Source organism: Rhinopithecus roxellana, chromosome 21, assembly GCF_007565055.1.
Source record: "Rhinopithecus roxellana isolate Shanxi Qingling chromosome 21, ASM756505v1, whole genome shotgun sequence".
Classification (NCBI taxonomy): Eukaryota; Metazoa; Chordata; class Mammalia; order Primates; family Cercopithecidae; genus Rhinopithecus; species Rhinopithecus roxellana.
The window spans coordinates 69,619,893-69,691,981 of NC_044569.1; positions in this window are offsets into that span (position 1 = coordinate 69,619,893).

Genomic DNA, 72,089 nt, shown 5'->3' on the forward strand with positions numbered 1-72,089 from the left:
GCATTTCCTGTACCCCATTATTAGAATAAGGACCTTCTTGATGCTGCAGGAGCAGGAAGATGTAGAGGTGACAGGAAGAGACACCTCTGGTGTTGGGTTAAGAAACAGTTAATAAAGAATTGATATTTAGCTGAGACCTGAATGATGTGTAAGAGTTAGCTAAGTCAAGAATAGAATTTAGAGTGTTCATTTGCTTATTCTTGAAATTCAGCTCATGTAATTCTGTTTCTGGGATTTGGAGAGATAATAGTTATTTCAAAATGGGCAGCAAATTTATTAATCTATGTAAGTATACATTTTTATTAAAAAGCTTGTCACATAAGCTTTTTATAAAAATAATAAATAAATACATCTTTACTTATTTGTTATTTATTTCTTCATTACATGCCACTGCCATTCTTTCTTATAATCTGTCTCCAACCTCCATCAGACACTCCCATAAACTCATTCCAGTGAAATGTTTTTCTTTGAAATAATACAAAACAAAGGGAAGATGGATTTGAGTATGGGGAATTTTATTTACAAAGGAAAATTTTGTTTACAAAGGAAAGATAAGATGTATTATAAATTTCATTGAATAACTTGAATAAATTAATAGAAAGTTATCCTTGTAGTGCATTTTGACCTTGCAATTATTCTAAACGTACAATATTATTACAGTATTGTGAATGAATACTGTGGTGTGCCCACATCCTCCTTCAGGACCACAGCCCTAATTTTCTCAACTCCCTGGGGCATCCTCTCCTCTGGAAGTTGCCTTCTGATGAAGGAAATCCATCTTCCAAGGATAGCCTTCCTTTTTAGGGTCAGCACAGATCTAATGAGTATTTAATGCCAGGGTACAAGGGATTGTCTTGCACTTCGAGTCAGGACACCTCTGAAAAGCCATCTCAGCTCTATAAATCTCTATGAGGTTGGCTGAGGGCTCTCTTGAAACAGCATGAGTTCAATATCTTCTTCAACCCAGTTCTATTTCCCTCACTCCCCTAAAGATAATATTTTTAAAGGCACTACTCAGCAAACCTTCTGTAAGCACATTTCTGCTTCAGAATCTGTTTCCTGAGGAACCGTGATCAACAGAATCATTTGAATCATTTGCAGTAGATTGCTGTAGCAAATGGCATTTAGACTCCCCAGTTAGAATTAAGAATGTTCCTTTTGCTAAAAATGCTATTATAATTTTGGATTAAATCAATAAAAAATATCCTTCATTCCCATGTTGTGAGTTCTTGTTAACATGGGCTGAGTTTGGATTTTGATTCTCTAGCTCTCATCACTAGACAAATGAATAGATGAAGGTATAATGCCTGATCCGAGAGAATAACCTAAAGCCTCAGATAAAGGCCCTACCAAATGCTCCCATTATTTTTTGAGGTGTTCGTCTGTCTTCTGAAATTTTAGAACTTTAATCTGGATAGTCTCTTCAGGAAGGCCAAGTAGAAAACATCCAGAATAGGACACAGATGATCCAAATTATGGAGGGTCAAGCCACCAATCTCACACACATGAAGGACTTAGTAAATAAATAGATTTAGCCCTAAGAAGTTGAAGTCACATTGGACATACAAAAATACGATGAATGAAAATTATAAAGATGCAGTTGCTGCTCATTAGCAAGATAACTGATTCACATTTGAAAAAATATATCCTGATATATCCTGTGAGGTCCTAAATGCACAGAACAAACTAAAATGAAGGTGACCAGGAGCCAGGGATGATGCAGAAGAGATACAGGGATTGTCCTGCTTTGATTTTGCAACATTGAGACTTACACCAGGAAGGGTCTTAGTTTGAAATTCGTATCTATACAATAAGGTAGTCTACACAAAAAGAGAAATACTTGCACCAAATATATTTATGTTAAATGAATACATACATAAATCTGTATACTAGTTTTCATAGCTGTAGATATGGAGACAAATGTTCTAAGATTATGTTGTACCCTAGCTTTGGTTCATTTATTTTCACTACTTTAGAGCATTACATTGGATGCATATAGGACAATGTGTTTATCATTCTTTTTATGGAAGTACAAATGTGATAGTTTATTTGTTTTTGTGATTACTGTTAGTACCCACAGTGCTACTATGCATATCTTTGTGCATGTTTCCAAGTGCACATGTGTAAGAATTTCTCTAGAATACATAAGAGAGGCATGACTGATCTCAAGGTATGAGAATCATTTCTTTTAATAGAAAATGCCAAATTATTTACTAAAGTGATCAATATTCACTTCCACCAACAGTATGTAAAAATCAATTGCTTCCAGACAGCACCAATACTTGTCTGACTTCTATATGTTATACCAGTGCATTGTGCATGAAATACTCTACTATAGAGACTTTAAATTTCACTGTGTTGATTATTGAGAAATTGAAGGTCTTTTCATATAATTCACATGATATCTTTCTTTCCTATTCTGTGAAACTGCCAGATCATTACTTATAGTGTCTTTGTCAAGGGGAGGTACGCAGGTGTTTTAAAAAATCTTTTTTCTAGGAGTTATTTACATATTTTGTAGGTAGTCTTTGTTAGTTATAGATGTATGAAATATCTTCTTTCAGTTTATATATTCTTTTTATTTGCTTAACAACATTTTGGATTAATGGAAAAGTTAATTTTAATATGTTCACATTTATTTGTCCTTTATGGCTTACATTTATTAAGTCTTGTTTAAGAGATTATTTTCTATGCAAGTGTTTTTGTACATTTTCTGTTGTTAGAATAGTACTGATTGGGTGATTTATAAAGAGAGAAATTTTATTTAGCTCATGGTTCGAAAGCTAGGAAGTCCAAAAGCATGGTGTTGGCATCTTGTGAGGGACTTCTTTCTGCATCATGACATGGCAGAGGACATTGCATAGTAAGCTGGTGCGAACGTGCGTGTGTGTCCGTGTAAATCTCTTTTTCTCATCCTATGAAGCCACAGGTCTCATCAGGGAGGCTCCTCACCCCTGTGACCTTTTCTTACCCTAATTACCTCCCAAAGGTTCCACCTCCAATCGACATATGAATTTTGGAATCGAACCTCCAATACATGAAATCTGGGGGGCACATTGAAGCCATAGCAGCAAGGTCTTTAAGAGATACCAGGATTTTTTTGTAATTCTGTATTTATAATTTGGATACTTACATTTAAATTTTTAAACTACCTCAATGATTCCTGTGAAGAGTGGTGTGGAGTAAAGATCCAAAATCCATTTTTAAAAATTTTATGGATAAGTGATTGTTCTGGCAAAATTTATCGATGACTTTGTTTTCTCTCTTACTACCTGGCAGTGTACTTGGTCACTAAGCAATTTGGGATGTAGGTCTGATTCCAACTCTAAAGGGTTTCTTCTCTATACTGTCTTACTCCCATTTTATTTTTCTTTTTATGTTACTGTAACTACACAATAAATCTGGATATTTGGTAGTGTTTGGCCGTTTTTAATATCTTAAATGTATTGTTTATTATTCTACCTTTTTCCTCCATACACATTTTAGCATCAGGTAATAAAATTGTTTAAAGCTTGTTGGCTTTAAAAATCCTGTTGGGATTTTTAATGGAATTATATTGAGACTATAGTTTATTTGGGGAAAACTGTGCTATTTCAATATTGCATTCTCTTATTTATAAGCATTGCATATAAGTTCATTTACCTAAATATTTTCCAGTGTCTTCCAATAGACATCTATAACCTTATCCATGAAAGGCTTGCAAATTCTGCATGTTTAAAATGATCCATACTGAATTATATTCTATTTTAATGATTGCATGGCATATTCTTTCACTTTTTTAATATTTTTCAATTGTATCTATTTTAAATAATATCATTTATTTCATATTAATAATGTTTCACAACAAAATGTCCTTAGAAATATTAATCTCATCATATAAAAAGAAAGTTAAAAAACCTATGACAAATGAAGGCAAGAAGAAAACAGCTTGAAGACATGTAAGCATTCCAGCCAACATCATTCCGGTGATGGAAAAAAATTATAATACAATCCTTAGGAATGCATTTTTATAAATCCAGCTTTTGTGTTTTTCACTGGGATGTGTGTACTGCTAAGAAATTGTGCTCTGACTTATTCAGATACCAAGTTCTATTCTTGTTGGATTGATGTTTGGAGGTTTATGATAGATAGAAAAGTAAAATCTAACACCTTTACCCCCACCATCCTTACTTCTAAAGAAATTCTTCTGTTTGATACTCTTCCTGAAGTTTCTATTGACAGGACATCAATCATTTTATTTGTATACACCTTTTCACAACATTAAAAGTGCCTCACAAAACTAGTAACACTCAGTTCTCAACATAGATGACAAGTTATTTGTTCAAAAGGCAAGCTTATCAAGCCTGCACCACTTACTTTCTGGGTCCAGAGCTATTTTGGCTGAAAATGAAATAAAGGTAGAATCTGGTGCCCATGCCATTAGACAAGCAGAGGCGCTATGAAAAAGTCTCTGCATCAGCTTCTTGGAATTGCAGGCTGTAAGCTCCTGGGTGTCTGAAGTGACCATATATATCCACAAGGTAAAAGGATGTGCCAGATTCTCCAGGAGGCTTCCAGATGTAACTGCCGTAAGACTCAAATCTCTAGGCTAAAAATTATCATGGAGTACAAACAGTTTTAGGGGTACAAACAGTTTACTCAGTAAACTCAGTAAAAATTATCATGGAATACAAGCAGTTTACTCAGTAAACAAGTCTCACTGCATACAGTAATTTTAACCCAGACTGAATACAAACACCATTTCTTCATTGGCAAAATGTGCAATCACTTTTTGTTTTGGCCATTCTTCAACATGAGCCATTCATTCAGGTGGAGTCTCCCTTCTCACTTTCTTTTCAGGCATCTCGTCTTCTGCCCTGCTCGACCCTGCCCTATGACCTTTCTTCCAGGTTATCATAAGCACACTTCCCTTGTCGTCAGTCACCATATTACGCTGGCATGATTCATCCTCTCTCTCTTCTGAATATTTTAACCTACATTTACAATCTTCATGAAATTTATTTCAATAGTATCTTAGAGATAAATTATATTTGCATATATGTATCTATGCTGTCTGTGAGTATCAGTTTGATGTCAGAGTTATGTGATTATGTAAATTTCTCTTTGATTTCCACAGGCCAGCTGTGTAATTATACTCATGGTGTAATACATATAGCACATATACACACACATACACACACACACACACAGCAAGTATATATTAAATTTTCATATTATTATTTATATGTTGTTGTAGAAAATTGCTTTGTTCATATACTTATGTTCTTCCTATTAGAGTATTACTAAAAACTTGAAACAGAGGATGTGTATCTTTGTTCCCTAGTTTCTCCCAGAAACAAAATAAAAAACTATGCCTGTAAAAGGCTGTACATAACAATTTTTGAGTGACTGGCATAACTAAGAAGTATGATAATTTTGTTTTATATACTGCTCATAGTAAAAAAGTATGTGGCAATGGAAAACTTGTATATGTTTTAATACACATAGTTATTTTTAAATGATCATAAATATGAATTATATGTACATATGAATTTACACATACAATCTATATAATTATTTCATAGTAATCAAGAAATTAGGTACTTCTACTGTAAAACATTATATATAGATATGTATATGTTAAAGAAAGGTTATTGTCTTTTATAACAATATAAGGCTAATTACAATATTAAGTATTTATTTCAATAGTTATTAAAATATGTAATTTATCATTGATATCAGTAGGTTTATTTCTTAGAAAAAACAAAATTTTATAGTTTTTAAAGAAACATGTTATGTCCTGGAAAAAAATATTTATAGTGTCTAACTTGTGCAAATATTTTCTTCTCAACAAATTCTCTATTAACACATACATTTATAGTCGTAAAACAACCTTTAAGCCACATTTTACTAAGCCCTAAAGCAGATGAAAATCAAATGCAGATGTGGAATGGGAGCCAAACAGATGCTGAAAAACTCTGTCAATATCCTAAAGGAATCCATTCCCTATCAGAAAGAAACTTAATTTCTACTATAAAGAATTTGATTATGTATTGTTATACAAAATGTGATTAATGTTTTGTGGTGATTAATCAACTGCAAAATATATAATTATGCCATCTGTATTTTTCTGGCTTCTTGTCACTTACAAATTCTGCAGGGGAGTTGGGAGGTGGGGTGTTGAGAACTTGTGGCATTTGGAGAGCTTTAAAGCCACAGGAGACTAGTCTGGGGGAACAGAGCAACTTAAAGACCTGGTGCTTATTCTAATGGAAAAGTACTAAAGAACATTAACAAAGAGACCCCCAAAGCCCACTGGCTCCCTGCAGAATGAAACACTGATAACAGAGGCCTATAACCTCCCAGACACAGCAAGAATTAGCACTTCTAGATAAATTGCCACTTGCTTTTCACTCCAGAAATGGGTTACAAACTTCATCTTGGCTCGTGGAAGTAACAGTTACATTACTAAGCAAGGTTTATTATTTATTTCAAAACAAATAAAGTGAATACTTTTGCATTTCCATTCCACTATAGTTCAAGCTGTAAGACTGTGATTAAGGTTTATGCTATGATTGATATTCATATCTTCCAAAAAAACATGAAAACTGTTAAGAGTTGTATTTATATGAGTGTCCCAGTTGGACAAAATTTCAATATAGTTGAGAGTTGCTTATTAAGTTCAATTCTGCAGAATACCTAGGATTTTAATATATTATTTTGAGCTAGGTAAGGCTAGATAATATGTTTCATTGATTTTTTTTTTCACTTTACTATTGCTTTGGAGGGGAGCATTATATGGAAACAATTTAAAATGAGTTTTGTTTCAAATTCTTGATGGTTTTTTCATGAGAATACCATTTCACTTGTGTGCTAAATGGTAGCACAAAGAGCTGTTGTAGTTGATTTTCTCTTAGTACGCTACCTTGACTCTGGATATACATCAGAATAACATGGAATTCACCATTAAACGTAACTTCTGTGCCATACCTTCAGATAATGCTTGAGTTATTCAGGGGTGAGGTCCAAACATTGGTGATTTTAGAATTTCTCACATAGTTTTCATGTAATGTTTATCCAAAATGAATATGTAGTAGGCCAATGGTTCTTCAAGTGAGTTCTCCAGATCGCCAGCATGAGCAACAGCTGGAACCTTTTTTAAAATGCAAATTATTAGACTCCATTTCAGACCTACTGAATCCAAAACTCTGGGAATGGGATCCAGGGATCTGTGATGCAGTAAGCCCTACAGATAACTCTGGAGCATACTAATTGTGCCTCAAACTTCAGCTGGCATCAGAATCAGAATGTCTGATGTTGTAGGTTTGGGGTGTGTCTCCGTAATTTGAATTTCTAATTAGCTTCCATGTAGGGCTGATGCTGCTTGTTCAGGAACTTTGGTCATTACTAGGCTAAAGTGTTGCCAAAATGTAATCTGAAAATAATATGACAATGTGTCTAGAGGTGTTTTAATCTGTCAAGTAGTATCATTTTTGATCTAAAAACTATTCTTTTTTTTTTTATTATACTTTAAGTTCTAGGGTACATGTGCATAACGTGCAGGTTTGTTACATATGTATACTTATGCCATGTTGGTGTGCTGCACCCATCAACTCGTCAGCACCCATCAATTCATCATTTATATCATGTATAACTCCCCAGTGCAATCCCTCCCTCCTCCCCCCTCCCCATGATAGGCCCCAGTGTGTGATGTTCCCCTTCCCAAGTCCAAGTGATCTCATTGTTCAGTTCCCACCTATGAGTGAGAACATGCGGTGTTTGGTTTTCTCTTCTTGTGATAGTTTGCTAAGAATGATGGTTTCCAGCTGCATCCATGTCCCTACGAAGGACGCAAACTCATCCTTTTTTATGGCTGCATAGTATTCCATGGTGTATATGTGCCACATTTTCTTAATCCAGTCTGTCACAGATGGACATTTGGGTTGATTCCAAGTATTTGCTATTGTGAATAGTGCCGCAATAAACATACGTGTGCATGTGTCTTTATAGCAGCATGATTTATAATCCTTTGGGTATATACCCAGTAGTGGGATGGCTGGGTCATATGGTACATCTAGTTTAAAAATTTATTTTGGGAGACAGGCTCTCTTGCTCTATCACTCCGGCTGAGCTCACTGTAACCTTAAGCTCCTGGTCTCAAGTAATCCTCCTGCCTCAGCCTCTCAAGTAGCTAGGACTACAGGTGGTTGCCACAGTGCTCAGCTAATCTTTTATTTTTATATTCTAGAGACAGTGTCTTGCTATGTTGACTAAGCAGGTTTCAAACTACTAGCCTCAAAGAATCCTCTTGCCTCAGTCTTCCAATGTAATGGATTTACAGGCGTGAGTTACCGCATCCAGCCTGGAATTACTCTCCTTTAAAAAATAGGCTTTGTAGCAAACTATCACAAGAACAGGAAATCAAACACCACATGTTCTCACTCATAGGTGGGAATTGAACAATGAGAACACTTGGACACAGGAAGGGGAACATCACACACCGGGGCCTGTTGTGAGGTGGGGAGTGGGGAGAGGGATAGCATTAGGAGATATACCTAATGTAAATGAAGAGTTAATGGGTGCAACACACCAACACGGCACATTTATACATGTGTATCAAGACTGCACGTTGTGCACATGTACCCTAGAACATAAAGTATAATTTTAAAAATAGGGTTTGTAAAACTTTTAGTTTTAAATCGTTTTAAATCACACCAAGTGATACTAAACAGTCTCTGTTCCACTTTCAGAACAAAAGCTATTTGTGGACAGGAGCTCCTGTCTTGTTCATTACTGACAGCATTATTTAGCTCTCAGTAAACATTTGTAGAATGAAGGAGTACATGAAAGCCTTTGTTTGTTTCTTTTGTTTTATACTGGCTTATAAACAACACACAATTATTTATCACTGTTCCAGAGGCTAGAAATTCCAAGATTGAGATACTATAAGATTCAGTGTCTAATGTAGCCTCACTTCCTGGTTTATAGATGGCCACGATTTTGCTGTGTCCTCACATAGTCGAAGGGGAAAGATAACTCTCTGGGGCTTCTTTTATAAGGACACTAATCTCATTCATGGGGTCTGCCTATTCGTGTCCTAATCATCTTCCAAAAGCCTTTTCTCAAAATACCATCATGTTGGGGATGAAGTTTCAGTGTATGAATTTGCATGGAGTTGGGGGAACATTTTTTCGGGCATCATATGTCCCAGGGTAAGTGTATCAATGGAGGGTTAGCATTTAAAATTTTATAGTAATTTGTCAAACTGCATTATGTTTGTTTTCATGTAATAGTAAAAGACACATTCAGGCTTGTATTTTTTTAATACCTGCTTTAATTTCATTTTATTTTCATAAATTTAATATCTACTCTAAGCTCATTGTATTTTCATATATTAATTTTAATAAAAGTATTCATATACAATAGATTGGTGGGGAAATATATTTAAAACATATATTTGTGTATTTATAATATATAATTCATATATATTATATAGATTTTAAAAATATAGTTTAAAAAGTGTAACCAATCTGGCTAGTCTGAGTAGAGCTTATTGGACCAGAAATCACAGCCTCTGACAATGACTGCTTGATAGAAATGTTTTTAATGATCTAGAACTAAAATTTGGAGGAATATGAGTTAACCTTTGGAGAAACAAGTGTTCTGCTATCCATGGTACTGAATCATCATTTCTCACTAGGGCCTGGTTATTTCTTCCAACCTTGGAACACTGGTTACTCCAGACCAACCTCAACGAACATGTATTTTGATGGAACTCATCAGTAAACTTGGCCTAGACAGAGATTTGACTTTTTTTCCATAGTTGTTTTAATTCATTGACAAGCTGTTTTGAAATAATATTAACTGGAGATATTTCTGGTGGAAAGATTAAATCCATTAATTCAATTCACTACAAGCAAAGATCTACTGTCTGCTTTTCTTTTTTATTCTGAACCAGTTTTTATGAAGCTGATCAAATAGTTGATGCTACCACTGCAGTTATTTTTCATTGATATGGCTTTAATATCTTTAAACCTTTAATATTGTCAGTTATAAAATTATGAATCTGTCATTAGCAACTTATAAAGGACCGAGTCATTCACTCATAAATGAGAAACCACATTTTCTCTTGTTTCTTTGTATACATTTTCTGATAATTGTAATAATAAAATTGGAAATATAAAAAGAATTTTGTAGCAGTTTAATTGGGTTTGGGGAATTTTTACAAGTTTTAAGACTATGGGTTTGATATAAATAAATGATAGAACAGGATGATAAGTAATGATTTTTTAGGAAAACAGTTTTTGTAGGATAATTTCCTTCTTTTTCTCCTTTATTTAGAGAGAAGGAAGAAAATAATTTGAGAAATTAAAGGCTGAGGAAAGGAGGAGGAGAGCTTTTCTGTGGGAAAGTTTGACATCCATGTAGCCTCAAAAATGTTATTCTTACTACAGTGGGAAATCTTTGCATCTTTATATTACTCTTAAAGGGATTTGGATAAGAGCTTCAGTTAGACTGTTTCAGGGAAGTGACAGCAGAGAGTTGATTGTTTAACATCTCATGTCCACCTATGTATAAAAACAGAGTGTATTTAACATATTTTACCAAGATCTCAACAGAGACAGATTCTGTCAAATGTGGCATATTTTCTTAAGACCTCAAAGAGACTTAGGATTTATCAATTTAGTGAGGAATGTATGATCTGCACCACATGTGCAAATCACCAGGTGGCTACCATGAAAAAAAAAAAAAGGAAAAAGAAGCCAACATTAAACAAAGTTGTTAAATGTTGATAAGCAGCATTTTCACTCATCAGGATGACTTTAAAAGAAACAAATTTCTTATTTAAAATTTAGAGTTGTTTCACAAAAAGAAGTCAGAAATTTTTTTTTAGGAGGAATGCAGAAAAATCAAAATTTCATAATGAAAAAATATATTTTAAGAAGAGAAATCTAGTAAAACAGAACCACCTACACAACCTAAATGCACAATCAGTTATTTTAATGATTTCATAATGAATATTATACAACTATATCATAATCATATACATAAAGTAATGAATATGAAATTTGAGATGACATTTTACACAAAGTAAAGGCAGTCATATGTAGTGAATTAAAAAGAAAATAAATGAAAATATTTTAAAAAATGCTTTATTAATCACTAATTGGTTTAGCCTTGAATTTGGGCATAAATTTAGTCATTGACCTTTAGAAGCATGACTGAGTGAAGTGTTACAGAGAAGATGAGAAATGGGACTTATCACACACTCTTGGTGAAGTGCTTTCAGTTGCCATAATTTTGCAAAATTAAAACTCTTTGTAATATCAAAAACTTGGAAGCATCCATTAGGAGAAGGATTTATAATTTTCACATGTTGACAAATGAATAAAATCATTCTATCTGTGTAGATATAGATTTATATAGAAGATTTTTAATGTAGAGTGAAAAAAGAAAGTTGCAGGATGGTTAAATATAGAATGAGACTAAAGCAAATAGCACATCATGCGTGGCTTATAAATACATTTGGATGGTAGCTCCTCCAGATGAGGGATTGAGAGTGTGTTGAGAAAAAATGTAATTTCAACTATGCCTGTTACTTAACAACAAAAGATGTTTTATGCAGAAATTATTGTTTTGTTAATGCTTAGTAATTTCTAGAGGTCAGATTATTTTACCTTTAGAATATTTTATAATACAAGAAGATGAAGGAACAAAAAAAATCATGTCATATAATTCTGCTTCAGAGTGAAACCAAACAGACTGTTTTGCTAATTTCTTCATTTTTATTGAAAGTGCTTATTGACCTATGTGAATAGAGTACTAGGTTGAACTGACATTGTGGTTAAGCTCATATATTCCTATGTATAATGTGTTTGCAATTTCCAAGCTCCACCTGGCCAAAAAAAATTGAGGAGGCTGAAATTTTAGGTATATTTCCTTATTTCTTGTGGTATTTTGTGTAAATAGCTCTAGTTTTCACAAACCACGTTCTCTCTGCATAAACTTTCATAACATTGCAAAAAGAAATTCAACTCAAAGCAAAGTGTATTCAGTTTCATTTAATAGCTACATATTGAAAAAATATTATTTCTGTGTTCACTTAATTACAAGCTTCTTAGAAAGAATTAACTGCTAATGCTTTGTTATGGAACTTCAACTTTTTGAAGATACCATATCAGGTTATCCAATTAAAGGAGACCATTAAGGAAATATATTGCAATTAAGTTTACATTCAACAGATAGGACTTGTTAGTAGATAAGAGAAATCGTTTAAATGTGGGCTATTTATTTATTTTTACATTTTATCATGTTGATTATCACAGCATGAGGTATTCTTTTAGATTAAAAACATTGCAAAACATTAAATTTAAAAAATGAAAAAGCCAATATGCACAGTTAAACAATTATCACTTTCAACCTAGACTCACAAATGAAAATTAATAGGTAAAACAAGAACACATAAACACTTAGGGGGTCTCAGTTTTACTCTCTGCCTCTGTGGCAGCTCCATTAACTTGAAACCTTGGGTTGTTATTAAGAAATTACAGTCTTGCCTTAGGAAAGCAGTAGAGTTATGCTTGTTCATAAGCCCAGGATATATCTTCCTTATCATCATAGGCTTCCACCTTCATAGGTGGAAGAGATATATATTTTAACATGTGACACTTAATAAATCCACAGTCCACCTCTTTTTTTCTCAAAATACATTTTCAAATTCCATTAAAGATTATGTAGTAAGTTTGCCACTAGAGGCAAAGCCCATGCTTCAAATACATAGCAATGATAAAAGAACATATAAAAGAGTAAATAATGGCAATGGCAATAACAAAAGCACTTCATGCAGGCTCAAAAACCAGATTATGTACTTTCATGAACCAGAAATATAATAGATGCACAAAACTGTGAGCATAGTGATGGTGTCAGTCCTGCTGGTCTCCAAGATTATGAACAGATAACAGCAATGATATTCAGTAATGAATCACCTGTTTAAAGCCAGAGGACAGTGGTCAGAATTCTTTGAAACTGGCTTTAAAAAGTCAGAAACTTAAGAATCCAGGGAAGCTCATAGACAAGGTCAAAGATATGTGAACAGAAAATTCAGCAAATCACAGCTGACTGGATAAAAGGGAATACAAAATCCCTGATAGTTTAACAAGAAAGATATCTGAGCCACAACTGTAAGGATCAAGGTCCAATGAGGAGGGTGGGCAAACCTGATATCCATGAATCAATGACAGGTAAGAAAAGGAGGATGAAGTGAAGAAAAGAACAAGAAATAAGAAGCACACACACATAACTTTCTGCTCAAAATTAACATTTAATTCAAAATTGCAAAAACACATTTAAAAAAGTATATATGCACACTATTCTATAGTATGTAGTTTTATCAAATATATTTCAACATAAATTCCTGAAAAAGAGAATTTAGCTAGATGGGACTCATTTTGTACAAATGTTTTAAAATAACTTTAACACACTAAATTAGAACAAAATAAAGTTTAAACTTCTCTACACAAAAGGCAAAATAAACAAAGTTAAAGGACAACAAATGGCAAAAAAAATTATGATGCATCTAAATGACAAATGATTATTCTCTGGCATATATTAAGAATTTACCAAATCTGTAAGGAAAAGACAATCAACTTAAAGGTTATGAACACACAACACATACAAGGAAAACAGTTAACCAAAGGTATGGAAAGATGTTCAACCTAAATATCACCAGGGAAATGAAAATATAAACAAAATATTTCATCAGCATCTGACTGGCAAAATTTGAAATGTCTGCTAACACTATGTGTTGGACATGTTGTTCGCTTTGGAAACCTAATATAAAATTCATATCTGATATTACCTCAATATACACATACATTCAAAAATCCAACAATATAACATGATAGTATCATAATATATAGCATCATAATTAAAATATGCAAGGAGAAATAAAGAAAAGTAGTTTATAATGTGATTATATAGTTTAATACATCAGTGCTTGGACATGACAACATAATGTCAGGCATTTGCCTCTATATCACAATGAAAGGGGCAGTAATGAATACAAATCCTGGCATTTTTAGTAGAGGATTTAATGGCTATGGACATTTCTGTCATTAGTGATGTACTTTTTCCAAGTAGTGGCCAATTTTTTTTTTACAGTTCTGTATCTCTCGCCACACACACACACACACACACACACACACACACACAGTGTATCTCTACAAGTGTCAAAGTGTTTCCAATCACTGGAAATTCAGCATAAGTTAAAACTAAGCAAAACTAATTTGGATATGTATGAAAAGTAATTGACATTATAGCCTTGAGAATTACTCACAGGATCTCTTTTTAAAAAGCAATCTTCATAGGTGTCCAGTTATACTTTCAAAAGACCTCTGAGGAACAGAACAATTCTTATGGGGGGGACTGTCAAACGTGTTGTTGGTCATCTCACATTCCTAACATCCACCAGCTTCGTGCTTGTAGTGCTTTCCAAGCTTTCCAATCATTATGGCAACCTAAAACTTCCCTAGAAATTTTCCCGTGCCTCTCAGAAGGGCGTATCACCCTCTGTGAGAAACATTGACATAGAGCAATGGGAAATTTTTCAGGATATTGATTGTAATATAAATTTTTGCAACTTACAGGGCAGCACGTTAGTTTATAATGCATTTAAAGATACCATTCTCTAAGACTAAGCAATTCCACTTACGAGCATACACTCCAGAAAAACCCTACTTCATGACTCCAGGAAAAACACATATGAATTATATTATTAAAGCGTAGAGAAAAACTGAAACCTAAACATCTATAAACAGAAGGGATAAGTAAACAGTGATACATTCTTGCCATGGAATACCTGATAGAGATATATATAAATGAACTAGCGTTACACATATCACAATAGATAAACTACAAAAACATAACATTGACAAAAAGTTGAATTTATGCAGAATGATGTCAACTGCATACAGTTTGTATAATAAGAAGTTACTTTTTACATTATTGAGGACACATACACATGTAGTAAACAATGGCACACACCAATGGTACACACAGCTTCTTTATCTAGGAAGGGAGGGATAGAATCTAGTATGTTACTTTCCTAAGTAGAAGGTTCAATGTGGATATGTCAAAATGTTTTTGTTGTTAATCTACCATCTATATTCTTTTATATAACTATGTGAGGTAATTTTTTTCAAAATCTGTATGTTGTTTTAGGTAATGAAAGTCAGTATCTCTTTCATGGCATGAGGATACATTGGTAACGGAATAGAAAAAGTTCCTTTTTTCATATGCCTTTTGTGCTGTATTTGAAATATATCCTTACAAATAAATTCTCCCACAGGTCTATTTAGATAGCTTGCATTTTTCCTATATTATATGAAATCTAGACAGTTTGACTGAATAAAACTATGTATCATTCGTCTTTTTTCTTAGTTTCTAGCATGATGGCTAATTTATGCATCATGTGTGAGAGATACTTAAATAGATGGAATGTGGGGGTAGATTATGTGTGAAAATAAACACAGATGAATTGAATACTCTGTGCTACGGACTTTTTTTTACGGAATGATTATCATTTGGAGTGTGGGTGGGGTATAATCTTATGCCAAAATATAGGTGTTTCCCGTCATCACTGAATCTTGAAAAAGTAAAAATCATTTCCTAGGCTATTTCCGCATATTTCAGACATTTGGCAACATACATTGAAGGAGGGATGACCTACTTGTGTTTCTTGTCTCTTTTATCTGTCTTTCTGTCTTTCTTTCATTTTACTTTTTTTTTTTTTTTACTTGACAAGGTCTATACAATAATAAATCACAAATAAGATACTACTTAAAGCTAGACCACTGCTGTTGGAAACTCTTATTTTATGTTTGAGCTTTGTATTTTTGTGTGTTTGGGTTTTATTTCCAGCTTTATTGAAATGTAATTGGCAAATAAAATTAGTATTATATTTAATATGTACAATGTAATGTTTTGGTGAAATGATTACCACAATGAAGCAAATTAGCATGTTCGTTATCTCAGATAATTTGCTGTGTGTGTGTGTATGATGAGAACATTTAAGATCTACTCTCTTACCTAATTTCAAGCTTACACTACAATATTGTTAAATAAGTCACTAAACTGTACACTATATCTCTGGCACTTATTCATCTTGCATAGCTGAAACTTTGTATCTTTTGACCAACATCTCCCTTTTTCCCCAATCCACTCCCAACCCTCTGGTAACCACCATTCTATTGTCCACTTTTATAAGTTTAACTTTTTCAAATTCCATATATAAGTGAGATCATGCAATATTCATCCTTCTGTGCCTGGCTTATTTCACTCAACATAATGTCTTCCAGTTTCATTCATGTTGTCTCAAATGACAGTTCCCTTCTCTTTGTAGGATGAATAACATTGTATTGTTGCGTATATGTGTGTATCACACATACATTGTATGTTGCGTGTATGTGTGTATCACACACTTAAATCCATTTATTTGTCAAACTTTGGTTGATTCTGTATCTTGACTATTGTGAATAATGCTTCAATGAACATGTAATGTAGATACTTATTTGAGACTGAAACACTAATTTCATTCCACTTGGCCATATAACCAAAAGTAAGATTGCTGGATCATGTTTTTAATTTTTTAAGGAACATTCATCATGTGTTTCATAATGTCTATGCCAAATTGCATCTTCACCAAGAGTGTTCAAGGATTTTCCTTTCTTCATATCCTCACCAAGACATATCTTTTGTCTTTTTAATAATAGTAATTTAACAAATGTGAAGTGATTTCTTACAATGGCATTTCCCAGATGAATAGTGATGTTGACCTTTTTTATGTAAGTGTTGGCCATAGGAATGTCTTCTTTTGAGAAATATTTGTGGAGCTTTGGACAATTGCAGACTAGCAGAAACTTCATAGCAAACAGCACAAAAGTCATCAGTCAGTGACTAGGTATGCTATTTATTAAAAGTATTCAATGAATTTTGTAGAATAAATAGATTCATTGGATTTGTCACACTAGGGCATCATGCTCCATTTACCCTGAGAGTCAGCTTCCATCAGCAGCATCAGATGTTGTTTTTGAGTTGCAGGAATATCTATCACAATGACAATTTAGAGATTCGCTTTATTTGTGAAAGATATCAATTTCTATTAAAGCCCATTATACATTGTCATCATTCATTTGCCTAAAACTTTATTAAAAACATTCAGGTAGACCTTATTCTGGTGTGTAATATAAACTTTCTATTAACCTCAAATTTATCACTTAAAAAATGTTGGGTGAGGTTTCTCTGGGTAGAGCAATTTGTGATTGTCAATTGTATTTTATTTTCATCCCATGCAGCAATTTTCAGCCTCAATTCCCACCCCTAGTATTCAGTCTTCAGTCAATCACTAATTCATTTAATTGATTGTCAGTCATTCAATAAACGCTTATTAGATACCATTATGTGCCATGCATCATTATAGGTGCTAGGGACAGTAGTGACAAAACATGCAAAAATCTCTGCCTTTTTGAGGCTATTCTGATGGGGAAACAGACAATAAATTGAATTAAATGTGTGTGTCTATATACACACAAACACACACACACATTCATTTATGTATTATCTGTCTATCTATCTATCAATCTACCATCTATCTATTCTATATATCAAATCATGCCAGACCTTATAAAGTGCTGAAAAGAAAATAAAGCATAGATGAGTAAAAAGAATTTTGTGTTTGTGGCAGAAGAAGGATAGTGGTGGTAGGCAGGTTGTAGTTTTCGATATAGTGACCAGGAAAGGTGGATATTTGAGTGAAGGCATAAAGAAAGTGAGAAAGCAATATGTGTGAATATCTAGAAAGGGAGCTTTACAGGTAGATGAATCAATAAGTGCAAAGATCCCAGGACTGGGGTATGCCTGGTACATCCACAGACCAGAGGCAATACCAGCATGAAGACCACAGAGGTTTGATTGAACCTGTGGAGTCAAGGATCTCTTTCTTTGTCTATCACCTGCAGTTTCCTTCACCGTGACTTTCTTGAGTTACAAAGGCCAGGACTGTAAGGCTGCATTCTGGTTTTGAAGAAGAAATATTAACATCTGGAATTTAGTTTCTTTCCCTTAGAATTTTTAGTTATCAACCTCTCTCCAATCCTCCCTTATCCAACAACTTTATTGTGTAAGTTCTCCTTAAAGTTTGCATAGTTCAAAATGTTTCTGACCTCTTCAAATGGCATATACTATTTGTCAGTGTTAACGAGTTATGTATCTACTTCCAAAAAGGCAACTGAGCCTTCATAAAGGAAAGACATGGTATTGAGAGGTGAAGCTGTCTTAGCTTCTGGGTCGGGTGGGGACTTGGAGAACTTTTCTGTCTAGCTAACGGTTTGTAAACACACCAATAAACACTCTATAAAAATGCACCAATCAGCGCTCTGTGTCTAGCTAAAGGTTTGTAAACACACCAATCAGCACTCTGTAAAAATGGACCAATCAGTGCTCTGTAAAATGGACCAATCAGCAGGATGTGGGTGGGGCCAAATAAGGGAATGAAAGCTGGCCACCCAAGCCAGCAGAGGCAACCTGCTGGGGTCCCCTTCCATGCTGTGGAAGCTTTGGTTTTTTGCTCTACACAATAAATCTTGCTGCTGCTCACTCTTTGGGTCCACACTAGCTTTAAGAGCTGTAACACTCACTGCAAAGGTCTGTGGGTTCACTCCTGAAGTCTGTGAGACCACGAACCCATCGGGAGGAACAAACAACTCCAGACACACCTCCTTTAAGAGCTGTAACACTCACTGCGAAGTTCTGCAGCTTCACTTCTAGAGTCAAGTGAGACCACAAACGCACTGGAAGGAAGAATCTCCGGACACATCTGAAGGAACAAACTCCGGACACACCATCTTTAAGAACTGTAACACTCACTGTGAAGGTCCGCGCTTCATTCTTGAAGTCAGCCAGACCAAAAACCCACCAGAAGGAACCAGTTCTGGACACAGTGTCTCACTTATACTTGTTTCATGAAATATGTATTATTATACTATATTTTCAGACTAAAAAAACTATTTAGAGAGGACGAAAATTAAAAATTACATCAGCTTAGTTTTAGCACATTGTACAGATAGAATTTAAAAAAAATACCACTTGACTATCACGTGAATTGTTTCTGCAAATAATCCATGATTTATATGGATTTGTTTTTCAGGGAGCATAGATCTACCCTGAATATATGCTTTGGTTACAGAAGCTTTTTGAGGTACTGGACAAATTTCTGAATTTGCTTTACCCTGAACAAACTAAGGCAACTCAAAACCTAATTCTGAACTCTGGTCTATACCATGTTATTTTTAAGATTTATGTGCCCATTTAATTAATTATAAAAACACTAATGAAAGGCCTGTCTCTCTATTCTGTCAATTTATACATTGTTCCAAACTCTTATAATTACTGTGACTGTGAAATACATCATGTGTGGTACTATCAGCTGCCTCTTATCTCCATTATTTTTGCTTTACAATTGCTTTCCTGACTATAGTAAATTTATGTTCATACCAGCTTTAAAATCCCTCTGTTTAGTTTCTACAAAGAGTTTATTTTTTAATTTACTTTATTAGGTTATAATTTATACAGAGTCTAATAATTTTTATCACATTGTTCAACAGATTTTACCTATTTAATTACCTCCCCGTTTAAGATAGCAAACATTTTTCATCACACAAAAGGTTCTTTGATGTCTCTTCCCAGTTAGTCACTATTCGCTACTGGTCCCGCTACTGCTACTCTGCTGTCTATCCTTGCAGATTAAATTCGTCTTTTTTAGTGTTTCACATTAATGGAATGACATGCATATGCTCGTTTCTGTCTGGATTCTTTCATCGATTATAAGGTTTTTAGATTGGTCATGTGGTTATGTCTGTCCAGTTTGTTATTATTACTTTTTAATTTCTGAGTAGTATTTCATTGCATGCTGTATCACAATTTGTTTATTCATTCATTTGTTGGTAGGCATTGTTAGGATTGTTTTTTGATATTATGAATAAAGCTGCTCTAGACAACCATGTGCAAGTCTTTGTCTTATATTTTCATTTCTCCTCCACTTAGTGTAACTACTCTGTTGTACAAAAATGCATGTTTAATGTATTATGTAGACACATTTTTATGTAATGAATACATGTATTATATAAATACATCTTTATATAATAAATATATACATTATATAAATGCATATATAGTACATATAATTAATAATGTATTTTATAAATGCATGTTTATATATTTTGTTATGTATAACAAAAATTTTTCTTTGTAATTTATATTTGATTCATATTTCTATGTTGAAATTTATAGAGTATATTTTTTCAAAAAATTTATATACATTTATATTTATTCATTTATATATAAATAAATAAATGTACATTTAAATATATACATTTGTACATTTATATAAGTATATATAAATGATGTCTGTCCATGTGTGTATCGTGTATGTATTGTCTTCCAGTCTCTGCTTTGCCTTTTCATATTATTAATAGTGGTTTTTATGGAGTAGAATTTTCAGTTTTACTAAAGGTCAATTTATTATGTAATTTTTTCTTTCTTTTTTTGTTTTCTTTGACACAGAATTGCCCAGGCTGGAGTGCAGTGGCGGGATCTTGATTCATTGTAAGCTCCACCTCCCGGGTTCATGCCATTCTCCTGCCTCAGTTCATGCCATTCTCCTCTCTCTCCCGAGTAGCTGGGGATACAGGCGCCTGCCACCACACCCAGCTAATTTTTTATATTTTTAGTAGAGACGGGATTTCACCGTGTTAGCCAGGATTGCCTCGATCTCCTGACCTTGTGATCTGCCTGCCTCAGCCTCCCAAAGTGCTGGGATTAAAGGCGTGAGCCACCGCACCTGGATTATTTTTTCTTTTATCGTTATTTTTTCTGGGCTGTATGTAAGAAATGTTTACTTTCCTTAGGATGCAAAAATTTTCTTCTACCTTTTCTTCTAAAAACTTGATATTAGGGCCGGGCGCGGTGGCTCAAGCCTGTAATCCCAGCACTTTGGGAGACCGAGACGGGCGGATCACGAGGTCAGGAGATCGAGACCATCCTGGCTAACACGGTGAAACCCCGTCTCTACTAAAAATACAAAAAACTAGCTGGGCGAGGTGGCGGCGCCTGTAGTCCCAGCTACTCGGGAGGCTGAGGCAGGAGAATGGCGTGAACCCGGGAGGCGGAGCTTGCAGTAAGCTGAGATCTGGCCACTGCACTCCAGCCTGGGTGACAGAGCGAGACTCCGTCTCAAAAACAACAACAACAACAACAACAACAACAACAACAACAAAAAACTTGACATTAGTTTTTACATTTATATCTATGATCTCTTTTGAATTAACTTTTATTTATTCTAAGTATTGAGATTCCTTAATTTTTATATGGATATCCAGCCATTCCAGTACCATTTGTCATAAAGATGGTTTACCCAATTAAATTACTTTGGCACCTTTATTGAAAATCAAATAACCATATAGGGATGGATCTCTTTTGGGATACTACTCTGTTGCATTGATCTATATAGTCATTCTTACTCCAGTAATACATTCATTATCTGATTTACCCTTGTTTGTAGCAACTCTATGACTAAGGCAAAATCTCCAAAATGTTTTTTAGTATTGTTTTAGTTATTCTAGACCATTTTCATTTTCATAAAAATTCTAAAGATTGCACTGAATCTATGAATAACTTGAGAACAATTTTTAAAATGCTAATTATCCATGAAAATGGTATATCTCTCTATCAATTTAGGTTTTTTATTTCTTTTTCTTTTTTTTTTTTTTTTTGAGACGGAGTCTCGCTCTGTCACCCAGGCTGGAGTGCAGTGGCCGGATCTCAGCTCACTGCAAGCTCTGCCTCCCGGGTTCACGCCATTCTCCTGCCTCAGCCTCCCGAGTAGCTGGGACTACAGGCGCCCGCCACCTCGCCCGACTAGTTTTTTTGTATTTTTTTTTAGTAGAGACGGGGTTTCACCGTGTAGACCAGGATGGTCTCGATCTCCTGACCTCGTGATCCGCCCGTCTCAGCCTCCCAAAGTGCTGGGATTACAGGTTTGAGCCACCGCGCCCGGCCAGGTTTTTTATTTCTTTTGTCAATGTCTTATAGTTGTCATTGTACAAGTCAGTTCTGTAGTTATCATTATGCAGTATATTTTTGTTAAATTTAATTTTAAGTATACTTTTGGTTATTTAACTTTTAATAATTAATTGATATTAAAATGAAATTGATTTCTATATATCAATCTTGTATTCTGAAAGAGAGGGTGGAAAATTTCTTGTGCTAGTAAAGAATCAATAATGTAAAACAATTTATGTTTTTCTTTCTTCCCATCTGAGTTTTGGTACATATGCTGATAAAGAAGAGTGGCAGTGGCTCACCATCTACGAAGAAAAATCCAAATTACTCTGTTTAAACAGTCAACCTTGGAATACGATATGCACTGGATTTGAGTTCAGTTAACTCTGTGTGAGTCACTTCTGGAGGTACGTGAGGTAATGGAGAGAGAAAGAATACCTACTCAATATTCCCAGTTCTTTTATAAATTGAAAATAAAATGATTAAAAATAATTTTAATTACTAATAGTTGCTAGATTGAAAATAAACAAGTTATGAAAAGTTATTTATGTTTTAATAAATACTAAACTTCTGAGCTCAGCATCAGGGCTACCAATCATGTTTTCTCTGACTGCTGCTTTATTATTCCTCTTGGAGACAGATGGCCCGGTGTCACTCATTATTTTAGTATGTTGAGGTATGCTCCTGGTATGACTCATCTAGTTTCCTGAACCATGGCTAGTTACCATATCTTAACTTGGCTAATGACAATGAAATTGTAACACCTTGAGAACTAGTATTGAAATAATGGTAAAATAATAATATTTATTTCAGAAAAAAAGAATGATGGTGATGGCTTGGGAAACAAAACAAAACAAAACAAACAAAACAAAACAGAACAAAACTCAGAATGTTTGGAGGCCTAAAAAAGAGTTGCTGGTGCAGGCAGAAAACATACACACATACACACATAAAATGAGAAGATGGCATTTGTTAGTGTAAAGCAATAGCCAAAGCATGAACTCATGTCTACCTGCTTTTTTTAGCTTTCCTGGAGATAATTTTAAAAAGTAGGTCTCTCCACAGCAACATTCTTCTGTTGGCCCATGACCAACAGGTAACTACATTCCCAAAGATACTGGTCTAATTCTTTCTCCCTGGCAAAAGAGCTCAGGGGAAAAGCACAGCTTAATCTCTCTTTTTCAGTTACATCTACCTACTCCCAACAGGCTTCACCCAAACAAGAAGTCCAAGGATTCTGAACAAGGTGTTTTTCTTTTCAGCATGTCCAACTTGGCTCAGCCTCCCTATAGAGCAGTTCTAGTATGATTCAGTATGATTCTGGAATAAAATCAAATGATGCTTGTTTCCTTTCTTCATCTGCTGTAAGGAAGTTTCCAATCTCACAAGGCAAATTTCTGCTTTATCTGGAATTCACATTCAAAAATTATGTCTACACCTAAAATGTATAAAAGATGAGAGAGAGATTCCTGGACACATTGAATGTATCCACTAAATTGATATAACAAAAAATTGAGACAGTATTATGATTGGTTCTCTAATTTGTATATATAATGAAGTAACATTGTACTGAGTAATTCCAGGCTAAGTAGCTAAATATTTATAGTGATAATCTGTGTATATACAGAGTTACTTTAAAATAAGAGCAAAATGATGGCATACACATAACTATATTTAAACAATTCATAATATAAAATTAAAATTGTCAGTCTTTTAATGCCTTTAGTAGCTCAGATAATTCCTCAAAGACCATGGCCAAAAGAAGGTCTAATTTAGGTGACACAGCCTCACTATGTGGTACCAAATTCCAAACTGCACCAGGCCATTCATCCATACCTCACTTTTCAGTAGTCAGATGCGGAATGATATATTATCATAACCAACAAGCCAACAGACTTAGCAAGTTGCTGACTTACTAGTAAATTCAAATAATTTGAGGTCAGCAAAGAGTACTTTGGCTTGAGCAGAATATATCAGTATTCCCCATGTTCCCCTCCACTAGAATATTATAAAACTAAACGCACCACAAGGCAATAACACAAGTAGAATATTTTTATTGAGTTTTTGGCAAGATATCCAAGCTCCGTTTTCTTTTGCAATACATTTGTTACCACTGTTATTAATTTTGATTTTACTTAGGTGATCTTTGATTTTCACAGCAACCAATATTCTCCTTTTTCACATTTACTCATAATCTGTATAATGGGAAAGATATTGAAATAAAATTACTGTGGAATGAGGAGTATATCACATAGTGTTCAATATGCAGAAACAGCTTTACAATAGGTAAGCATGCCACCTTCTCTGAGCCACACTAATGCCATCTGCAAGAGATATTAACTATCTTTGCCATATTAAAACCCAGCCTTTTAAAGTTAACATTGTTTTATATAGATGGCTAAGCTCTACACCATGCTCCTTAATGGAAAGAATATATGTAGGGGCAAGAGGACATATGACGTTTAATTGTGGTACTCCAAAGCAGGTAGAACCACAAACAGTACTTTGCAATCTCTGTCTTTCCTTTTACTCACATAATTTCTATCATTGAGGTGACTTTATCTTCTGATTCTATTCAGGGCCTTGTGGTAAGCTTGCTATAAGAGCAAAAAATACATATGATGAATGGGTCTTCTTTAACTTACTCCAGCATCACTAAAATGTTCATTGCTGATAAAATGTAGGTTATAACCCTCTAGGAATGTAAAATCTAATTAGTATTTCTAATGATAAATCAGTAATTCAAAATAATTACTCTCTGAAGACAGACTTTTAGCCATTGTGACTAAAGATTTTAGAAATATCTCTTTCGATTTCTCAATATTTCTCAGGTTATGTATTATTGGGGGGATTCCTTATTTGTGAATAATGTTGGCCCTACCTTCAACACTTATGCTATGATTAAGAAAAAATACCCTGTTTTGAATTTGAAATTGGAAAGGTATCTCAAACCTTGGCTTATTGTGCTTCTTTAGTGCCTTCCTCTCTGTATTGATAGAGAAGCTGTTAGGTAATCTTAGAGATATGAGTAACCCCTGATTGCTTTAGAAACAATGTACAAATGATTTTACTTCATAAGGTAACAAAAATGCACTCTTACCAGGACAGCTGTTGTCCTCTTTCAAATCTGCCAGAACATATCCGATTTTAGCTGTTTTACATAACTATCTTAATCTGTCGAAGCACTGTTGAAAAGTCTCTGACTCTTCTTGGCAATCCATCCAAACTCTTCAGTATGGCCCATTAAATGACATATCTATTACTTTTAAGTTAGTCAGCAGATTTCCTTCACTGGCCTCTGTTCTCAAGAAAATGATCTGAAGCCATCGGGTGCTATTATACTATGGGGAAAAGAAGGAAATTCAAACGCATACATTCTTATTATCATTGTCATCAAATTGTGCGGACATATTTTAAAGAGGTTAAAATCAACTTCCTATACTTGGATCAAGTACGTGATGTCATATTAAATACTCTTTTTTTTCTTAATAAACTGGGGAGATTTGATATAGCCTATTCTTTAAAGTCAGCAACTAAGCCACTCCATGATAGAGTTCTGAACCATGTTTATGGGGAGGGCAGTGTTAAGCAGGTGATAAGTGTTTATATATCTGTATTACTCAATTAATAATGTTAAGTATGAAGGGTAAGAAAGTGAAGTAATGGAGCTGAAAAAAGATCATTTTAGTCTTCTTTGTACACATACCCCTAATTTTTTGTTTTTATTTTTAATAGGTGAGAAAATATAAAGAAAGTGCTATGTCAAAGATAGTTTTAGAAATTAGCTCATCTGCTGAGTTTGCGTCCTTTGTAGGGACATGGATGCAGCTGGAAACCATCATTCTTAGCAAACTATCACAAGAAGAGAAAACCAAACACCGCATGTTCTCACTCATAGGTGGGAACTGAACAATGAGATCACTTGGACTCGGGAAGGGGAACATCACGCACTGGGGCCTATTATGGGGAGGGGGGAGAAGGGAGGGAGTGCATTGGGGAGTTATACATGATATAAATGATGAATTGATGGGTGCTGACGAGTTGATGGGTGCAGCACACCAACATGGCATAAGTTTACATATGTAACAAACCTGCACGTTGTGCACATGTACCCTAGAACTTAAAATATAATAAAAAAAAAAAAAAAGAAAAGAAATTAGCTCATCTGCAACCAGAATTTATCACATGTAGCTTTGTTCATCACATGTAGCTTTCCTGGCAATCATATTCAAGTTAACATGGCATAATATATTTTATTTCTTTGTTCTCTATTTCCCATGATTGAACACTAAATAATCCAGCTAAAATTATATTTCCAACTTAAACTGCTTTTGCTTCCCTCATTTTGTCCAGCACAGAGCTTGGTAAACGATAAATGCTGTTTTGTATTTGTCACATAGAGTTTTTTTTGAGAAAGCTGATTCGCAATTGGAGAACTAAATGGAACCTATTGGAATTCATGTTCCATGGTTATTCTATTTGCATTACAGACACAATGACTAAAATTTGACCCACTACTGACCTCCCAGGAGCAAGTCACTGCTTCCTGATCATATATTTTCACTTTGCCCCCTAATGATAAATCATGATTTTATGGATTCTATGCAACTGGCATCCTGCAAGAATATCTGAGGAAATGTAATACACCGATGTTGTCATGCCCCACCTACTATATCTTGATATTTGGAATTTTTTTCCTTCTAGAACACCAGGGTTACTTTCATTATGAATCTTATGAGTTTTATGGGTTTTATTATAATGCAAATCCACAGAAATTTGAGGATTAGGAAGTAAAATCATTAGTTATATCTTCAGGGGATAACTATGGTTACCTTGAAAAACCTTGTAAAGTTGTCATAAAATGATACACAGGACATTTTAAATGACTTATGAGAAAGGAATGCTGCCAGGCAGCAACCCCTTCGGCAGCTAAGCGTATAAAACACTCAGTGTTTAGGGAAGAAGCACTTAAATGACCACGCAAACATAAAGTGTAGTGCTCCCTGATAAACTGAAGTGACGCCATTAAAAGTTGCAATAAAAAGGGCAGATCACTGGCCGACTAAGCATGATCGCACAGGAGACTTAATCAGCTTTCTTCAAATGGGTTCATTTCCCTTCCTGTGCTTTTTATAGTGTGGCCTTGAAACAAACGAACAAAAAATATCAATTCTGTCTTTTTCATGTCTATAACAAAATCTGTAATTCAGGTCCTGATAATTCTTCTATGATTTCAATTGAATTATTATCTTCCCAAGTCCCCAAGTGTTCCCTCAACAAAATTTTCTTTCTTCCAACAACCATATATACAAAGCTACCTCAAATCAGGTGAACCTCATGGCCTCACTGCTGTTTTCAGAGCTCTGCTACTGTCCAGCAGGAATAAAAAATTATCTTTAGTCATACGTTCTCCCTCAGAGCTGGTCTCAGCTTCAAAAGCTTCAACTCTGCAGTCCACCAAGATGGAAAAATCCAGCCCTCTCCTCTGTTCACCATATCTACCTCCTCCATCCCCTTTATTTTGAGGACATTCCTTTTTCCTTTTCATTCTGTGCCTGCCATATATATTTCCTTCTTCTCATGATTATCTGAGTTACATTTTTTCCTGCTTGAAATACTACTGGACATGGTGTACGGTATTGAGTCGACCGCCATAATCCATATACAGTATAAACATGTGAGTGTGTCAAATCAGTGCTAAAATTTGATGAAGTTAATATTAGGCAAGATAAGATGCTTTGGAAAATTGACAACTTCTCTAAAATTTAATTTTATTCCCTTTCAAGAGAGAAAATTCCAGAGAGCTACTGTTAATATCAGTGAAAGAAAATGAAAGGGAAAGTGTGGCCTATGTGTTAATGTGCACAGAAGATGTAAAAAAAAAAACAGGTTGTAATAGGCAGAAGGAAATTAAGAGTAATACAAAGAACACATGATGTAATTCAATGACTTTCGTTAGATGGGATGTCTTTCTCAACCTGAGAGAAAAAAGCAAAATCAAAAATTTCTCATCCTCCAAAATGCAAGGAATTTTTATAATTTGTTATAAAATTAAGTAATATAACCCATAGAGTACAGGTAGGGAGGGGTGAGAAGAGACAAATAGAAAGACAGATGAAAAAACAGAAGTTATGGATTGACCTATCTTTCGATCTATTGATCGATCTATCTAGACAGATTGTTACAGAGAGAACCAAAACATGCCAGAGAAGAGTACCAGAGCTATTCAGCAATGCAGAGGAAGTTCCTGATGTTTTTTTTAAAGAGCAGACGCAGAGAAGAGACCTGTTCCTACAAAACAAGTAATTTTAAAAAATTTTCCATTGAAATATTAAGGAAGGACAAACTTCAAACTCAAACCTTTCACAGCTGAGTGTGGTTGGTAAAACTAGAAAAATCGAATTTGGAAATGCAGTAAGTAAAGAATGAACCTGGGAATTGTAAACAGAATTTACTGACAATTCTCTACAATTGTTTTACTAAGTGATCATTCCAGCCCAGACCAACATAGAAACTCCAGGGACCATCAGCCATTGATATAGCCAACCAGAATAATAGAAGAAGAAAATCTACTGGACCGTGTTCAGTTTTGCTTAATATTTTTCTAATTTTTTTGGCAAGGAATGATTCGTAGTTAACAATTGAAATTCTGTGTCTCATACAGCTCGTTATATTTTTACTTAATCTATGTGTGGAAATTTGCATAGACATTTCATTGTATAGTTAAAACTCTGACATGAATATCATTGTTGTCATGGTAAGATACTGAAAGAAAGCCTACAGATTTGGTTTCATAAATATATATGAATTTATTGAATGTTAATTGGCAGTAGTAATACAAACCCACTAAGTCATGCCCAAATGAGACTCTTCCAGAGCAACTTAAGTGTGGGTAATAACTATCTTATATGCTGTACGTTACCACCATGTGATGTTGACAGTTGATACATTTATATTACACATTTTAGTTATATCTATCATTTTAAGTATTAATATAACAACCACATTACCCATCTTTATAAATACCAAGGGAGATTAAAATAGGTAGGACATTTCTCTAGGTATCATAGACAAAGGGGCTAGTTGCTAGTTATGATAAGTTTTACCTTTGTGCAAGATCTAGGGCACCAAGTTATAAATTGAGAAGTTAGGCTGCCCTCATAAGACAAAAATAAGATAAAGTTAGGGCCAACACTGATTAAAACCACTAATCTCTATAATCCTCAGAGCTTTTCAAACTCTACCTTAATCTCTAACATGCCTTCCTAGTGTTTTACACTGACTGGAAACTACTGACACCGTGAAGTTAAGATTAAGAGGATCATGGAGCATGGCATAGAGTGAGATATTAGAGAACTATTCTAAGGATTCACAACTGTGTTTTTCAGGGATTGTCCTTCCCCATAATCTTCTTCTCCAGACTATTTTATCCCATGTGTCCCAGGAGCAGCCAAACTAAGTAGAGGTGGCAGGCCAAGTTTATCCTTAGTTTTCCAAAGCATGTAAGAATACTTTTGCTTTTGTATGTTTTCTACAATAAATTACCGAGTAGATAATTTAAGCAAAATATTCTTTGATAATTGTTTGGAAAACCACTGATAAAGGCTAATATTCCAATCTTTTGACTAACTGTGACCATTTCTTACTGAGGGATTAAAGTTTTAATTGGCATTACAAATGAGACTTATTATTTTAGTTGAATTTCATATTGTCCTTAGCTGACATGGAGTGATACAGTTATCCTGTCTCCTACGATCTTTCCATTTTTTCATGCAATCAAAGTAAGGGTTATATAAACTTATGTATGATACATATACACTTGTAAATATTTGTATGTAGCTTGTTTTTATATGTTATTTTGGTTTGTCCTTTATATATTCTATATATTTAAGCTTTTCTCTATGTAAAGTCACAGTTAGATAGACTTAAAAGATTCATCAAAAGTTTTCCACTGAAGTGAAAATATTTATTCCAAAGGCCAAGGAAACCCTGATGGATAAGACAAAGACAGTGGGTTTTGATAAGACAAGTTTTACAGCACAGAAGATGTGGGACAGGAGAAAAGCGTTGATCATTTGTTTTATTTTCTGTATTTCAGTGCTTTGCTATCTGGGTCCTTGCTGACCCTAGGGCAACTGTCCTTCTTAGGGATAGCTAGTTCTTTGTGATAGCAAAGAACTACCAATGAGTATGTTTTCAAATGTGAATTGACCAATCCAGAACCCATACTCCACTACCTACTCTGTAGAGCTCTCACACCTGGTCCACGAAGTACTTTCCTTAATCACTCCAGGGTCGCCTACCAGACAACAAGGTTATATCCCTTCTGTCCTTGAGCCTGCAGAAATTATTCAAACTAGCCAATTTAAAGCCAGTTTACCCTGTCTTTCCTGTTCTTTCCTGCAGAAATCACAATAAGGCCTCTTGCCATATTTTCCCTTTGTTCATCTGACCCCTGACTGACTCTGGTCCTTACCTCTGTGGCCCTCATTCATGACGTGCCATGCCTCTTGTTTCTAGGGAATAGAAGTATATGGGAACATTTATGACAATCATTTCTGTATCTGTACATCTTACTTACCATACCGAAATAAAACAAATTCTGGGTACCCTTAAAACTGGATATAGCGTTACATCGTTTTGAATTCTAGTTCCTTGGATTCCTAAACGTGTGACATTGAACACATTACTTAAAAAAAGAATTTGTGTTTCCTCAGCTTTATGTAGTAAAAATAATAATATTTAACCCAAATAATTGAGTGCTTTCATATATATATATAAATAAACTATATATATAGTGTTATTGAGTGTTTTTATATAGAGTATTCTATAAATAGTTTAGAACAGTATCTGTCAAAAATTAAATGTTCAATAAATATGAGCTATTGTTATAAAATATAACAAGCGTGGTGTGATTATTATAATTGCAAATCTCCAAATTTCTAAAACAATTTAATGTATAAAAAATTGAACGCACAGACTACAATTTTAATTTCATTGTTATTCATTGCACATGTGTATCTTCTATACATCTGCTTAAATTTTTATTATTTCTCAACTAGCAGATATTTTCATTTACCTTAAAAAGATAACATATTACCCCATTAGCTGTGATCTAAGCATCATAGCCTTTTGACTTATTGGTGAATAACTAGAGAAGTAGAAAGATTAACTAACGAGGCCAAATCGCTACACGGGTTTTCCTCCTTATTCTTTGGAGATTGATATTCAGGGATAAAAGACTCTATTCTCTGATCACAATTCCGGAATTCCTTACACAAATCCAACCCAGTTGTCACCCAAGAGCTCCCCAGACTTATGTCCTCTTAACTAATTTTCTGAAAATGAAGTCCTAAGGTAGCCTAAGCTAGTCTAAGTTCCCTCTCATAAGTATTCATTACTGTTTCATAGGTTGAAAGAGGGAAAATTCGTGGAAACATGAGAAGCAAAGAAGATCAAAGAAGATCAGGAAGAGGCAGAGAGCAAAAACGGTTTTTTAAAAGTATACTGTGGACTTCCTTCTATTAAAAGATTCTTGTCACAGCCCTCCGAAAAGTTGCTGCAGGGAAATATGAGAGGCTTATAGATGAGTTCGCTCTGAGCCCTGTGTCTGGAATGTTCTTTATTGAGAAGTTTGGATAAACTATTTGCCAAAACAGTTTTTAGCTATTTGCCAAGCTTAATAAATTTGGCAGCAATGTTTACTGAAACAGGGCATGACCCATGCAAAATAAATCTGGTGAAAATCTTGTAACTGTGATTTGAGTGGCTCCGTAAGTCTCTAGAAGCATCTCCTCAAGGATCCGCTTTCATCATATTTGTTTGGAGGAAATTATTTCTTTGTAGTTCACTCTCTAAAACAATAATAAGTCTCATAATAATCATGATCATTATAGTGACAGTATTAATAATATAATAAATATAAAGAAATAAAAAGGAAAAACAGCTTAAAATAGTGTATACTTAAATCTTTGTACGAGATAATTTACTTTATTTAACACTGGAATGAGAAAGCACTATCTAGAAAAGTAAAAATCTAGGCAAGGAGACAAAATAGTAGAGAAAAAGAAAACTAATAGCACAAAATAAAACAAAACCAGAAAATATCTTTTATTTTTTCAACAAATTTCCCAAGATTAGTTTTCTTATCACAAGCATCTGAAGGAAACTTGGAAAGATGAGATTTCACAAATAAGAAAAGCTGGGCGCGTGGCTCACGCCTGTAATCCCAGCACTTTGGGAGTCCGAGGCGGGCGGATCACGAGGTCAGGAGATCAAGACCATCCTGGCTAACACGGTGAAACCCCGTCTCTACTAAAAATACAAAAAATTAGCCGGGCGTGGTGGCGGACGCCTGTAGTCCCAGCTACTCGGGAGGCTGAGGCAGGAGAATGGCGTGAACCCGGGAGGCGGAGCTTGCTGTGCCACTGTACTCCACCCTGGGGGACAGAGAGAGACTCTGTCTCAACAAACAAACAAACAAACAAAACGAATAAGAAAAATTCTTCCTAATAGCTGAGAATTGTGTGTATAAATATAAAAATCGTTATTTAACCTTGCATCATATGTCAGGACAGTCATAAGCTTTCCAAGTCTGAAACTAGTTACTAACGAGTGATGACCTGGCTCTGATTATTCACTAGAAAGCTCCCTGTTATATCTTCAGATAACTGTGATCTCTAGGAATGTACTAGTGTACGGAGGACTAGAATTATGAGGTGAGAACGCTACTGTGTGTACAAGTTGGAGTTTTCTGAATGTTCGGTGGCGGTTCACAAGACATTAGAAAATAGGAGGCCATTTTTGGAAGAAGTGCAAACTTCTGGCAAGGGAGACAAGTTGCAGACTGGGATCAGGCAGACAAATAGATTTCAATGTGAAGCTTTAACTTAATAAAGACTTCCATATTTTAAGTAGAGAATGTATATTCACACATGTGTTTGTATGTCATGATTGGATGATGATTAAAGGGACATTTTGATATACAGGGCATGTGGCTTCTGCATAATAGAATTTCTGCTGCGTCTATGGAGAGGGAGCTGGAGATTTTATTCAGGAATTCCTGATACATACCAATTGCCAAATGAACGACGTTCCAATGCCAGGAATCAGCTGCTAAGCATATGACTTGTGAAGGCTATAAAAACAAACCGTTGAAAACATCACATGGTAAACGAACGTTTGGAATATGTTCTTATGCCTGTGTAACATGACACTATATAGTAACTCAGGATACTACACAGGATACTGTATAATATGTCAAATCCAAAGGAATAAATAAAGAGCACAAGTAAAGATAGTTATCTAAGTACATATTGTAACTAATTTTGCATATCTATGACTTTTCCTGTTTGATTTAGGAACAATTTAAACAATGTAAAATATATCATATAAACAATAACTAAAAAATAACTAGAGGGGTTACATTAATAGCAGACAAAATATGCATTAAGACAGATCTTGTTACTAATGACAAGATAGGACATTTTGAAATTATAAAATGACCTGTACATCTAGAAAGACATAATAGTTATAAATATATATGCACCTAACAATGAGCAGCAAAATATATTAATCAAAAAAAGCTAAAGAATTCAAGGGAGAAACAGACAATTCAGCAACAATAGTTGGAAATACTAATAAATACTTTTAATATGGATAGAACAGCTAGATATGATTTAAACAACACTATTAACCAGCTAGAAGTAGCAGACATCTTTTTATGGAACACCTTAGCCAAGAATACCAAAATATGCGTTCTTATCAAGTGCACATGAAGCATTCTTTAGCATAAGCCATATATTAGTTATTAAAATAAGTTCAACTGAATTTAAAAGGATTGAAATATTAGAAAGAATGTTCTCTGATATCAATAGTCAATAGAATAAAATTAGGAGTCAATAGCAGAAAAAACTTGGGAAATTCACAAATATGCATAAATTAAACAACATTCACATAAATAGAAAAGAAGCCACAAGAAAAAATTTTTAAAAAATTTGAGATGAATAAAAATGAAAACATAAGAAACTTTTATGGGATGCAGCTAAAGCAGTTTGTAGAGGAAAATTATCATTGTAAATAGTACTGAAAAATAGAAAAGAAGAAATCTCAAATCAATAACCTTGTCATTCATCTTAAGAAATTAGAAAAGAGAGCAAACTAAATTCACAACTAAATTCACAACAAGCCTCAAAAAGGATGCAATTAAAATTAGAGCAGAAATAAATAAAATAGAAAATAAAGTAAAGCTGACAAGACCAAAAGTTGGTTCTATGAAAAAGAACAACAAAATTAGCAAACCTTTAGCTAGACTAACCAGAAAAAGAGACAAAAGAATGAAACTATAAAAATCAGGAATGAATAAGGAAAAATCTTACAGAAATCAAGATCATAACAGAATACTCTGAAGAATTGTCTGCTAAAACACTACCTATTCTAGATGAAATGGACTTAAAAATGCAAACTAATGAAACTTAAGAAAAAATAAACAACCTTGATATACTTGAGAAACTGAATTAGTAATTAAAAAATAACTACCCACAAAGGAATCTCAGGCCCAGATGGCTTCACCAGTGAATCTTATCAAATATTTCAAGATGATTTAACATCAGTCTAGCAAATTTTTATAAAAAATAGAAAAAGAGGAAACACTTTCCAATTCATCTTATGAGTTCAGTATTGGCGTGTTATAAAGGAAACAAATAGACACACACGTAAGAAAATGCAACTACAGAATGATATTCTTTATAAACATTGATATGGTATCCCCTCCAAATTTCATGTTGAGGTGTGACCCCCAGTGTTAGAGGTGGGGCCTGGTGGGAAGTGTTTGGGTCATAGGGGTAAATCCCTCAAGAATGCTATGGTGCCCTCCTTGTGGTAATCAGTGAGTTCTTTCTCTGAGTTCATGTGAGATCTAGTTGTTTTAAAAAGTATGGCACCGACCCCCTCTCTCTCTTGCTCCTGCTCTCACCACAGGATACATCGGCTTTCCCTTCACCTTCTCACATCATTTTAACCTTCTTAAGGCCCTCACCAGAAGCAGTTGCTGGTGCCATGTTTTGTGTACAGCTTGCGGAACTATGAGCCAATTAAATCTCTTATATTTCTAAATTACCTAGTGTCAGAGATTTCTTTATAGTAATGCAAATAGACTAATACAAAAAATGGTACCAACCAGGCACGGTGGCTCATGCCTGTAATCCCAGCACTTTGGGAGTCTGAGGAGGGAGTATCACAAGGTCAGGAGATTAAGAACATCCTTGCCAACATGGTGAAACCCTGTGTCTACTAAAATACAAAAAAATTAGCCAGGCATAGTGTCACATGCCTGTAGTCCCAGCTGTTCAGGAGACTGAGGCAGGGGAATCCGGAAGGCAGATGTTGCAGTGAACTGTGATTGTGCCACTGCACTCCAGCCTGGTGACAGAGAAAGACTCCATCTCCATCCCCCAAAAAAAGAAAAAAAAAAAAGGTACCAAGGAGTGAAGCATTAGCATTGCTACAAAGATACACAAAAATGTGAAAGCATCTTTGGAACTGGGTAATGGGCAGAGATTAGAAGAGTTTGGAGTGCTCAGAAGAAGACAGGGAGATGAGAGAAAGTTTGGAACTTCTTAGAAACTGATTAAATGATTGTGATAAAAATATTGATAGAAATATAAACAGTGAAGGTCAGGCTGATGAGGTCTCAAATGAAAATGAAAAAGTTTTTGAACTGGAGTAAAAGTCACCTATGTTATGCCCTAGCAGATAACTTTGCTGTGTTATGTTTATGTCATAGGGCTCTATGAAAGTTTGAACTTCAGAGTGATAAATTAGGGTATCTGGTGGAAGAAAGTTCTAACTAGCAAAGTGTTGAAGTTGTGGCCTGGCTGCTACTAACAACTTATGATCAGATATAAGAGCAAAGGAATGACTTAAAATGGGAATTTATGTTTAAAAGGGAAGTAGAACATAAAAGCTTTTGAAATTTGCAGCCTGGATACGACAGAGAAAGTATTCAAGCAGGTTATGGAGCAATCGTTTGCTAAAGACATTAACATAGCTAAAAGGGAGCCATGTGCTGATACCCAAGACAATGAGGGAAAACCAGCCCAAAAGATATTTTCAGAGATGTTGGAAACAGCTCCTCCCCTCCCATGACAGTCCCAGAGGCCTAAAAGGAAATACTGTTTCGGGAGCCAAACCTGGGACATCACTTCTTGGCTCAGCTTCAAGACACTGCTCCCTGTATACAGGACGTTCCAGTTCCAGCTGCAGTTCAAAGGGCCCCAGGTACAGCTTGGGCTGCCATTACAGAGGGTTCAAGCCTTAAGTCCTGGTGGCCTACATGTGGTGTTAAGCCTGCAGGTGCACATAATGCAAGAGTGAAGGAGACTTGGTGACATCTACCTAGATTTCAGAGGATGCATGAGAAAGTCCAGGTGTGGAGGCAGAAGCCTGCCACAGGAGCAGAGCCCTCACGGAGAACTTCTACTAGGGAAATAACAATGGAAAATGTGGGGTTGGAGCCCCCACACAGAATCCCCACTGGGGAATTGGATATGTAGGAAGAGACCACTGCTCTTCAGACCCTAGAATGGTAGATCCACTGACAGCTTGCACCCTGCACCTGGAAAAGCTGCAGGCTCTTGACTCCATCACATGAAAGTAGCCACTGGGGATGGCTTCTCCCTGCAAAACCAGAGAGGTGAAGCTGCCCGAGGCCTTGGGCACCCTCTTAGCAGTGTGCCCTAGATGTGGAACATGGAGTCAAAGGAGATTATTTTGGAACTTTAAGATTTAATGACTGCTCTGCTGGATTTCATACTGCATGGGGCTTATTGCCCCTTTCTTATGGTCAGTTTTTCCTTTTGAAATGGTAATGTTTACTCAATGCCTATACTACCATTATGTTTTAGGAATAAATAACTTGTTTCTAATTTTACAGAGTCATAGGTGGAAGAAAGTTGACTTGAATCTCAGATGAGACTCTGAACTTTGGGACTATTGAGAATAGATGATTATATTTTGTAATGTGAAAAAGATGTAAGATTTGGGAGGCCGGGGGAAGGATGATATGGTTTGAATGTGTTTCCTCTCCAAATCTCATGGTGATGGAGGTAGCCTGGTGGGAATTGTTTGGGACATGGAGACAGACTACTCATTAATGGTTTGGTGCCCTCCTCACAGTAATGAGTGAGTTCTCACTCTGAGTTCATGTGAGATCTGGTGGTTTAAAAGAGTATAGCTCTTCCCCTTGCTCTCTTTATTGCCATGTGATACATCGGCTTCCACTTCATCTATTGCTATGATTGTAACCTTCCTGAGGCCTTCGCCAGAAGCGGTTGCTGGTGTCATGTATTTTGTACAGCCTGCGGAACCATGAGTCAATTAAACCTCTTTTGTTTATGGACTACTCAGCCTCAGATCTTTCTTTATAGCAATGCAAAAATAACCTAATACAAATATAGATACAAAAATACTCAAGAAACTATTAGCAAACTGAATCCAACAACATATAAAAAATTATGCACTACAACCAAGTGGAATTTATCACCATAGTAAAAGGTTTGTTTAATGTCTGAAACATCAATTTATATAATATACTCTAATAAAGGATTAAAACCACATGATCTTCTCAATCCACACTGACATTGCATTTAACAAAATTTAATACATTTTCATTATTGAAACACTGGACTACAATAAGATACAAGGTAATTTTCTCAACCTGATATAAAACATATTTGAAAATCTCATGGTAAAATAATAATAATTTAGAAAAATAACTGAATTTTTTCCAATAATTAGGAATAAGATAAGGATGTATATTTTTGCCATTTCGATTCAATATTATACTAGAGGTTCAGGCCAGGGCAATTAGACAATTGAAAAAAAGCATCCAGATTGTAAAGAAATAAAACTATCTCTATTCAAAGATAACATATTCTTATACACAAACTTAAGAAATACAGAAAAATAATTTGAATCAATAAATGTGTTCAGCATGTATACAGAATATAAGATCAATAAATGAAAATTATATTTCTATGCACTAGCAATGAAGAACATGAAAAATAAATTAAGAACCCAATTTTACTTATAATAAAATATTTACAAATACATTTCTTAAGATAAATGCAAAACTTGTACACTAAAACCTGTACATTATTGAAAGAAATAAATGGTGACAATAAAAATGTAAAGGCATTTCATGTTCATGGATTGGAAGACTTAATATTGTTAAGATGGCAACATCCCCCAAATTGATCTATAGATTCAATGCAATCCCTATCAAAGTCTCACCTGCTTTTTTTTGTTAGCAGAACTTGACAAAGTGATTCTAAACTTCACATGGAAATGTGAAGGACCCAGAGCAGCCAATCAACATTGATTAAAAACAATATTTGGAGGATTTGCCCTTTCTTATTTCAAAACAGCACAATGCTAAAATAATGGAGAAAGTTTGCTACTGGCATGAGGATAGACATGTAGATCAATGGAACGGATTGTGAATTCAGTAATGAACTCTTACATTTATGATCAATCAATTTTTGACCAGTGTATCTGAGCATTTTGGTGGAGGAAAATAGTCTTTCAACAAATGGTGCTGGCATGACTGATAGTAGCATGCAAAGGAACAGTCCTCTAACTCATATCAAACAAAAAACAATGAACTCAAAATGGATCATAGACATGAAACTGTGAAGCACTAAACATAAAACTCTTGGGAGAAAACATACAAGTAAATCTTCATAACCTTACATTAAATGCTGATTTCTTAGATATGACAACAAAAGTATAAGTGGCCATAGTGGAAAAAAAAAAAAAAAAACAGACAAGTTGGATTTTAACAAAATTAAAATTTAAAGTTGTTTATGTTTCAATACCATTAAAGAAGTGAAAAGCTGGGGCCGGGCACGGTGGCTCACACCTGTAATCCCAGCACTTTGGGAGGCTGAGGCAGGTGGATCACGAGGTCAGGAGATCGAGACCATCCTAGCTAACATGGTGAAATCCTGTCTCTACTAAAAATACAAAAAGTTAGTCGGGTGTGGTGGTGGGTGCCTGTAGTCCCAGCTACTCAGGAGGCTGAGGCAGGAGACTGGCCTGAACCCGGGAGGTGACGCTTGCAGTGAGCCGAGATCAGGCCACTGCTCTCCAGCTTGGGTGACAGAGCGAGACTCTGTCTCAAAAAAAAAAAAAAAAAGAAATGAAAAGTTAATCCTTAGAATCAAAAAATGCAACATTTGAAAATCACATATCTCATAAGGGAATTATATTTGGAATATATAAATAACCCTTAGAAATCAATAGTAAAACCAGAAACCTAGCTAAAACCCAAATAACAAAATCGCCAAATGATTTGAATATACTTCTCCAAATAAATAAATATTCAATAAGCACATGAAAATATAATCAACATCCTTAATTATTACAATGTCCAATAAGCACATAAAACTATAATCAACATTCTTAATTATTATTTTGAAATGCAAGTCAAAACCAAAATAAGACATTCACTGGTGTGTCTATTGTTAGGAGCTCAGCTGAGCCTGGAGAACAGAAGCTGAGCTGCCAGGTGTCTAAGTAACTAATTAAAACAAGCCAAAAATGGAAGCGTTAAACTGTTAATCAGTTATGGATATGGTAAAAATGGAGCAAATGCCAACTCCCTGGCCTTTTATCCCATTAGGAATGGTACACAAAGTAAGGGTCAGGTAGACCAGCACAGATTTGGGAGTCATCTCTCTGTTAAGGGAGCCAGGAATTTTATAGAATCTGAAGTGGGGGGAGGGAAATGGGCAGTTTCCCTGAGTGCAAATCCCTTCAGAGATGCAATGAACTTAAGCCCCATATCTGGTGTGGGGAGGGAAGCTTGGTCTCATGGGACCTGAGAGGGAAGACTTTGTAATTTCTGTGGCCAGGCCTGAAAGAAGCACCCATAGCTTGTTGTTGTTGCTGTTGTTGTTGTTTGAGACAGAGTCTCGCTCTGTCGCCCAGGCTGAAGTGCAGTGACATGATCTCTTTAGAACGTAGTTTGGCATTCCCTCAAAATATTAAACATGGAGTTACCATATGACCCAAAGGAGAAATTAAAACATATTATCAACATAAACATTTACACAAGTGTTCATAGCAGCATCATTAACAACAGCCAAAAAGTAGAAACAACCCAAATGTATATCAACTGGTGAATGTGTATCCATGAAATGAGATATTATTTGGCCATGTAAAGGAATAAAGTCCTAATACATGCCACATCATGGATGAATCCTACATTATGCTTAGTGAAAGAAGCTAGAGGAAAAATCCCACATATTGTATGATGCCAGTTGTACAAAAAGTTCAGAATATGCAAATATATAGAGATACAAAGTAGATTATTGGTTTTAAGGGGCTAAAGGGAGGAGCAATAAAGGATAGCTTCTAAAGGGTACAGGACCTATTTTTGGTGTGTTGAAATTGCGCTAAAATTAGATAGTGTTAGTGATTGTAGACATCTATAAATATACTAAAACCCACTAAAATGACCACTTTAAAAGGATGAATTTTATGAAATACTAATAATGACTCAATCAAGTTGCTATAAGTAAATATTATACAATTGATAAGCAAAATAAGGGTAAGTTAGAATTGGATACATATAAGTAACATTTTAGTTCAATTTAATTTAATACATGCTTTTAAATGCCATCTATATGTCAGGAAATTGCTGGCAACCAATGGGTACAAGGATGAATTTGAAATTCTTGCCTTTGGTGAGCTTACAATCAGGAGGAAAATAAAAACAAATGCAACTATTACTATTTGTTAATTGTTGTTATAGAATATGGACTAAGGTGAGAAGTACTTAGAACCATCTGGAATGAGGGACAAATCAGAGACAAGCACAGAGGGAAGATGACTTTTTAAATCGGTATCTAAAAGTTAGTTGGAGTTTTTCAGGATTACAAACACAAGAGTGACATAGGAGAACACTCTTAGTGAAGGATATAGGGAATACATACAGAACAATGCAAAACAGGCCACAATTAAAGTCTACACGCTAAGATGCTATTGACTCCAAGTGCTGTACAAAATCAGAGAAAGTGTTATCAGGAAGGCCTGAGTAGCCCCTTGGAGAAGGCAGCATTTTATGGAAACTTAAATGTTGAATCATCGCATGTGTGCTTTCTGTTTGCTCAGAATAAGAAAGTTTTTCATTTTTATTATAGAGTTTAGGGAATTCTCTGACTCTAAAGATGCATAAAAGTCATTCATATAGACAAGAAGAAGATTTTTTTCCAAATTGTTTGTAAAACATTATGCTGGATAGCATCTGGACATTGATGTGGAGAGAGTGTCTTCTGCCTTAGTGATCTGCCCTCAATCTAACGGGTAGCTCTGTCCAAGCACACACCTTAGACCTGTGACGACCACTCACCCTGTGGACAGCTTGTTCCTGAACACACTTTAAATAAAAAAGAAATACAGATATTATTAAGGGTCCAAGTCAAATTCATACTGAATAGAAGCTTTATTCCTGATACAGTCAGAAGAATTAGAAAACCCTTAAAGAGAAAGTTAGTGAAAAAAAAAAAGATCAATGAGCACAACAAAAAAATAAAATAAGTGCTGTCAGTACAAATAGAAGAGAAACATGATTCACTTTGAAGGAACAAGAGAAAGATATTTGGTGTTAAAGAGAAAGTTGGTCTTGGAATAAGCAGTAAGTGGTAAAGACTGGCAGGTACAAAATCTCAGAGACTCCAGGGAATAGGCTGGAACATAGAGTTTGGGGTCAACGTGGGGGAGAGTCAGTTAAGCCTTATAAACATCAATTATTAGTTTTAACTTTGCTTTCTAAGAAAAGTACCTGAAAGAATTGATTGTTGAATTTGCCTTTTAGGATTGGCACTGTGGCTACAGAGTGGGAAATGGACCCGAAAAATGCAAAACTGTAAGCAGGGAGAGTAAGTATGAGGTGTTTGAAAGAATCCGACAGAGTAGTTCAAGAGGTATGAAAGAAAACAGAAAAGACATGGTGATTGTTTGCAGTTATGAGGGAGGGGCAGTGACAAGGAGGATGGAGTTTCATACTTAGGCAACTGGCAGAAAGACACCATTCGCTGAAATAAGAAAGGTGGAGGACATGCAGCCTTGAAGAGAAAATGAACCTGAACCTTGGCCATCTATTAGACATCTAAGAGAAGTTTCCCAGTAGAAGTTTAGCCATGTGGGTCTTAATCTGTGAGCTAAAGAATCAGAGGAGGAAATAAAAGTCATGAAAATGAATGATAAAAACACTGGAGAGGAGAAGCTGGACTTAGGAGAGTACATTAGCAGAAAGCATAAAAAGGGGATAAGAGAAAAAAATCAATAGCTGTGTAACAGAAACTGAAAGAAGGGGAATAAAAAACCAGAGACAACAAGAGCATCTCATGTTATTAAAGTGTCAGTGGGATGTTTCTTCAGATTAGATTTGTATTATGGTTTTATTTGACATTAATATTGTAATCGATCAGATTCTTGACGATGTCTCTTCTTCTGATTACTTGCGAAATCATCTTTTATTACCTGATAAAGGTAGTGCAATCTACTCTGAAGCTACTCTTTGTTAAATATATTGTGGTGAGATATCTTGAGAATGTGTAAACATACTACTTTCAGTATACTGTTACTTGGGTAATGCTAGCATGTACCTATGTCTCTTTTCTGAAATAATGGGATGAAATGATTTTGCAACTATGATAGTTGAAAAATGATGATCTTCCAATCTATCAGTTCTTAGCTGTTATTTCCTTGTAAGGAAGAGACTACCTTCCTTCCTTCCTTCCTCTTTCCTTCTTCCTTCTTTCACTTCTCTCTTTATCAGTGGAGTCTTGTGATTTCCATTTTATCCAGGGAGTCAGGATATAATTTTTTACGATTCTCAGAATAATTGCTTCAAATTTTATCCATAGAAGCTCCTTCAGGGTAGCTGCATCTTTATTTCTTCTCATAATATTCCCCTATTCTTTGTGCTTTTAAAGTTTTATTTTATTTTACTTTCTGGCTCCGAAAATGAATAATGAATGCATTTTCCTCTTCCACTTTTGCTTTCTTTTAGTGAAAATGTATATAAAAACCAAAAAAATTTGCACTGAAAGTCATTGTTCCCAGTCTTCTCAGGGAGGAGAGTTAGAAAGTATGTGTAAACACAATCACACACACATACACACGCACAGACACAGATGCATGTACATCTATATTTCCACATCTATCCACATTTATTTACATAGATATGCATATATGTTAAAATATATGTCTTTATACCAATACCTTCAACATTCTAGGTTCATTCTAAGTGCCCCTTTTGCCATATGTGTAGCCCTCCATTTCAACACTGAGAAACTTGGTTCCAATTATCCACGACTTCCCAACCCTCATTGGGATGATCCTCTATTACACCAAGCTACCACTCCATCTTGCTGAGTCCTACCTTCACCACGTGAGCTCCATTGCTGCCAGTGTGCCAGGCAGATAGGCAGGAAGAAAGGAAGGAAGGAGGAAGGGACAGAGGCAGGAATGGAAGGATAAAGGGAGAGAGGTATGTCTCTATATGTTTATGACATTTTTCTGTGTGTACCCCTCCTTCTCATCTCTATTGAAAGCTTTTTGAGGGCAGCAAAATCTTACACTTCAGCACCTATCCCCACAATGTCTACCACAATGCCTTATCCAAAATTTGGGAATGGCAACCTAAGGACTGAATCTTATCAGCACAAATGTTTTAATTAGCCTATTGTATATTTTAAAAACAAGTTTGTTTTCAAATTTTATTTTAATGAAAGTTTTAGATATGGGCTTCAATTTCTGATTTCTTTTAAAAACCAGAAGTTATGGCATCACTGGAACTGTATTCTTGCATCAGGAAAAACAAACAACAAAAATAGAAAACCATTTGTGTGACTGCTGCTAACTGTAGGTGGAATACTTACTAATAGTTCAGCACAGATCTCCTGGCATACTTTGGTTCATTTACTTTACCTGCCTGGTACTTGAAGTTTGAATTTAGACCCTCACATGTAGGAAGCTCTGCTGGTTGAGTGATTACTCAAGGTCAAATTTAGAAACTGAAGTCAACTGTATCAGCCTTCTCTAATGAAGCTCTGACCATTTTTCTTTGCTTTTTTATTCCTTTTCATCTTCCACCTTAGACTAAATTCAGAAACTTGGTCACTGCCATCTATGAATCATAGTAATTTTACCAGTGAATAGTACAGGCAGTCCTCTAGAAGAGGAAGAGAGTGTGCCAGAACCATTAGTTTCAGGGGAATAAAAATTGCTCATTCATAATTTTGTGTGTGTGGTCTATGAGCTGTAAAGACCACTTAAGGTCATTGCTTCATAGAGTATTAGGTAAACATTTAAGAGGTAAATACTTTTATCCATCTTTGCTTCCAGCAAAGAAGCAGACCATGAAAACTCCAGAGGGCTGGTTTGATATATATTTTCGCTCTTATTATTTTGCCTGAGCTGAGTACTCAGTAATGCTCTGTGTAGATGCAGGTAACTGGACCATGTTCAGTGTGAGCGAAGAAAAGACGATGCATCTGTGAATCCATTTTACATATGAGAGATAGAAAGATAGGAGGCAGAGAGAATGAGCAAATCTCATTCCCTGTTCATAAGAAAGTCTTGTATTTCCGGGATGATAAATATGTCTGCTAATTTATGAATTTATAGGCAAGTTAGAATAAGAAGTGAAAACATAAAAGCAGAGTTACTGTATTAACGTAAGGTAGTTGACATTGTTTAATGGTTGTATACCATATCCAATGCTATAATTATTTCCCTTCTAATCCAGTGCTCGTAGTTATTTTCCTTCTAATTGCAGACAAATGTCATATTTTTACCCTTATATTTGTCTGTATGTTAGTTTTTGGCATATTGGTTGATGGTATGTCAACTTGACATATGTCAGTTGATGCTAACTCTAACTTGAAAAATAAAAATGACACTTTATTGACGGTGAGTCTGAACATATTTTTATGATTATGTTTATTTCTCCTGTGAATTATTTGTTCATGTTGCTAAGGTGTTAATGAGTTGTCTGGAGCCAATGTATATTCAACTGATCAAACCTTCGTCTTATTTTGTGTAATTATGTTCCTGTTTCTTTCTAGTTTTGATTTTATTACAATTCTGATCTATACAATTTTTTTTTAAGTAGCCAAAATTGTTAATTTTCTCCTTTGGATTTCTTTCTTTACTTTTACAGTTTGAGCACTTCTCTTCCTTCTAGGTGGTGAATGATTTGTTTTTTTCTAAAGACCACCAGAGCGAGCACAAAAGAACAAGCGAGTAGGCAAGGGTAGGAGCAAAACTGCAAATTTATTTTTGGTCACCTAAGGTGTGGGGGGGAGAGGTCTGTCGGCCTCTGGCAAAGGAGGCCGACAGAGTCCCCCAGTGGGGCTCTCAGGCGGGGTTCCTGATACAGTCCCGACATCCCGACAGGAGTGGGGCTGGGAAGTCCGCACGTGGCGTCCGTCTGGAGCGGCCTTTCTAGGAGTGGGAGGGCAATAGGCAGGGCACGGGCGTGTCGGGGGGCGTTCTGCAGGTGCAACCAGGTAAATCTTAGTCTCTTCAGATTGACGTCACCTGGCGCATGCCTGGTTGGTCTGCACCTTCCCGGGCGCCGGCTGCATTTTCGCGTGTGCGGGAAAAGTTGGTGATGAAGAACCCGGAAGTGCACCATCTTGCCTCCGTTCGTCCAAACAGTCCAACCTTTTATTGATAATAGTGATAAAGGGGCGCCGTGGTCTGTCTGGCTACTTCCTGCTGTTAAGGGGCGTTGTTAAGGTCGGGGCCCATGGTTGGCATTTGGACGTACGGATGAAGAAGCACCTGGTTGAAGATGACGCAAGTGACCTCCCGAATCCCAGCACGGAGAAATTTGATCAAAATGGGGACAAAACATAAAATAAGGCACAGTATTAGTATAGGAATGAGGAATGGAAGCATTTGTTGGAATATGGGCAAAACCCAGAAGGATGGTCCTGGCAAGGTTGGGGAGTATGAGATAGTTAAGAAAATTTAGTAAGTTTGAGGCGAGTGGGGGAAAGTTGAACTGATTTCTCGGCCTAGTAAGGGGGTAGGGCATGAGGGTATAATGAGGAACGAGTGCGCAAAGTAGTTGTTGGCCAGGCAGCAATTAAGGAGTGGAGTTTTTCGTGGAGTGGATGGCTTTCCGTTTAGTCCTACTACAGAGATATTGGATGGAAGGCTAGGTCCAGAGAAGGACGGCAAAACAGAATAGGTAGCCTCGCTATTGATTAAAAAATTGTCTTACCCGCTACCAGGAGAGTTACCCGTGGCTCGGCGAGTCTCGGCACCTTCAGTTGTCATCATCCAGATGTAGGAGCTGGAAGAGCTCCCAGGATCCTGGGAAAGGGGGTCACGTGGAGACGTGGCACCTGTTCTCAGGGTGGGGCAATCAGACTTCCAGTGTCCTCCCTGCTGGCAAGCAGGGCAGGGGGTTGCTGGTGGACAAGGGTTAGGACATTCACTGGCCCAATGTCCTGATGCCTTGCACTTATAGCAAGGCTGCGTTGGGGCTCGGGGACCTTGTGGACACCTTTTGGCATAGTGTCCTACCTTGCCGCACTTATAGCAGGCTCCTTTTGCAGCCTTGGAGTCCGCGGGGTGTGTGCTCTCTGGCCTGGGGTTACGACTGGGCTGTAAAGCCACTGCTAGGAGCTGTAACTTCTGTTTGAGGCGAGCCTGCCATCTCCTCTCTGGAGTTATAGACCTTAAAGGCTAATTTAACTAGGTCTTGTATTGGTGCCTGAGAACCATCCTCTACCTTTTGAAGTTTTTTTATGAATGTCAGGAGCTGATTGAGAAATGAAATGAGACGCCAAAATGGTGGCCCTGTGGGGGAGGCCAGATCTAACCGGGTATACTGGGTTAGAACCTCAGTCAGTTTAGGGTAGAGGTTAGGATAACCTGGAGGTCATACCAAGTTAAGTCATAGGCCTGACAAAGGTATCTAAATTCCTTTATGTATATGGTAGGATTAGCTGAGAAATCCCCTAAACGCTTCTCAATTTTGGAAAGATCAGCCAGTGAAAAAGGGACATGTACTCTGACTACCGCCTCCGCCCCAGCTAACCCTCGCAAAGGCGCTAACACTGTAGGAGGGTGTAGGGCAGGAGTGAGGGGTGTTAGCGGGGCACTTAGAGCCTGTGTGTGCAGAGATAGGGGACCCTAGGTGGCCGGCTGAGGACGTGGAAGGGGGCTGGGTGCGAGCGGGCTACTAGTCGATGAGGAGCAAGGAGGAGGAGTCTGGGCAGGAAGGGAGGGGGTGGAGAGAGCGGGGAGAGAAGGAGGAGTATAGGGCAGGTCGGGAGGAGAGCGTAAGGCCCAAAAGCCTTGTATGTAATTAATTTCAGACCACTTTCCTAGCCGCTGGCAGAAATTGCTGAGGTCGATCACGCCGCAGTGGAAAGGAAAATTAACCGCTTCCTCCTAAGGTCTTGTTCGAGCTGTAAGGTTTTTAAATTGGCTAGGAGGCACCCTAAGGGGGTGCTCTTTGGAAATTTGGGCTGGGGGTTTCCCATTTGTTTCCTCTTTACTTACACAATGGACACAATGGAAATGGAAGTGGATCTCTGCCTGGCATCAAAGCGTCCTTTGGAACCAGCAGAGACAGACTGGAGGCTCATGGAGCCAAAGTGGAGATTACCTTCAGGCGGACATCTCCGTCCTGAATGGGTCTCCCGAGCCACTTGGTGGCTCAAAAGTGGGCCTCCGACCTGCGCAGGATTTTTGGCCGAGGGAGGTAAAGAGGACACAAGGGCACTTACCCCAGAGAGGCCTTGAGAGTGAGGGAAGCGGGTCTCAGGTCCTGGTCCATCTGCGGCGTGGGAGCAGGAGGAGGTTCCTCAACCCTTAGAGGCCTGAGGAGGGGTCTCCTCCCGGCTCTTCGGCACCAACTGATTTGTTTTTTTCTAAAGACCACCAGAGCGGGCACAAAAGAACCAGCGAGCAGGCAAGGGTAGGAGCAAAACTGCAAATTTATTTTTGGTCACCTAGCTTCAGGGGAAGAAGGTGGGTAGGGAGAGGTCTGTCAGCCTCTGGCAAAGGAGGCCAAGAGAGTACCCCGGTGGGGCTCTCAGGCGGGGTTTCTGATACAGTCCCGACATCCCGACAGGAGTGGGGCTGGGAAGTCTGCGCCTGGCGTCTGTCCGGAGCGGCTTTTCTAGGAGTGGGAGGGCAATAGGTGGGGCACGGGCGTGTCGGGGCGCGTTCCGCAGGTGCGACCAGGTAAATCTTAGTCTCTTCTGGTTGACGTCACCTGGCGCATGCCCAGTTGGTCTGCACCTTCCCAGGCGCTGGCTGCATTTTCGGGCGTGTGGGAAAAGTTGGTGATGAAGAACCTGGAAGTGCACCATCTTGCCTCCATTCGTCCAAACAGTGAACACTAAAAATATTTTTGCACCAAGTACCTAGTATGCACTGGACATCATTATAGTCCTGGGTTATACAAGGGTGACCAGGACATGAGGGGTTTTTGTTGTTGTTGTTTTGAGATGGAGTCTGTCCCTGTTGCCCAGGCTGGAGTGCAGTGGCGCGATCTCGGCTCACTGCAAGCTCCGCCTCTTGGGTTCACGCCATTCTCCTGCCTCAGCCTCCCGAGTAGCTGGGACTACAGGCGCTCGCCACGGCACCCGGCTAATTTTTTTGCATTTTTAGTAGATACGGGGTTTCACTGTGTTAACCAGGATGGTCTCGATCTCCTGACCTCGTGATCCACCCGCCTCGGCCTCCCAAAGTGCTGGGATTACAGGCGTGAGCCACTGCACCCGGCCTGAGCTTTCTTTCAAGAGGCTCCCAGTTAATTTAACAAAGATAGTCATATGACTAACTGACTTTATTTCCCCCATCTCTTTCTCTGGCTTCATTGCTGTCTAGGCACGAGAGAACGTAAATATCAGCAGGAGTTGTGAGATTAGTTTCAGATAATAATGGGGAAAAAAACCCACACACAGTCCTTCCCATAGATCAAATTCAGATGCTGATTCCAAATTGTCTTTAATGGAGAAACTTTTCTTACTAATTTAGTGAGGATTCTTAGCATACATCTCAAAGGAGCAAAATCTTCAACGCTGTTTTTTGCGCCGACTGACATACAGATACACAGACGTGCATTCTCACACCATGTCTTTAAACTGCCAAAGAAGTGTTGAAGGTGAAAAAGAAAAAAGCCGGGACACATCTCTGCCCGTTAATGAAATTAAAGGCTTTGCTTTTCCTGGGAGAGTGTGATTTAAGGGCTAATCAGCACCATGGTCCTTGCACATTATCTAGGAAAGTAGAAATTACTGGCTACTGAATCTGTGCTTGGAAGCTCCAGGGGGAATCTCTGCAGGCCCTCTGATAACTTTTTATGTGGTGCTTGAATATTCCTCCCCATGTAATTGGGTTTGTTTGCTATATATAAAAACCTGCCGCTGGCTAATCGTCTGATTCTTTCTGTACGTGTTTGAGTAGGACAGTTTACTTGTGTAGATTAAGCTTCTTGTGTTCAGTTTCCCTCTACTCCACTGGCAAGGACTTGAACTGCTTTATTTGCTTTGCACAGTCCCATTAAATTATTCAATGGCATTCACATTCATATATCTCTAGAACATTGGCTCCAAATGAGTCATATTCAAAAGAAAGGCTTTATTTTTAAGCCATTGAAATCAGAAACAGTATCATAGGGAAAATGATTCTAAAAGTAGATTTTAGTTCATTCATGTGGGGCACGCAAACTCTTCTCCAAGTTCTGTATGTTGATTGCTCCTCAGTTGCAAGGCAATCCTTTGTGTGGAATGAAAAAGCCTCTTCTCATTTTCATTGAGGCCAAAGTTGCAGGCAGAAAAAAAAAAATCCACGAGAGGCAAAGATATCTGAATGCCCTAAGTGTTTCTTTTTTGGGGGGAATATTTATATGAAATTGCCAGTGTAGTCTGTCTCTCCTGATGCTGGTACAGAGTTCAGAATGAGAACCTTATAATAAACACTCCATTTGCTCATAAATGCTATACCTAAAGTGTCCATTGGATTTATTCATGTGGGGAAGATAAATATCGTAAAAATCTTATAGACATTATGAACAAAGAACTAAAATAAAAAAGGCAATCCAGTACAACACACACAGACAGACAGACAGACACACACACACACACCATTTTGAACTGACTTTACTTTAGAAACCTGGAAATTTTTGGTGTTTGCTGGGGTGTCATGGAGCCATGTTCCTGATTTTTCATATGTTGTCATCTTGTTTGAGAGGAATAAGCTTGTAAGAAAGTCTTTCACTCAGATGTCTCAGGATTCCAGTCACCTTTTTGTGCCAAAGTAATTAGGCCACTCTGTTATCTGTGGAAATCCTTGCCTGTGACTGTTTTGAGCCAAAGACATTCTGTTCTCAAAAATAAACAAACAAACGAAAAACAAACAAAAATAACCAAGCAAAAAACGTATGACGATGACAAGATACAGAATCTTCCCCAATATCAGCAAGGGAAATCCTAGAATTTTTTTCCATTATTATACTTTCCTATCCTCTTCAATTGATATGTCTTTGTTCTCAAACACTTTATTTCAGGAGCCATTCATTACCCATTGCCTTCCTCTTTTCCAATCAATGATCTGATTCTTATTTCCATTTTATAATCATATTACACAATATCAAGGAGTGGTATGTCAGGATATCTCTGCTCTCTTAGACTCAGTGACAGTAAATCAATTGTTTTTGTCCTTTGACCTAGTGAAGTCATCTTCACCTGCCAGCTAGAGCCATATTAGCAGTGTGGAGTTACTATCTGGGCATAGGGAGGTTATAATATAATAAAAAATAAACCAACATTTGGATTCAGAAATACTAACTTCTTAGTCAAAGACCAGTTATTTTCGAGTTATATGTCTTTGGTTAATTGTTTGATCTCGTTGAATCTCTATTTTTTTTTTTCATAAAATAGTCCATCCCTATTTGAGGATGAATAAAATTGCCTAAATAAAACCACCTTTTATGGTACTTTGTAATTGTGATATTGTGACATATATATTTGGTCTTAGTCTCAGTTTTCTGACAGATAGCTCCTAAAATCCTTGGAATTTCCAAAGTGATAAGATTGTCTTTTGCATGCTGGTGAGCATGAGGAGAGGGAGGCTGAAGGTTGAGTTGACAAACCAAAGACCAACAATTTAATCAATCATGACTATCTAATGATCCTGCCATAAAAACACAAAAGAACTGAGTTCTGACAACTTCCATATAGCGGAACACATAGAAGTTACTAGAAGGTGACATGCCTGAAAGGAGCATAGAGGGTCTATGCCCTTCTCCCATACCCTGCTGAATGCATCTTTTCTATTTGGCTGTTCGTGTATCCTTGGTAATATCCTTTATAATAAATGGGCAAATGTAAGGAAAGTGCTTCCTGAGTTATGTTAGCTACCCTAGCAAATTAATTGAATCCAAGAATTCGGTAGGCATAGGAAGCTTGATGTATATCTGAATGGTCAGAAGCACAGGTCATAACCTGTGCCAGAGGCTGGCATATGAAGGGTGGTCTTGCAGGACTGGATCTTTCAACCTGTGTGACTTGATGCTGTCTCCAGGTAGATAGTGTCAGAAAAGAATTGAATTAGAAGATATTCAGCTGACGTCTGCTGGAGAATCATCTGAAGAATTTCTTCGTGTTTGGGAGAAAACTCTAGCATAGCTGAAGTCATAGAAGTGTTCTGTGTTGTAGGATAAATTGAATTAGTTTTTTCTCATATTCTTATAGTAATGCATTTTCATTCTAATACCAAGGTCATTAAAGTAGGCAAACAATATGTTAACTCCCTGATATTTTTTGTTTGTTTGCACAAAAGATTTCCCAGGAAATGGTATTGAGAAGGATATGTTTATTATATTGTTATGGCAAGAATCATCCAGTAGGAAAATATAGGTGGTATAGCTAACGAACAAACTATAGAGTAGATTCCTTTTATCCTTTCTTTTTCTTCTCTGTGGTTTTCACTTTGCTCTCTTATCATCATCATTGATCTCAAATAATTTGGAATATCATTAAAACTCTGCCAGAATTTGAAGCTATAATGCTTTTGAACATAATTTTAAAGCTTATGAGTGATGAGGATTGTAATTTATAATATCATTTGACACTTTCTCCTCCACCCTTCGTGCATTTAAAGAGCTCTGGGCTCCAATCTGCTCTCAGTTATTGTTTGAAGGCTATCATTAAAGACAGCAGCTCACATATCCGTCAGCAGGGTTTGGTCTTCAGTGGGTAGCAAGTAGAAACAGGCCAATAGGTCCCAAGCGAGAAGAAATATAGTTTAGATTTTCGAGAACTCATTCAGGTGAAATCAAAGAGGTTCATCCTCTACAAAAAGAACTGTTTATTTTGAACATATGATGTTTCAAAGACTGAAATAGTTACTGTACTATTTTGAGTGCTGTGAAATTGTTTACAAAAGGGACATGGACTCTTCTCAAATGGAGAGAATAAAAGTAATCACATGTATTAAAACATTAATCCCAATAATTCACTTTCCTCTTTGGTTGTACTTGCTATGAAGAGACACAGAATGTCAGGCTTTGACCTAATTGAGGATGATGAAAGCCATCAGAGAGGGCATCCCTTGGGAAGTAATGTCCAACCTGAGATATAACAGACAAGGAGGACCGGGTGGAAAAAAAAAATTGGGGTGAGAGAGGCTAATGAAGCAATGTCAAAATGAGTATGGAATTGACAAAGACCTTCATGGCTGGAACTCAAAGACCAGGTGGACTGATATGCAGTTGATAGGCAAGAGCAATGGTAGAGAAGTTGATATTTATCATAAGAGCAAGAGGAAGTTTTTAACAATTTGGTGTGATAGCTGTATGTTCTGAGAAGTCAGTCAGGCTTAAATCTTCCGATCCATATTCCGGGCAAGTAAGAACAAAAGCAAGGAGAACAGTTAGGTGAAATGGCAATGGTCATGTCAAGAGTCCATGCTTTCACAGTAGGGTTTATGGTACTGGCAGAGAGAGGTGAACATATTCTAGAGATATGAGACAGGGCAGGTAGAACATGATGACTACATGAAAATGAGGAAGAAGAAAAGATCTTAAGAATGTCATCTAGCTATCTTCCCAGATGATTAAGTGGATTGTGGGGCCATATACGGAAATAAGAAATGTTAACTAATGGTCAATTTTAGAGGAAAAGATAATTTAGTTTTTGACATTTTGAATTGGATTTGCCTGCGTTTTATTTTTAAAGTTAGTTGGGAACATGGGAACTTATCAGGCTGTCTTGTAGACAGGAGAGATGTTATGTCACTTTTGAGTCAGAATATTTAATTACCTTTGTGAGATAGTCCAGGATTCTATTCTTTCTGCCACTGTAACTCTCAGTGTTTGAGACAGTGAAGCCTCCACTATGTGGGTCCTGAAGTGAAGACAACATAGAAATGAGATGAGTGGTGAACATATGGTATGAGCAAGAAATAAAACCTTTGTGATTTAATTGACTGAAATCTTAGAGGTGTTTGTTACACCAGTAACACTTGGCCTATGTTAACCAATGTATCTTCCTTTATTAAGAATACTTAGTCATTCTCTAGAATTGTTATTGCATTTAATTTTTCATATAACTCACATTTCATTAATCATGCTGCTTTCTAATTATTTGGGTGCATAGATGACCCTCTTCTGACATGTTCATATTTGGGACTCCCTCAAGAAAACTTGATATCTGTATTTCTCAATGTCTCACTAAACTAATATGAGTACCTGATCTGAAGTTGAAGTCTGCACATATGCGTGAAATGATAGAAAATGAGCACTGATGGTAGGAATACTTCTGTAATGGGTTGACTTGGGATCCCAAGATACATGTTGATTCTTAATTTTTGGTACCCCAAAATATGACTTTATTTGGAAATAGGGCTGTGGGAGATGAAATTAGTTAAGATGAGATAATACTGGAGAACAATTGTGCCTTAATCTAATACGACTGGTATTTTTATGAGAAGAGGGGAAATTTAGACCCAGACATGAAAGAAGCAAAATGATATGAAGGCACACAGGGAAAAGATTGCCATGGGAAGACTAAGGCAGAAATTGGAGTTGTGCTGCCACAAACCAAGAAATGCCTGGGCCTACCAGAAGCTGGAAGAAGCAAGGAAGGATCCTCTCCCAGAGGCTTTAGAGGGAGCATGGCTGAAAATACCTTGATTTCAGGATTCTAACCTCTAGAAAAGTTAACATTTCTGTTGTTTTAAGCTACACACCTTGTGGTACATTGTTATGGAATATCCTAGGAAATTAAGTATACTTTATAATACTAGAATAACATTACGAGATTCATAACACAAGAATTTTAATGTATGATTCCTGTGTTGGAGCCTAAGAATATGTAAATGGTAAAACAAACTCATGAATTTAAACAATGAAGAATAAACATCCTGTTGCAGGATGTTGATATTTTATAAAAATACAATTTTCCAAAGTATAGCTATTTAATTGTGGCAAGTGCAAACAGGGACAATTATTGAGCTCGTAGAAATCACGCAGTAGAAGACATAACCTAGTCCATTTAAAAAAGGATGATTTTCCTTGAAGAAGTGACTTTAAAATTGGAGCCCTGGGAGCCTCACTGGAAGCCTTATCTTTCTTTCATTATTGAGTCTTGTCTGAGTAGAATTACAGGATAGAGGGTGAAATCCTGATATCAGTGCTTTCTCAATAAGTGTTTGGGGAGAAAATTTGGAAGAAAGGAAATTTGGAAGGAAGGAGGAAAAGAAGGAAGGAAGACAAGAAAGAAAAAAAGAGGAAAGGGAAGAAAGGAAGGAAAGGAGGGAAGAAAGGGAGAAAAGGAGGGAAGAAAGTAGACTGAGTGAAAGAAATAAAAGGAGAAAGATGAAATTAACTCTGAAAAATATGTGTGTGTCCTATATTAAAAGCAAAACAGATATTGTCTCACTGGTGTAGGAAAGATGCCATATAAATATATCCACCCTAAATGTATAAGGATTCTTTTATATATATAGATAAGAAGGATATATTGGATATGTAAATAAATAGATTATATACACACACATATATAAAATACATATATGCAGTGATAGGAGGGATAAATGCTCTTATTTCAACAAAAGTTGAAAATATAATTTTTAAATTTAAGAACTTCTTGACTTTTTTGTTTGTTTGTTTGTTCTGAGACGGAGTCTTGTACTGTCACCCAGGCTGGAGTGCAGTGGCGCGATCTCGGCTCACTGCAAGCTCCGCCTCTTGGGTTCAGGCCATTCTCCTGCCTCAACTTCCCGAGTAGCTGGGACTACAGGTGCCCGCCACCACGCCCAGCTAATTTTTTGTATTTTTAGTAGAGACGGGGTTTCACTGTGTTAACCAGGATGATCTCCATCTCCTGACCTCGTGATCCACCCACCTCAGCCTCCCAAAGTACTGGGATTACAGGAGTGAGCCACTGCACCCAGTCAGTATAGGATAGCTTCTAATACTTAGCAATTATTAGAGCAAACTAATAAAATTAATTTTTTGCAAATAACACAATAAAAAGAGCTGAAGACATTCAAATGTTTATTCCATTTGTATTTATCTGGTAATCCAGCAAGTAATTATGAAACAACTATTATATATAAGTTTATTTTACCAGCTATATTCAAGATGTTGATGATGTAAATATGGTAGAAGAGATAAAAAATATTCACAATAAAACACACATACTACATAGTTACTATAATATGAATATTTATAACGTACTTTAGAATTACAAGAGGGCATCTAGACTACGTGGAAAACAAAGGAAAAGCATCATATAACGGTAGTATTTGAACTGGTCTGAACGGTTATTAGGTGTTGATCAGTAAAATAAATTGAGAAATTCATTGTAACACAAAGAAAACTACTATAGGTTTAGGGCAATTTTTAGGTCACCAATATAATAGATTTTAAATTACTAATAGAGATAATAATCCATTGTAATAAATTTTTCAATGCATGAATATTTTTCTATTGTGATACTATGTTTCTAAAGCTGAAGATATATGTAGCAGTTATTGTTACTTCAAAAAAAGTCTTATGTTCCTTCGAAAGTAGTTATTAAACATCAACTAAGCTTTCAGTTCTGAGCTAGGTGCTGTGAATGACCTCGGAATATCTGAGTTACAGTTCTTCGAGAACTTTCTTGTTTTAAGAAATAACACTGAATAAAATCAGACATGTAATAGCAGGTACAGATAGCATTATTTGCCGCATTCAGCCATTTGACAGTGTGTTTAGCATGACATTTTCTTTCTCAATCTCAGAATAACATACTGACCACTTAAAACAGTGGTTAACAACAGCAACAACAAAGGGCCAGGTTATTGGGCAAATGTCAGAAAGTCAAGATGGCTAAAGATCTTAAGAGAGCAACTTTTAGAAGGTCATTAGGTCATAAATAAGTACCAATATACTTTTTTATTGGTATGATATAAATTATACAAAATACAGAAGTGTATGTGATTCCTACATTTTAAAAGCTTGTGTAGCCTCATCTGACATCTGCCCCTGAATAACTTGATAAAATTAACACCAGCAACTGACAATTTAAGAAACGTTATATTATTATTCTGGTACTATTTAGTTCTGTATCTCTGATTAAACATTTATACCTCAAATTTCTAGTTTTATTATATGGGTTTTAAAATAGAAAATATAACATTTATATTTTGCTACAGTTCTTAAGTCTGTCCATTTACATTACAACTGAAAAGATGAGAAACCATTTCTTTTCTTTTTTTTATTTTTTTATTTTTATTTTTTATTATACTTTAAGTTCTAGGGTACATGTGCATAACGTGCAGGTTTGATACATATGTATATTTGTGCCATGTTGGTGTGCTGCACCCATCAACTCGTCAGCACCCATCAATTCATCATTTATATCATGTATAACTCCCCAATGCAAGTCCCTCCCCCCTCCCCCCTCCCCATAATAGGCCCCAGTGTGTGATGTTCCCCTTCCCGAGTCCAAGTGATCTCATTGTTCAGTTCCCACCTATGAGTGAGAACATGCGGTGTTTGGTTTTCTCTTCTTGTGAGTTTGCTAAGAATGATGGTTTCCAGCTGCATCCATGTCCCTACAAAGGACGCAAACTCATCCTTTTTTATGGCTGCATAGTATTCCATGGTGTATATGTGCCACATTTTCTTAATCCAGTCTGTCACAGATGGACATTTGGGTTGATTCCAAGTCTTTACTATTGTGAATAGTGCTGCAATAAACATACGTGTGCATGTGTCTTTGTAGTAGAATAATTTATAATCCTTTGGGTATATACCCAGTAGTGGGATGGCTGGGTCATATGGTACATCTAGTTCTAGATCCTTGAGGAATTGCCATACTGTTTTCTATAATGGTTGAACTAGTTTACAATCCCACCAACAGTGTAAAAGTGTTCCTATTTCTCCACATCCTCTCCAACAACTGTTGTTTCCTGACTTTTTAATGATTGCCATTCTAACTGGTGTGAGATGGTATCTCATTGTGGTTTTGATTTGCATTTCTCTGATGGCGAGTGATGATGAGCATTTTTTCATGTGTCTGTTGGCTGCATGAATGTCTTCTTTTAAGAAATGTCTGTTCATATCCTTTCCCCACTTTTTGATGGGGTTGTTTGTTTTTTTCTCGTATATTTGTTTGAGTTCTTTGTAGATTCTGGATATTAGCCCTTTGTCAGATGAGTAGATTGCAAAAATTTTCTCCCATTCTGTAGGTTGCCTGTTCACTCTGATGGTAGTTTCTTTTGCTGTGCAGAAGCTCTTTAGTTTAATTAGATCCCATTTGTCAATTTTGGCTTTTGCTGCCGTTGCTTTTGGTGTTTTAGACATGAAGTCCTTGCCCATGCCTATGTCCTGAATGGTACTACCTAGATTTTCTTCTAGGGTTTTTATGGTATTAGGACTAACATTTAAGTCTCTAATCCATCTTGAATTAATCTTCGTATAAGGAGTAAGGAAAGGATCCAGTTTCAGCTTTCTACTTATGGCTAGCCAATTTTCCCAGCACCATTTATTAAATAGGGAATCCTTTCCCCATTTCTTGTTTCTCTCAGGTTTGTCAAAGATCAGATGGCTGTAGATGTGTGGTATTATTTCTGAGGACTCTGTTCTGTTCCATTGGTCTATATCTCTGTTTTGGTACCAGTACCGTGCTGTTTTGGTTACTGTAGCCTTGTAGTATAGTTTGAAGTCAGGTAGCGTGACGCCTCCAGCTTTGTCCTATTGACTTAGGATTGTCTTGGCAATGCGGGCTCTTTTTTGGTTCCATATGAAATTTAAAGCAGTTTTCTCCAATTCTGTGAAGAAACTCATTGGTAGCTTGATGGGGATGGCATTGAATCTATAAATTACCTTGGGCAGTATGGCCATTTTCACGATATTGATTCTTCCTATCCATGAGCATGGTATGTTCTTCCATTTGTTTGTGTCCTCTTTGATTTCACTGAGCAGTGGTTTGTAGTTCTCCTTGAAGAGGTCCTTGACATCCCTTGTAAGTTGGATTCCTAGGTATTTTATTCTCTTTGAAGCAATTGTGAATGGAAGTTCATTCCTGATTTGGCTCTCTGCTTGTCTGTTACTGGTGTATAAGAATGCTTGTGATTTTTGCACATTAATTTTGTATCCTGAGACTTTGCTGAAGTTGCTTATCAGCTTAAGGAGATTTTGGGCTGAGACAATGGGGTATTCTAAATATACAATCATGTCATCTGCAAACAGGGACAATTTGACTTCTTCTTTTCCTAACTGAATACCCTTGATTTCTTTCTCTTGCCTGATTGCCCTAGCCAGAACTTCCAACACTATGTTGAATAGGAGTGGTGAGAGAGGGCATCCCTGTCTTGTACCAGTTTTCAAAGGGAATTTTTCCAGTATTTGCCCATTCAGTATGATATTAGCTGTGGGTTTGTCATAAATAGCTCTTATTATTTTGAGGTACATTCCATCAATACCGAATTTATTGAGTGTTTTTAGCATGAAGGGCTGTTGAATTTTGTCAAAAGCCTTTTCTGCATCTATTGAGATAATCATGTGGTTCTTGACTTTGGTTCTGTTTATATGCTGGGTTATGTTTATTGATTTGTGAATGTTGAACCAGCCTTGCATCCCAGGGATGAAGCCCACTTGATCATGGTGGATAAGCTTTTGGATGTGCTGCTGAATCCGGTTTGCCAGTATTTTATTGAGGATTTTTGCATCGATGTTCATCAGGGATATTGGTCTAAAATTCTCTTTTTTTGTTGTGTCTCTGCCAGGCTTTGGTATCAGGATGATGTTGGCCTCATACAATGAGTTAGGGAGGATTCCCTCTTTTTCTATTGATTGGAATAGTTTCAGAAGGAATGGTACCAGCTCCTCCTTGTACCTCTGGTAGAATTCAGCTGTGAATCCATCTGGTCCTGGACTTTTTTTGGTGGGTAGGCTATTAATTGTTGCCTCAATTTCAGAGCCTGCTATTGGTCTATTCAGGGATTCAACTTCTTCCTGGTTTAGTCTTGGGAGAGTGTAAGTGTCCAGGAAATTATCCATTTCTTCTAGATTTTCTAGTTCATTTGCGTAGAGGTGTTTATAGTATTCTCTGATGGTAGTTTGTATTTCTGTGGGGTCGGTGGTGATATCCCCTTTATCATTTTTTATTGCATCTATTTGATTCCTCTCTCTATTCTTCTTTATTAGTGTTGCTAGTGGTCTGTCAATTTTGTTGATCTTTTCAAAAAACCAACTCCTGGATTCATTGATTTTTTGGAGGGTTTTTTGTGTCTCTATCTCCTTCAGTTCTGCTCTGATCTTAGTTATTTCTTGCCTTCTGCTAGCTTTTGAATGTGTTTGCTCTTGCCTCTCTAGTTCTTTTAATTGTCATATTAGAGTGTCCATTTTAGATCTTTCCTGCTTTCTCTTGTGGGCATTTAGTGCTATAAATTTCCCTCTACACACTACTTTAAATGTGTCCCAGAGATTCTGGTATGTTGTATCTTTGTTCTCATTGGTTTCAAAGAACATCTTTATTTCTGCCTTCATTTCGTTATGTACCCAGTAGTCATTCAGGAGCAGGTTGTTCAGTTTCCATGTAGTTGAATGGTTTTGATTGTGTTTCTTAGTCCTGAGTTCTAGTTTGATTGCACTGTGGCCTGAGAGACAGTTTGTTATAATTTCTGTTCTTTTACATTTGCTGAGGAGTGCTTTACTTCCAATTATGTGGTCAATTTTGGAATAAGTGCGATGTGGTGCTGAGAAGAATGTATATTCTGTTGATTTGGGGTGGAGAGTTCTATAGATGTCTATTAGGTCCGCTTGGTGCAGAGATGAGTTCAATTCCTGGATATCCTTGTTAACTTTCTGTCTCGTTGATCTGTCTAATGTTGACAGTGGAGTGTTGAAGTCTCCCATTATTATTGTATGGGAGTCTAAGTCTCTTTGTTAGTCTCTAAGGACTTGCTTTATGAATCTGGGTGCTCCTGTATTGGGTGCATATATATTTAGGATAGCTAGCTCTTCCTGTTGAATTGATCCCTTTACCATTATGTAATGGCCTTCTTTGTCTCTTTTGATCTTTGATGGTTTAAAGTCTGTTTTATCAGAGACTAGGATTGCAACCCCTGCTTTTTTTTTTTTGTTCTCCATTTGCTTGGTAGATCTTCCTCCATCCCTTTATTTTGAGCCTATGTATGTCTCTGCATGTGAGATGGGTCTCCTGAATACAGCAGACTGATGGGTCTTGACTCTTTATCCAGTTTGCCAGTCTGTGTCTTTTAATTGGAGCATTTAGTCCATTTACATTTAAGGTTAATATTGTTATGTGTGAACTTGATCCTGCCATTATGATATTAACTGGTTATTTTGCTCGTTAGTTGATGCAGTTTCTTCCTAGCCTCGATGGTCTTTACATTTTGGCATGTTTTTGCAATGGCTGGTACCAGTTGTTCCTTTCCATGTGTAGGGCTTCCTTCAGGGTCTCTTGTAAGGCAGGCCAGGTGGTGACAAAATCTCTAAGCATTTGCTTATCTGTAAAGGATTTTATTTCTCCTTCACTTATGAAACTTAGTTTGGCTGGATATGAAATTCTGGGTTGAAAATTCTTTTCTTTAAGAACGTTGAATATTGGCCCCCACTCTCTTCTGGCTTGTAGAGTTTCTGCCGAGAGATCTGCTGTTAGTCTGATGGGCTTCCCTTTGTGGGTAACCCGACCTTTCTCTCTGGCTGCCCTTAACATTTTTTCCTTCATTTCAACTTTGGTGAATCTGGCAATTATGTGTCTTGGAGTTGCTCTTCTGGAGGAGTATCTTTGTGGTGTTCTCTGTATTTCCTGAATTTGAATGTTGGCCTGCCCTACTAGGTTGGGGAAGTTCTCCTGGATGATATCCTGAAGAGTGTTTTCCAACTTGGTTCCATTTTCCCCCTCACTTTCAGGCACCCCAATCAGACGTAGATTTGGTCTTTTTACATAATCCCATACTTCTTGTAAGCTTTGTTCATTTCTTTTTCTTCTTTTTTCTTTTGGTTTCTCTTCTCGCTTCATTTCATTCATTTGATCCTCAATAGCTGATACTCTTTCTTCCAGTTGATCGAGTCGGTTACTGAAGCTTGTGCATTTGTCACGTATTTCTCGTGTCATGGTTTTCATCTCTGTCATTTCATTTATGACCTTCTCTGCATTAATTACTCTAGCTGTCAATTCTTCCACTCTTTTTTCAAGATTTTTAGTTTCTTTGCGCTGGGTACGTAACTCCTCCTTTAGCTCTGAGAAGTTTGATGGACTGAAGCCTTCTTCTCTCATCTCATCAAAGTCATTCTCTGATCAGCTTCGATCCGTTGCTGGCGATGGGCCGCGCTCCTTTGCAGGGGGAGATGCGATCTTATTTTTTGAATTTCCAGCTTTTCTGCCCTGCTTTTTCCCCATCTTTGTGGTTTTATCTGCCTCTGGTCTTTGATAATGGTGACGTACTGATGGGGTTTTGGTATAGGTGTCCTTCCTTTTGATAGTTTTCCTTCTGACAGTCAGGACCCTCAGCTGTAGGTCTGTTGGAGATTGCTTGAGTTCCACTCCAGACTCTGTTTGCCTGGGTATCAGCAGCAGAGGTTGCAGAAGATAGAATATTGCTGAACAGCGAGTGTACCTGTCTGATTCTTACTTTGGAAGCTTCCTCTCAGGGGTGTACTCCACCCTGTGAGGTGTGGGGTGTCAGACTGCCCCTAGTGGGGGATGTCTCCCAGTTAGGCTACTCAGGGGTGAGGGACCCACTTGAGCAGGCAGTCTGTCCGTTCTTAGATTTCAACCTCCGTGTTGGTAGATCCACTGTTCTCTTCAAAGCTGTCAGACAGAGTCGTTCGCGTCTGCACAGGCCTCTGCTGCTTCCGCTGTTGTGCCCTGTCCCCAGAGGTGGAGTCTACAGAGACAGGCAGGTTTCCTTGAGCTGCTGTGAGCTCCACCCAGTTCGAGCTTCCCAGTGGCTTTGTTTACCTACTTAAGCCTCAGCAATGGCGGGCGCCCCTCCCCCAGCCTCGCTGCTGCCTCGTGGTTAGATCGCTGCAGACTGCTGTGTTAACAATGAGGGAGGCTCCGTGGGCGTGGGACCCTCCCGGCCAGGTAAGGGATATATTCTTCTGGTGTGCCCGTTTGCTTAAAGCACGGTATTGGGGTGGGAGTTACCCGATTTTCCAGGTGTTGTGTGTCTCAGTTCCCCTGGCTAGGAAAAGGGATTCCCTTCCCCCTTGTGCTTTCCAGGTGAGGCGATGCCTCGCCCTGCTTCATCTCTCGCTGGTCAGGCTGCAGCAGCTGACCAGCACCGATTGTCCGGCACTCCCTAGTGAGATGACCCCAGTACCTCAGTCACCAGTCTTCTGTGTTGCTCGTGCTGGGAGTTGGAGACTGGAGCTGTTCCTATTCGGCCATCTTGCTCCGCCCCCCGAGAAACCATTTCTTATACTTTTAAATATATGCTGCAATGTTCCGTTGACAAAAGTAGTTTTATTACTGAGTTTTCAAAAATATAGCTTCCAAAACAATGATGATAATTTTGCTATCACAGTCTTCAGGAGTAATTACGTATTCAATAATTATCTACCATATTAAAAGCACAGTGGTACCGATAAAACACTATCTTCTATTTAAAAATATATTATCTTAGAATCACTTTCAATAAAAATGTCATTGCACATAAAAAAGTGAGAATTTTTAATGGAATGAACTAAGAGCTGTAAACTAGATGACAGAATTACAAGTATTGACTTAAGTATTCTTTCTACAAGTATTTAACTACAGGTTTTCTAGATTTAGGGATCACATCTTATGTATTAGTGAATCTAAAATACTTAATATGAACTTGACACATAAGAAGTGTTCGGACTGGGTGCGGTGGCTCAAGCCTGTAATCCCAGCGCTTTGGGAGGCCGAGGTAGGTGGATCACGAGGTTAGAAGATCCAGACCATCCTGGCTAACATGGTGAAACCCCATCTCTACTAAAAAAAATACAAAAAACTAGCTGGGCAAGGTGGCAGGCGCCTGTAGTCCCAGCTACTCGGGAGGCTGAGGCAGGAGAATGGTGTAAACCCAGGAGGCGGAGCTTGCAGTGAACCAAGATAGCGCCACTGCACTCTAGCCTGAGGAACAGAGCGAGACTCCGTCTCAAAACAAAAAAAAAAAAAAAGGAAGTGTTTGATAAATTTGGAGAAAGCAAGTAAACACACGGATTAATTGGCAATAAAAATTATTATAAAGAAACTCCATTGAAGTTAGAAGAGAGAATAGTCTGATAATGCTTATAAGGTATCTGGTAAACAACTTGGAGAGTTTGAGGGAGCTTTGACTCATATTAAGAAAAATTTGAAGATAATCATTAAGTACAAGACAGCAACTATCTGTGGGAGTAAAAGGAGGCAGAGTAGAGATGAGCAAGTTACTGCTACCACCATGAACTAAAACTCGGGTGTTGCAGGGCACACTAAAGCTTGAAATAGGCCCTGAGAACATAGAATGACTCCAGGTACTTTTTTTTTTTTTTAGATGGTGTCTCACTCTGCTGCCCAGGCAGGAGTGCAAAAGATGGTGTCTCGCTCTGCTGCCCAGGCAGGAGTGCAGTAGTGTGATCTCGGCTCCCTGAAATCTCCACCTCCCAGGTTTAAGCTATTCTCCTGCCTCAGCCTCCTGAGTAGCTGAGACTATAGGCATGTGCCACTACGCCTGGTTAATTTTTTGTATTTTTAGTAGAGAAGGGATTTCACCATGTTGGTCAGGATGGTCTCTGTCTCCTGACCTCGTGATCCGCCCACCTCAGCCTCCCAAAGTGCTGGAATTACAGGCGCAAGCCACAGCGCCCAGCCAGCACTTTCTCATTTACACGGAGAGCAATCCTGTGGTAGAGAAGAGGCAGAAGAGTTTAAGGAGACCACCCTCAGGTAAGGACACACAGGGTCAGCTGAAAGGTGAAGGTAGATTAGGAGTAAAGAGATAAAACCAGCAGACACTACCCTTAGAATATTTGAGATTCTTCTACAAGCCTGAAGAGAGTGGGGGACCAATATTCAACATTCTTAAAGAAAAGAATTTTCAACCCAGAATTTCATATCCAGCCACTTATAAGTTTCATAAGTGAAGACGAAATAAAATCCTTTACAGACAAGCAAATGCTGAGAGATTTTTGTCACCACCAGGCCTGCCCTACAAGAGCTCCTGAAGGAAGCACTAAACATGGAAAGGAACAACCAGTACCAGCCACTGCAAAAACATGCCAAAATGTAAAGACCATTGATGCTAGGAAGCAACTGCATCAACTAACGAGCAAAATAACCAGCTGACATCATAATGACAGGATCAAGTTCACACATAACAATATTAGCCTTAAATGTAAACAGGCTCAATGCTCTAATTAAAAAACACAGGCTGGCAAATTGGATAAAGAGTCAAGACCCATCAATTTGCTGTATCCAAGAGACCCATCTCACATGAAGAGACACACATAGGCTCAAAATAAAGGGATGGGAGAAGATCTACTAAGCAAATGGAAAACAAAAAAAGGCAGGGGGTGCAATCCTAGTCTCTGATAAAACAGACTTTAAACCAACAAAGATCAAAAGAGACAAAGAAGGTCATTACGTAATGGTAAAGGGATCAATTCAACAAGAAGAGCTAACTATCCTAAATATATATGCACCCAACACAGGAGCACCTAGATTCATAAAGCAAGTCCTTAGAGACTTACAAAGAGACTTAGACTCTCACACAATAATAATGGGAGACTTTAACACCCCATTGTCAACATTAGACAGATCAACGAGACAGAAAGTTAACAAGGATATCCAGGAATTGAACTCAACTCTGCACCAAGCAAACCTAATAGATATCTACAGAACTCTCCACCCCAAATCAACAGAATATACATTCTTCTCAGCACAACATCATACTTATTCCAAAATTGACCACATAGTTGGAAGTAAAGCACTCCTCAGCAAATGTAAAAGAACAGAAATTATAACAAACTGTCCCTCAGACCTCACTGCAATCAAACTAAAACTCAGGATTAAGAAACTCAATCAGAACTGCTCAACTACATGGAAACTGAACAACCTGCTCCTGAACGACTACTGGGTACATAACGAAATGAAAGCAGAAATAGAGATGTTCTTTGAAAGCAATGAGAACAAAGATACAACATACCAGAATCTCTGGGACACATTTAAAGCAGTGTGTAGAAGGAAATTTTTAGCACTAAATGCCCACAAGAGAAAGCAGGAAAGATCTAAAGTCGACATCCTAACATCACAATTAAAAGAACTAGAGAAGCAAGAGCAAACACATTCAAAAACTAGCAGAAGGCAAGAAATAACTAAGATCAGAGCAGAACTGAAGGAGATAGAGACATAAAATCCTTTCAAAAAATCAATGAATCCAGGAGCCAGTTTTTTGAAAAGATCAACAAAATTGATAGACTGCTAGCAAGACTAATAAAGAAGAAAACAGAGAGTTTCCGCACAGCAAAAGAAAGTGTCATCAGGGTGAACAGGCAACCTATAGAATGGGCAAAAAGTTTTGCAATCTACTAATCTGACAAAGGGCTAATATCCAGAACCTACAAAGAACTCAAATACATTTACAAGAAAAAACAAACAACCCCATCAAAAAGTGGGCAAAGGATATGAACAGACACTTCTCAAAAGAAGACATTTATGCAGCCAACAGACACATGAAAAAATGCTCATCATCACTAGGCCATCAGAGAAATGCAAATCAAAACCACAATGAGAAACCATCTCACACCAGTTAGAATGGCGATCATTAAAAAGTCAGGAAACAACAGGTGCTGGAGAAGATGTGGAGATATAGGAACACTTTTACACTGTTGGTGGGACTGTAAACTAGTTCAACCATTGTGGAAAATAGTGTGGCAATTCCTTGAGGATCCAGAACTAGAAATACCATTTTTCCCAGCCATCCCATTACTGGATATATACCCAAAGGATTACAAATCATGCTACTATAAAGACATATGCATATGTATGTTTATTGTGGCACTATTCACAATAGCAAAAACTTGGAACCAACCCAGATGTCCATCAAGGACAGACTGGATTAAGAAAATGTGGCACATATACACCATGGAATACTATGCAGCCACAAAAAAGGATGAGTTAATGTCCTTTGTAGGGATATGGATGAAGCTGGAAAACATCATTCTCAGCAAACTATCGCAAGGACAGAAAACCAAACACCGCATGTTCTCACTAATAGGTGGGAATTGAACAATGAGAACGCTTGGACACAGGAAGGGGAATATCACACAACCGGGCCTGTTGTGGGGTGGCGAGAGCAGGGAGGGATAGCATTAGGAGATATACCTAACGTAAATGACTAGTTAATGGGTGCAGCAAAGCAGCATGGCACACGTATACGTATGTGACAAACTTGCACGTTGTGCACATGTACCCTAGAACTTAAAGTATAATAATAAAAAAAAAAGAAAAAGAAAAAAAAGAATATTTGAGAACTTTTGTTGAATTGAATCTAATCAAAGCAATAACAGAAACTAGGCCAATTCAACTATAGAGTAGATTAAACAAAAACCTGACCAGACACAAATATACATTAATTTAGTAATCCCTGTCCCATGGTAAGAGTCTGAACAACGACGACAACAACAACCCTAATACATTGATGGTTAAAGGTTAAATGGAAATGTTAAATGGGCTAGGCACTTTGGAAAACTGTTTGGCAATCTTAAAAACAAAATAGACATAAACATACATGACCCAGAAAATCCACCCCTGGGAGTCTACTTTGTATTTTACTCAAGGAAATTAAATATATGACAACACAAAACTATTAACAGGAGCATTATTCATAGTAGCTTAAAATTAGAACCAACCCAGTGTCCATCAAATGATGAATTACAAACATGTTTTCTATTTATATAACTGATATAATTCAGTAATAAAGAACAAATTATTGGAGCATAATATAGCATGGCTAAACCTCAAAATACATATACTTAGTGAAAGAAGCAAGTGGCAGAAGACCACACATTATATAATTTAATTTTTATAAAATATTTAGAAAAACTAATTTATATAGAAAGAAAGATAATAGATGTCATGTACAGCTGGAGAAAGATATGAAGATTAACTGCAGATGAACAGTAAGAAACTTTCTGGTGTCATGTCTGCCATCTTTACTTGTGTGGGGAATGGGAGAAAATGTGTTAACTTTTGTCATTTTTTTTATAGGCTGTATGAAGCAATGAAAGTAAATGCTTTTTACTTTTATAAATGGTACTCTGTTTCTGAAACACTATTTCCACATTTTCAACCAAGAATTATTAGAATTGTATTTGTATGATTCCTTTCCTCTCTACCTTAGAGATCTGTCTTTCCATGATGAAATTCTTTTAAAAGCTATCCAAAGGTATACTCAATGTAATGCATATGAGGTCATTTGCATTTTTTTCAAAAACATCTTATCTTATTTGTGAAGCAGATTTCTTTCAACATATCAAAGCATATACTCTCACTGAATCCATCTGAATGTTTTTTAAATCATCCTTCTAAGCAAAATACTTTCATTTTTTAAAAAAGAACATTTCCTATACCCAATTTAACTTTTTGTGTTGAGCTCAAGTAATATAAAATATCAGCTCAAATGAGAAATGTGGGGAGGAATTGTAAAGGAAAACCAGGAAGATTAAATGGAAAAATGACTCTCTAAGGTCTGACGTGTGGCACTAATGATGTAGCTCACTATAGCTGACGGGGGCAGCTGGTTCTTTGCCCTTAGTATCAGGGAAACTAATAATGACCTTCATTTGTGAAGTGGTGAAAATTTTAAAAAACCGAATCTTTGGTTATAAAAAATTGTCTTTTAATTGCTTAAAAAGAAACATACAATGTTACTGCCAAGAAAAATATATAATTCATTCTCATTCTGAATTGAGCATGTACAAACTCTTTTTTCTTGTCATTATTCCCTGAACAATACAGTATAACAACTATTTAAATAGCATTTACATTGTATTTGATATAATAAGTAATCTAGAGATGGTTAAAAGTATATGGGGGACGGCGTAGGTTATATGCAAATACTATGCCATTTTATATAAGATACTTGAGCATTCACAGATTTTGGTTTCTGAGGGATATCCTGGAACCAATCCTGTGTGGATATCAAGGGATGATTGTTTAGTGTTTTGATATGATTAACTACAATCAAATGCTAAGTAGAATCTATGAATTTTATGGATTGTAATTCCTGTAAGGAGCTTTGAGGAATTAGAACTTGAAATAGAAGGGTGATGAGTTTCAGGACATGCTACTCCAAAATATGGCACTTTGAGATACTGAAGATTTCAAGCTAAAGAAATTTGAAAAAACAGCAGAAGCAGGAAAGTCTTTCTGATCTTCCCCTGCTCTTCTCCCAAGAAGCGGTTCATAAAAACTGAGGAGGCATTTTCTGTTCTTCCCCTGAAGCAGGTCGTAAGACCCTTGTGTGAGAGATGTCCTTTCTATACACAGAAGAAAAGATCATTGTTATCTCTGAAGACTCAGAGACACAGACAGACAAATCTAAACAACCAGACCTTGTTAATTTCCCTCAGTTTATTACCATTCAAGTCTACTTTTTGTCCTATCATATTTCTCCATGATTAGTTACTCTTCATTAAACCGAGTGTAAAAATATTCTGCATTACTTATTTCTTCAGGTCTTTATTTTTTTAAATTAAGGTTACAATGTCATATAAAACGTATAGTACATAAACCGATATACTTTTCTTTTGTTAACCTGTCTGTTGTTACAGAGCCCTCAGCCATGACCTAGGATGAGTAAAAGGAATAATATTTTTCCTTCCTTACAAAGGATAAACTTGGTAGAATACCTAAGCAAGCAAAGAAGTGGCAAATGGAGTGCAACTCAGGTATGGGTGCATAATGTAGACAAACAGAGGCCGTACAGTGATTAAATAGCACACTTTAGTGATAGTTCCTTCTCCACCACTTCTACCTATCATACTCTTTGAAGGTAATAAAGACAAAGAGGTGGCGAAAAGATAATTAGAATTGCTAGGAAACATATGCAAGAATAGTCATTTTGGGGATGCTTTCACACAGTTAATTGAGTTACAAAGCACAATTAATTATAGTCAATGAATATTTAATTACTGGTAATTCAAGATAAATTCCAAAATGACTTATTTTTATTTTGAAGGTATTTTGCTAATAAGAAGAAACCTTTGGTTACTATTTCCATGATAATCTAAAGAAAGCAGGAGTGGCTATACTCACATCAGACAAAGCATACTTTACGTTAAAAACTGTCTCTAGAGACAAAGAACAGCATTATATAATCATAAAACAGTCAATTCAACAGGAATATAATAACTGTATATATAAAAATATAGTTTTTATATATAACTATATATTTAATATATAATATATATTATATATACTAATATATAATATTTTATATATTATATAATTATTAATAATAAAAATGTAATTTAATAATATATATTAAATATATATGTAGTTATACATATAAACTGTACATATTACATATAATTATATATAATATAATATATAATATATAAACTATATATAAGCAAACATAAGATATAAAGCAAATATTGACAGAATTGAAAGGAGAAACTGACAGTAATACAACAACAGTAGAAAATTTTAATATTCCACTTTCAATAATAGAAAATCCAGACAGATAGGAAAGAGACAGCTGACTTGTACAACACTATAGAACAAATAGACTCGACAGACATATATGGAACTTTACATCCATTGGCAGCAGAATACACATTCTTTTCTTTTGTGCAAAGAACATTCTCAAGGGTAGATCACCTTAAGTAACAAAACACATCTTAAAATTCAATACGCAGAAGCCAAATAACATACTCTTTAACAATCAGTGAGTCAACAGTAAATCAAAAGGAAATTTAAAAAAATGTCATGATGAGTGAAGAAAAAAAACCTAAAATATGCCAAAATTTATGGGATGCAGCAAAAGCACTATTAAGATGAAAGTTTATAGGGATGAAAACCTGCATTTAAAAAGAAGAACTATTTTAAATAACCTGCCTAACATTACACATCAAGGAACTAGACAAAGAAGATAAAGTTAAATTCAAAGTTACCAGAAGGAAGGAAATAATAAAGATTAGAGCAGGAGTAAATTAAATAGAAAATAAAATAACTATTGGAAAAGTCAACATAACTAAGAGTTGACTTTTTGAAAAAATAAAATCAACAAACTCTTAGCTACTCTAGTAAAATAAGAGAAAATATTCAAATAAAATCAGAAAGAAAAGAGAAGACATTACAACTGGATACTTTAGAAATAGAAAATCTCATAAGGGATTATTATTATAATTATGCAAACAAATTGGATAACTTATAGAAAATGAATAAATATCTAGAAAGATACAACCTACCAAGATTGAATCAAGAATTAGAAAGCCTGCACAGACAAATTGTCAAAAAAGAAATGAAAGTACCACTCAAAACCTTCCAACAAGAAAACCAGGTAGCTTTATTGCCAAATTCTACCACACATTCAACGTATTAATACCAATCCTTCGCCAAGCTTTAAAAATAAAATAAAATTAGAGAGAATACTTTCAAACTAATTTTATGATACCAGCGTAACTCTGATATCAAAACCAGACCAAGATATCACAAGAAAACCATAGACCAATATCTTCAATGAACATAGATGCCAAAATCCTCAATAAAGCACCAGCAAAACAGATTCAACAACACATTTGAAAGATTTTACACCTTGACCAGGTGAGATTTTTTCCTAGAATGCAAGATTGTTTCAACATACGCAAATCAAACAATGTGAAATACCACATTAACAGAATGAAAGATAAAAACATGATCATCTCAATATTGGGCAGAAAAAACACTTGATAAAGTTCAACATCATTTTATGATGAAATCTTTCAATAAAACAGATTTAAAAGAAAATGTTCTAAAAAAATACAAACTTTTTCATGAAAAGCACAGAGCTACCATAATAATCAATGGGGACAAACTGAAGCCTTTATCCCTAAGATGTGGTACAAAGCAAGAAAGCCAACTCTTGCTACTTCTATTTAACATATACTGGAAAAAATAGCAAGAATAATAAGACAAGAAAAAGAAATAAAAGACATACAAATCAGAATGGAAGAAGTAATCTTATATCTGTTTGCAGATAACATCATTCCGTATGAAGAAAATCTTAAAGAGTAAAATACTTAGAAATAAATGTAACCAAGGAAGTCACAGATTTGTGCTTTGAAATCTATAAAACATTGATGAAAGAAATGGAAGACACAATTAATGGAAAGCTATCCCATGTTTGTGGATTGGAAGAATTAATATTGTTAAAATACTCTTACTGCTCAAAACATTAAACAGATTCAATACTATATCTACACACGTTTCAATGGTTTTCACAGA